At 44.5% G+C, this 60948-nt stretch overlaps 1 long non-coding RNA gene and 1 pseudogene across 1 annotated transcript; both read left to right on the forward strand.

The window, feature by feature from the left end:
* The first annotated feature begins 16556 nt into the window (after window positions 1-16556).
* LOC100414399 (WAP four-disulfide core domain protein 1-like) lies at window positions 16557-41504 on the forward strand (annotated as a pseudogene).
* A 5293-nt stretch (window positions 41505-46797) lies between these two features.
* LOC144576497 (uncharacterized) lies at window positions 46798-52416 on the forward strand. The gene is made up of 3 exons (XR_013532380.1): window positions 46798-46835; window positions 49670-49743; window positions 52043-52416. It is a non-coding gene; the product is annotated as an uncharacterized LOC144576497 (long non-coding RNA).
* The last annotated feature ends 8532 nt before the right edge of the window (window positions 52417-60948 follow it).

A 60948-nucleotide genomic window follows, 5' to 3' on the forward strand; every position in this document is an offset into this window, starting at 1 on the left:
AAGCACATAAAGGCAAGGAAAAGGAAGGAAAGAAACGGCTAGGCAAGGCAAGGCATCTACATGCATTTGAAGGCATCTACAGGCAAAGCAAGGGAAGGGAATCGAAGTCAAGACATCTAAAAGCATTTAAAGGCATATAAAGGCAAGTCAAGGCATCTAGAGGCATGTAAAAGCATTTAAAGGCAGGGCATGTCAAAGCAAGACAAGGCAAGGCATTCAAAGGCATAAAAATGCATCGAAGGCAAAGCAAAAAAAAATGCAAGGCAACTCAAGGCATGCAAAGGCATTTAAACGCATCTAAAGACAAAGGAAGGCAATGCATGTATAGGCATGTAAAGGCATATAAATGAAGGCAAGGCAAGGCACAGAAAGGCAAGGCAAAGGCTTGGCTTCCTAATGCATCAAAATGAAAGGCAAGGCAAAACAATGCATCTAAAAGCATGTGAAAGCATCTAAATGCAAGGAAAGGCAAGGTAAGGCAAAGCAAGGCAAGGCCTCTAAAGGCATGTAAAGGCATCTAAAAACAAGGCAAGCCAAGGCAAAGCAAGGTAAGGCATTTAAGGGCATGGAAAGACATCTAAATGCCAGGCAAGACAAGGCAAGGCAAGTCACGGCCTCGAAAGGATTATAAAAACATCTAAAGGCAAGTCAAGGAAAGGCAACACAAGCCATCTAAAGGCATGTAAAGGCATCTAAAGGTAAGGAAAGGCATCTAAAGGCATGAAAAGGCACCTAACGGCAAGGCAAAGCAAAACAAGGCATGTAAAGGCATCTAAAGGCAAAGTGGGGCAAGGCAAGGCAATGCATCCAAAACCATGTAAAGCCATCTAAAGGCAGGGCAAGTCAAAGCAAGACAAGGCAAGGCAAGGCATCTAAAGGCATGTAAAGGCAACTAAAGATAAGGCAAGGCAAGGCAAGACATGCAAAGGAATGCAAAGCCATCTAAAGGCAAGTCAACAGAAGGCAAGTCACAACAATGCAAGGTAAGACAAGGCATATAAAGACATGTAAAGGGATCTAAAAGCAAGGCAAGGAAAGACAACGCAAGGCAAGGAATATAAAGGCATGTAAATGTATCTAAAAGAAACGTAAGGGAAGGCAAATCAAAGTAATAAATCTAAAAGAATGTAAAGGCATCTAAAGGCAATTCAAGACATCTAAAGGCATGGAAAAGCATCTAAAGGCAAGGCAAGGCATATAAAAACCCTTAAATGTATCTAAAGGCAACGCAAGGTAAGGCAAGGCAGGCAAGGAATCTAAAAGTATGCAAAGGCATCTGAAGGAGAGGCAAGGCAAGGCAAGGCAAGGCAAGGCATCTAAAGGCATGCGAAGGCATCTAATGGTAAGGCAAGGCAAGGCAAGGCAAGGAAAAACACGTAAAGGCATGAAATGGCATCTAAGGGCAAGGCAAGACAACACAAGGCATCTAAAGACCGCAAAGGTATCTAAAGGCAATGCAAGTCGAGGCAAGGCATCTATAGGCATGTAAGAACATCTAAAAACAAGGCAAGGCAAGGCAAGGCAAGGCATCTAAAGGTGTGGAAAGGCATCTAAAGGCTAGAAAAGGCAAGGGAAGGCAAGGCATATAAAGGTAACTAAAAGCAAGCCAAGGCAAAGCAAGTCATCTAAAGGCATATAAAGGCATCTAAAGGCCAGGCAAGGCAAGGAAATGTAAGGCATCTAGAGGCATCCAAAAGCAAGGCAAGGCAAGGCAAGGCATCTGAAGGCATGTAAAGCTTCTAAAGGCAAGAAATCTAAAGGCATGTAAAGGCATCTAAAGCAAGGCAAGGCCAGGCAAGACATCTAAAGGCATGTAAAAACATCTGAAGGCAAGGTAAGGCAAGACAAGGCATCTAAAGGCATGTAAAGGCATCTAAAGGCGAGGCAGAGCAAGACAAGGCAATGCATCAAAAGGCATGTAAAGGCATCTAAGGCAAGGCAAGGCATCCAAAAGAATTTAAAGGCATCTAAAAGCAAGTCACAACAAGGCAAGGAAAGGTATCTAACGGCATGTAAAGGCATCTAAAAGCAAAGCAAGGCAAAACAAGGCAAGGCATCTAAAGGCGTGTAAAGGCATCTAAAATCAAAGCAAGGCAAAATAAGGCAAGGCATCTAAAGGCGTGTAAAGGCATCTAAATGCAATGCAAGACAGGCAAGGCATCTGAAAGCATGTAAACGTATCAGAAGCCAAGGCAAGGCAAAACATCTCAAAGCACTTAAAGGCATCTGAAGGCAAGGGAAGAAAAGGCAATGCAAGGCAAACCATCTATAGGTATGTAAAGGCATCTAAAGACAAGGCAAGGGAAGAAAAGGCAATGCAAGGCAAACCATCTATAGGTATGTAAAGGCATCTAAAGACAAGGCAAGGCAAGATAAGGCAAGTGAAGGCATCTAAAGGTATGTAAAGGCATCTAAAGGAAGGGCAAAGCAGGGTAAGGTAAAGCAAGGCAAGGCAAGGCACATAAAGAATGTAAAGGCAAGGCAAGTTAAGTCAAGGCAAGGCAAGGCGTCTAAAGGCATATAAAAACATCTAAAAAACACAGCAAGGCAAGGCATCTAAAGACATGTAAAGGCATCTAACGGTGAGGCAAGGCAAGGCAAGGCATCTAAAGCCCATAAGGGTATTTAAAGGCATGGCAAGTTGATGCAAGGCATATATAGGCATAAAACAACAAGGCAAGGCCTCTAAAGGTGTGTAAAGGCATCTAAAGGCTAAAAATGGCAAGGCACCTAAAGGCATGTAAAGGCATTTAACGGTGAGGCAACGAAAGGCAAGGCATCAAAAAGCTCATAAAGGTATCTAAAGGCATGGCAAGACGAGGCAAGGCATATCTAGGCATGTAAAGGCATCAAACAACAAGGCAAGGCAAGGCGTCTAAAGGTGTGTAAAGGCATCTAAAGGCTAGAAAAAGCAAGGCAAGGCATCTAAAGGCGTGTAAAGGCATCTAAAGACAAGGCAAGGCAGGGCAATGTAAGGCATCTGGAGGCATCTAAAAGCAGGAAAAGGCAAGGCAAGGAATCTAAAGGCATGCAAAAGCATCTGAAAGCAAGGTAAGGCAAGGCAAGACATATAATAGCATGAAAGGCATCTAACGTCAAGGCAAGTCAAGACAAGGCAAGGCATCCAAATGCATGTAAAGGCATCTAAAGGCAAGGCAGAGCAAGGCAAGGCAATGCCTCTAAAGGCATGTAAAGGCATCTAAGGGCAAGGCAAGGCATCTAAAGGAATTTAAAGGCGTCTGAAGGCCAGTCACATCAAGGCAAGAAAAGGCATCTGACAGCATGTAAAGGCATCTAAGGGCAAGGCAAGGCATCTAAAGGAATTTAAAGGCGTCTGAAGGCCAGTCACATCAAGGCAAGAAAAGGCATCTGACAGCATGTAAAGGCATCTAAAAGCAAAGCAAGGCAAAACAGGGCAAGGCATCTAAAAGCGTGTAAGGGCATCCAAAGGCAAGGCAAGACATCTGAAGGCATGTAAAGCCATCTGAAGGCAAGGCAAAACTGGCAAGGCAAGGCAAATCATCTACAGGCATGTAAAGGCATCTAAAGACAAGGCAAGGCAGGGTAAGGCATCTAAAGGCAGGTAAAAGCATCCAAATGAAGGGCAACTCAGGGCAAGACAAAACAAGGCAAGGCATGTAAAGAAATCTAAATGCAAGGCAAGGCAAGTCACAGCAAGGCAGGGCATCTAAACTCATAGAAACAAATCTAAAGGCAAGGCAGGGCATGGCAAGGCAATGCATCCAAAAACATGTAAAGGCATCTAAAAGCAGGGCAAGTCAAAGCAAGAAAAGACAAGGCAAGGCAAGACATCTAAAGGCATGTAACGGCAACTAAAGATAAGGCAAGGCAAGGCATCCAAAGGAATGCAAAGCCATCTAAAGGCAAGTCAATGGAAGGCAAGTTACAACAAGGCAAGGCATCTAAAGACATGTAAAGGGATCTACAGGAAAGGAAGGGCAAGGCAAGAAAATGCATCTAAAAGCAGGTAAAGGCATACAAAGGCAAGGTAAGGCAAGGCAAAACATCTAAAAAATTTAAAGTCATCTAAAGGCAAGGCAAGACAAGTCTAGGCAAGGCAAAACAAGGCATCTAAAAGACTAAAGGCATCTAAAGGCAGGAAAAGTCAAAACAAAACAAGGCAAGGCAAAACTTCTAAAGGCATGTAAAGGCATCTAAAGGCAAGGCAAAATATTTAAAAGCATATAAAAGCATCTAAAGGAAAAGCAAGGCAAGGCATCTAAAGGCATGAAAAGACATCTATAGGCAAGGCAAGGCATGTAAAGGCATCTAAAGAGAAGGCAAGGCAAGGAAAGTCATCAAAAGGCATGCAAAGGTATCTAAAGGCAAGGTAAGGTAAGGCAAGGCATCTAAAGGTTGTCAAGGCATATAAAGGCATCTAAAGGCAAGGCAAGGCATATAAAGTCATGTAAAGGCATCTAAAGGTAGGGCAAGTCAAAGCAAGACAAGGCAAAACAAGGCATTTAAAGGCATGCAAAGGCACCTAAAGGCAAGGCAAGGCATTTAAATGCAAGGCAACCAAAGCATGTAAAGGCATCTAAAAGCAAGGCAAGCAAGGCAAGACATCTAAAGGCATGAAAAGACATCTAACGGCAAGGCAAAGCAAGGTAAGGCATGTAAAGGCATCTAAAGGCAAGGCAAGGCAAGGAAAGTCATCAAAAGGCATGCAAAGGCATCTAAAGGCAAGGTAAGGTAAGGCAATCTAAAGGTTGTCAAGGCATATAAAGGCATCTAAAGGCAAGGCAAGGCATCTAAAGGCATGTAAAGCATCTAAATGCAATGCAATGCAAGGCATCTAAAGGCATGTAAAGGCATCCAGAGGCAGGGCAAGTCAAAGCAAGACAAGACAAGACAAGGCATTTAGAGGCATGTGAAGGCACCTAAAGGCAAGGCAAGGCAACCAAAGCAGGTAAAGGCCTCTAAAAGCAAGGCAAGTAAGGCAAGGCTAGGCAAGGCAAGGCATCTAAAGGCATGTAAAGCATCTAAATGCAATGCAAGGCAAGGCATCTAAAGGCATGTAAAAGAACCTAATGAGAACTCAATGCAAGGCAAAGCAAGACATCTAAACGCATGTAAAGGCATCTAATGGCAAGGAAAGCCAAGGCACCTAAAGGCACGTAAAGGCATCTAAAGGCAAGGCAAATCAAGACAAGGCAAGGCAAGGCAAGGCATATAAATGCATGTAAAAGTAAAGGCAACGCAAGGCAAGGTAAGGCAAGGCAAAAAATTTAAAAGCAGGTAAAGGCACCTAAAAACAAGGCAAGGAAATGCAAAAAATCTGAAGGCATATAAAGGCATCTAAATGCAAGGCAAGTGAAGACAAGGCAAGGCAAGTCATATAAAGGCATGTAAAGGCATTCAAAGGCAAGGCAAGGAAAGGCATCTACAAGCATGTAAAGGCATTAAAAGGCAGTTTAAGGCATCTAAAATATATAATGGCATATAAAGGCAGGGCATCTAAAAACATTTAAAGGCCTCTAAAGGCAAAGCACGGCATCTAGAAGCATGTTAATGCATCTAAAGGCAGGGCAAGTCAAAGCAAGACAAGGCAAGGCAAGGCATTCAAAAGCATGTAAAGGTATCTGAAGGCAAAGCAAAGCAAGGTAGCACAACTCGAGTTAAGGCATTTAAAGGCATCTAAAGGCAAGGGAAGGCAATTCAAGTATAGGCATGCAAAAGCATAAAAATCAGGCAAGGCAAGGCACAGAAAGGCATGTAAAGGCATCAAAAGGCAAGGCAAAGCAAAACAATGCATCTAAAGGCATGTAAAATCATCTAAATGCAAGGCAAGGCAAGGCATCTAAAGGCATGTAACAGCAAGGCAAGCCAAGTCAAAACAAGACAAGGCATTTACAGGCATGGAAAGGCATCTAAATGCAAGGCAAGGTAAAGTAAGGCAAGGCAAGGCCTCTAAAGGCATGTAAAAATATCTAAAGGCAAGGTAAGACATCTAAAGTCATGTAAAGGTATCTAAAGGTAAGGCAAGAAATCTAAAAGCATATAAAAGCATCTAAAGGCAAGGAAAGACAATGCAAGGCAACACATCTAAAGGCAAGGCAAGGCATGTAAAAGCATCTAAAGGCAAGGCAAGTCACTGCAAGGCAAGGCAAGACAACTAAATGCATGGAAAGGAATCTAAAGGCAAGGCAGGGCAGGGCAAGGCAAGGCAATGCATCCAAAAACATGTAAAGGCATCTAAAGGCAGGGCAAGTCAAAGCAAGACAAGTCAAGGCAAGACATCTAAAGGCATGTAAATGCAACAAAAGGAAAGGCAAGTCAAGGCAAGGCAATGCAAGTCAAGGCATCCAAAGGAATGCAAAGGCATCTAAAGGAAAGTCAAAGCAATGCAAGTTAAAACAAGGCAAGGCAAGGCAAGGCATCTAGAGACATGTAAAGGGATCCACAAGAAAGGCAGGGCAAGGCAAGAAAATGAATCTAAAAGAATGTAAAGGCATCTAAAAACACTGTAAGGAAAGGCAAAACATCTAAAAGTATTTAAAGACATCTAAAGGCAAGGCAAGGCAAGGCAATGCAAGACAAGACTAGCCAAGGCAAGGCGAGACATCTAAAGGCCTGTAAAGACATCTAAAGGCAGGACGAGTCAAACCAAGACAAGACAAGAAAAGACATCTAAAGGCATGTAAAGACATCTAAAGGCAAGGCAAAAAACCTAAAAACATATAAAAGCATCTAAAGGAAAAGTAAGGCAAAACAAGGCTACAAAAGGCAAGGCAAGGCAAGGCATCTAAAGGCATGTAAAGAAATCTAAAGACAAGGCAAGGCAGAGAAAGTTATCTAAAAGCACGTAAAGACATCTAAAGGCAAGGCAAGAAAATGTAAGGTATCTAGAGGCATCTAAAAGCAAGGCAAGGCAAAAAACGTCAAGGCATCTGAAACCATGTAAAGCTTCTAAAGGCAAGAAATCTAAAGACATGTAAAGGCATCTAAAGGCAAGGCAAGTCATCTAAAGGCATGTAAAAACATCTGAAGGCAACATAGGGGAAGGCAAGGCTTCTAAAGGCATGTAAGGCATCTAAAGTCAAGGAAAGTCAAGGCAAAGCAAGACAAACCATCTAAAGGCATGTAAAGGCATCTAACAACAAGGCAAGGCAAGGTAAGGCAAGGCAAGGCATCTAAAGGCACACAAAGGCATCTAAAGACAAGAAAAGGCAAGGTAAGGCATTTAAAGCCATGTAAAGGCATCTAAAGAAAGGGCAAGACAGGACAAAGCAAAGCAAGGCAAGGCATGTGAAGAAATCTAAAGACAAGGCAAGGCAAGTTAAGTCAGGGCAAGGCAAGGCAAGGCGTCTAAAAGCATATAAAGGCATCAAAAATCACAGAAGAAAAAGGCAAGGCATATAAAGGCATGTAAAGGCATCTAACTGTGAGGCAAGGCAAGACAAAGCATGGCAGGCAAGACAAAGCATCTAAAGGCATAGAAAGGCACCTAAAGGCAAGGAAAAGCAAGGAAAGAAAAGGCTAGCCAAGGCAAGGCATCTAAATGCATGTGAAAGCATCTACAGGCAAGGCAAGGCAAGGGACCAGAAGTCAAGACATTTAAAAGCATCTAAAGGCAAGGAAAGGCATCTAAAAAGATGTAAAGGCATCTAAAGGCAAGTAAGGTAAGGCATCTGAAAACACTTAAAGGCATCTAAGGCAAGGCAAGGCATCTAGAGGTATGTAAAAGCATCTAAAGGCAGGGCAGGTCAAAGTAAGACAAGGCAAGGCAAGGCATCCAAAGGCATGTAAAGGCATCAGAAGCCGGCAAGGCAACTCAAGGCATGCAAAGGCATTTAAAGGCACTTAAAGGCATCTAAAAGCAAGGGAAGGCAATACATGTATAGGCATGTAAAGGCATATAAGTGAAGAAAAGGCAGGGCACAAAAAGTCAAGGCAAGGAAAGGCTTCTAAAGGCATCAAAAGGCAAGGCAAGGCAAGAGAAAGTATGTAAAGGCAAGGAAAGCCAAGCCAAAGCAAGGTAAGGCATTCAAAGGCATGGAAAGGCATCTAAATGTAAGGTAAAGCAAGGCAAGGCAAGTCATGGCCTCTAAAAGCATGTGAAAACATCTAAAGGTAAAGCAAGGCAAGGCAAGGCATCTAAAGGCAAGGCAAGGAATCTAAAAGCACATAAACGCATCTAAAGGCAAGGCAAGGTGAGGCAAGCCATGTAAAGGCATGAAAAGGCATATAAAGGCAAGACAAGGCAATGCAAGGAAAGGCATGTAAAGGCATCTAAAGGCAAGGCAAGGCAAGGCACAGCAAGGTAAGGCATCTGAATGCATGGAAACGCATCTAAATGCAAGGCAGTGCAAGGCAAGGCAATGCACCCCAAAACATGTAAAGGCATCTAAAGGCAGGGCAAGTCAAAGCAAGACAAGGCAAGACAAGACATCTAAAGGCATGTAAGGCAACAAAAGGTAAGGCAAGGCAAGGCAAGGAGAGGCATGCAAAGCCATCTAAAGGCGAGGCAAGGCAAGTCAAGGCAAGGCAAGTCACAGAAAGATAAGGCAAGGCAAAGCAAGTCAAGGAATCTAAAGACATATAAAGAGATCTACAGGAAAGGCAGGGAAAGGCAAGAAAATGCATCTAAAAGCATGTAAAGGCATCTAAAGGCAAGGTAAGGCAAGGAAAGGCAAAACATGTAAAAAAATTTAAAGGCATCTAAAGGCAAGGCAAAGGCAAGGCAATGGCAAGGCAAGACTAGGCAAGGCAAGGCGAGGCATCTAAAGGCAGGGCAAGTCAAAGCAAGACAAGGCAAGACAAGACATCTAAAGGCATGTAAGGCAACAAAAGCATGGAAAGGCATCTAAAGGCAGGACGAGTCAAAACATGACAAGGAAAGGCGAGGCACCTAAAGACATGTAAAGTCATCTAAAGGCAAGGCAAGGAATCTAAAAGCATATAAAAGCATTTAAAGGCATAGCTAGGCAAGGCAAGGTATTTAAAGGCATGAAAAGACATCTAAAGTCAAGGAAAGGAAAGGCATATAAAGGCATCTAAAGGCAAGTCAAGTCAAGTGATCTAAAGGCACGCAAAGGCATCTAAAGGCAAGGTAAGGCAAGGCAAGGCATCTAAAGGATGTAAAGGCAATAAAGGCATCAAAAGGCTAGGCAAGACATATAACGTTATGTAAAGGCATCTAGAGGCAGGGCAAGTCAAAGCAAGGCAAGGCAAGGCATCTAAAGGCATGTAAAAGCATTCAAGGGAAAGACGAGGCAAGGCATCCAGAGGCATGTAAATGTATCTAAAGGCAAGGCAAGGCAAGGCAAGGCAAGAGAAAACATATAAAGGCATGTAAAGGCATCTAAAGGCAAGGCAAGGAAAGGCATCTAAAGGCCTGTAAAGGCATCTAAATGCAAGTAAGTCAAGACAAGGCAAGGCATATAAATGCATGTAAAAGTATCTAAAAACAACGCAAGGCAAGGCCAGGCAAAAATTTCAAAGCAGGTAAAGGCACCTAAAGGCAAGGCAAGGCAATGCAAAAGATCTGAAGGCATATAAAGGCATCTAAATGCAAGGCAAGTCAAGACAAGGCAAGGAAAGTCATATAAAGGCATGTAAAGATATTTAAAGGTAAGGAAAGCCAAGGCGTCTAAAGGCATGTAAAGGCATCTAAAGGCAACACAAGGCAAGGCAAGGGATATAAAGGCATGTAAAGGTATCTAAAGGCAAGGCAAGGCAAAGCAAGGAATCTAAAAATTATGTCAAGGAATCTAAGGGAAAGGCAAAGCAAACATCTAAAGGCACGTAAAGGCATCTAAAGGCAAGGCAAGGCATGTAAAGGCATTTAAAGGCAAGGCAAGGCAAGACAAGGCAAGGAAAGACATATAAAGGCATGTAAAGGTATCTAAAGGCAACATAAGGGAAGACAACGCAAGGTAAAAACTCTAAAAGCATGTAAAGGCACCTAAAGGCAAGGCAAGACATCTAAAGGCATGTAAAAGCATCTAAAGGTAAGGCAAGGCAAGACAGGCAAGGCAAGGCATATAAAAACGTGTAAAGGTATCTAAAGACAATGGAAGGTAAGGCAAGACAAGGCAAGGAATCTAAAAGTATGTAAAGGCATCTGAAGGCAAGGCAAGGCAAGGCAAGGCAAGGCAAGGCAGGGCAGGGCAGGGCAGGGCAGGGCAGGGCAGGGCAGGGCAGGGCAGGGCAGGGCAGGGCATTTAAAGGCATGCCAAGACATCTAAAGGCAAGGCAAGGCAACAAAAATCACCTAAAGGCATGAAATGTCATCTAAGGGCAAAGCAAGGCAAGACAAGGTAAGGCATCTAAATACCCACAAAGGTATCTAAAGGCAAGACAAATCGAGGCAAGGCATCTATAGGCATGTAAAGGCATCTAAAGGCAAGGCATCTAAAGTTGTGTAAAGGCATCTAACAGCTAGAAAACACAAGGCAAGGCAAGGCATCTAAAGGCATGTAGAGGTATCTAAAGGCAAGGCCAGGCAGAGCAAGTCATCTAAAGGCATGTAAAGGCATATAAAGACAAGGCAAGGCAAGGAATCGAAAGACATGTAAAGGCATCTAAAGGCAAGGCAAGGCAAGAAAAGTTATTTAAAGGCATGTAAAATCATCTGAAGTCAAGGTAAGACATGGCAATCTGTCAAAAGCATGTAAGGCATCTAAAGTCAAGGCAAGTTAAGGCAAGGCAAGGCATCTAAAGGCATGTAAAAGCATCTAAAGGCAAAGCAGAGGAACACAAGGCAATGCCTCTAAAGGCATGTAAAGACACCTAACAGCAAGGCAAGGCATCGAAAGGAATTTAAAGACATCTGAAGGCAAGTCACAGCAAGGCAAGGAAAGGCATCTAACGACATGTAAAGGCCACTAAAAGCAAAGCAAGGCAAAACAAGGCAAGGCATCTAAAGGCAGGGCAAGTCAAAGCAAGGCAAGGCAAGGCATCCAAAGGCATGTAAAGGCATCTGAAGGCAAAGCAAAAGAAGGCAAGGAAACTCAAGGCATACAAAGGCATTTAAAGGCATCTAAAGGCAAGGGAAGGCAATGCATGTATAGGCATGTAAAGGTATATAAATGAAGGCAAGGCACAGAAAGGCAAGGCAAGGCTTCTAAAGGCATCAAAAGGCAAGGCAAGGCAAAGCAATGCATCTAAAGGCATATAAAAGCAACTACATGCAAGGCAAGGGAAGGAAACGAAAGGCATCTAAAGGCATGTAAAGGCAAGGTAAGCCAAGGCAAAGTAAGGCAAGGCATTCAAAGGCATGGAAAAGCACCTAAAGGCAAGGCAATGCAAGTCATGGCCTCTGAAGTCATGTAAAAACATCTAAAAGCAAGGCAAGGCAAGGCATCTGAAGTCATGTAAAGGCATCTAAAGGTAAGGCAAGGAATCTAAAAGCATATAAATGCATCTAAAGGCACAGTAAGGTGAGGCAAGCCATGTAAAGGCATGAAAAGGCATCTAAAGGCAAGGCATTTAAAGGCATCTAAAGGCAAGGGAAGGCAAAGCAAGCCACAGCAAAGTAAGGTATCTGAACTCATGGAAATGAATCTAAAGGCAAGGTAGGGGAAGGCAAGGCAATGCATCCAAAAACATGTAAAGGCATCTAAAGGCAGGGCGAGTCAAAGCAAGACAAGGCAAGGAAAGACATCTAAAGTCAGGTAAAGGCAAGTAAAGGTAAAGCAAGTCAAGGCAAGGTAGGGCAAGGCATCTAAAGGCATGTAAAAGCATCTAAAGGCAAGGCAAGGCATCTAAAGGCACGTAAAGGCATCTAAAGTAACGGCAAGGCAAGGTAAGGCATCTAGAGGCATGTAAAGTCATATAAAGGCAAGGCAAGGTAAGACAAGGCAAGGCAAGGCTAGTCAAGGCAAGACCTGTGAAGGCATATAAAGTCATGTAAAGGCAAGGCAACAACTGATATCTAAAGGCATGTAAAGGCATCTAAAGTAAAGGCCAGGCAATTTAAGAAGAGGCATCTAAAGGCATGTAAAGGTCTCTAAAGGGAAGGCAAGGCAAGTCAAGGCATCTAAAGCCATGTAAAGGCATCTAAAGTCAAGGCAAGGTAAGGCATTTAATGGCATGTAAAGGCATCTAAAGGCAAGGCAAGGCTAGGCAAAGCAAAACAAGGCATCTAAAGTCATGTAAATGCATCTAAAGTAAAGGCAAGGCAAGGAAGGCATCTAGAGGCATGTAAAGGCAAGACAAGCAAGGCAAGGCTTGGCATGGCAAGGCAAGGCATCTAAAGGCATGTAAAGGCATCTAAATGCAAGGCAAGGCAATGTATTTAAAGGCATGTAAATGAACCTGACGGGAACTCAATGCAAAGTAAGACATCTACAGGCATGTAAAGACATCTAAACGTAAGGAAAAGAAAGGCATTTTAAAGCATGTAAAGGCATCTAAAGGCAAGAAAAGGCCAGGCATCTAAAGGCCTCTAAAGGCAAGGCAAGTCAAGACAAGACAAGGCAAGGCATATAAATGCATGTAAAAGTATCTAAAGGCAACGCAAGGCAAGGCAAGTCAAGGCAAAAGTTTTAAAAGTAGGTAAAGACACCTAATGGCAAGGCAAGGCAATTCAAAAGATCTGGAGGCATATAAAGGCATTTAAAGCAAGGCAAGTTAAGACAAGGCAAGGCAACTCATATAAAGGCATGTAAAGGTATCTAAAGGCAACACAAGGCAAGGCAAGGCAAGGAATCTAAAAGGATGTAAAGGCATCCAAAAGCAAGGCAAGGCAAGGCATATAAAGACATATAAAGGTATCTAAAGGCAAGGCAAGGCAAGACAAGGCAAGGCAAGGCATATAAAGGCAGTATAAGTATCTAAAGGCAACGTAAGAAAGGCAAAGCAAGGTACAAAATCTAAAAGCATGTAAATGCAACTAAAGGCAAGGCAAGATATCTAAAGGCATGTAAAGGCATCTGAAGGCAAGGCAAGGCAAGGCATCTAAAGGCATGCCAAGGCATATAAAGGTAAGGCCAGGCAAGGCAAGGAAAAACACCTAAAGGCATGAAATGTCATATAATGGCAAAGAAAGGCAAGGCAAGGCATCTAAAGACCCACAAAGGTATCTAAAGGCAAGGCAAGTTGAGGCAAGGCATCTATAGGCATGTAAAGGCATCTAAAACAAGGTAAGGTAAGACAAGGCATCCAAAGGTGTATAAAGGCATCTAAAGGCTAGAAAAGGCAAGGTAAGGCAAGGCATCTAAAGACATGTAAAGAAACCTAACGGGAACTCAATGCAAGGCAGAGCAAGACATCTAAAGTCACGTAAAGGCATCTAAAGGCAAGGCAAGGCAATGTAAGGCATCTAGAAGCATCTGAAAGCAAGGTAAGTCAGGGCTTCTGAAGGCATGTAAACCTTCTAAAGGCAAGGAAAAGAAAGGCAAGGAATCTAAAGACATGTAAAGGCATCTAAATGCAAGGCAAGGCAAGGCATATAAAGGCATATAAAAGCATCTGAAGGCAAGGTAAGACATGGCAAGGAGTCTAAAGCCATGTAAGGCATCTAAAGGCAAGGCAAGGCATCTAAAGGCATTTAAAGATATCTAAAGGCAAGTCACAGAAAGACAAGGCAATGCCTATAAAGGCATGTAAAGGCATCTAAGGGCAAGGCAAGGCATCTAAAGGAGTTTAAAGGCATCTAAAGGCAAGTCACAGCAAGGCAAGGAAAGGCATCTAATGGCATGTAAAGGCAACTAATAGCAAAGCAAGGCAAAACAAGGCAAGGCATCTAAAGGCGTGGAAAGGCATCTAAAGTCAAGGCAAGGCAAAACAAGGCATCTCAAGGCATGTAAATGCATCTGAAGGCAAGGCAAGGCAACTCAAACCATCTAAAGGCATGTAAAGGCATCTAAAGACAAAGCAAGGCAAGGTAAAGCAAGGAAAGGCATCTGAAGGCATACAAAGGCATCTAAAAGGCATTCTTTTTCTTTTCTTTGGCTTGTGTAGGGGAAGAATGTGAAATAAAAGCAAAAGCAAAATCACCCACCCACAAGATACAACAGAAACCCCATCCACTAACTATCCCTTTCCCATGTGAGGCCAACCACCCAGGCCCCCAAACAACCCCTAAAATAAGATGCAAAGACCTGACATATAAGCCCAAAATCAATAGACCTCTCCTGAAACACGCAAAAAATCTGCCCGCCTGGAAATACACAAATAGTCTGTGCAGATTATGAAGAGACTGGTGGCTTCGCCCACCCTCTTTGTAAAGTCTGGTACAGTGTCATCCAGGGGATGCCCTTAGGAGAGTGGGCTCTCTTATCAAGGCCAGGACAGTGACAGCTATGAAAGAAGGTCCTTGCTGGCACCTGGGAACTGCTTTTTCTTCAACTGACAGTGGCCTGCCCAGGCAGGCTTGAGCTCATAAGACACTTCCAAGCCCTAAAGCCAGAGGTGGCTTCTAATGTACCCACCTTTAGCAATGCCTAAAAAACCAGCACAATTCACAAACACAGATAAGGACAATACCAGGGCTACCCAGGGTGGCAAGATGCCAGCAACCAAAACTGGGCCAAGCAGGGACAGGACATTGGAAGCCCCCACGACCACATCTTTTCCAGATCTGTAGCAAAGGCACAACTGGGGTCTCCCACATGGCCTGTCCCAGATGGCATGTAATCCACTGGTGAAGTCCCCACAGTGTACAGGGTGCCTCAGCTTTCTTGGCCCTGGGTCCCAGGCCTGGGACTCCCTGGTCCATTCCCTTCCTCACTCAGTGTGGGCTCCCCCATATCCTACCTTCCAGCTGTAGGACAGCTTGGATGTGGGGTATCTTTGAGGTCACCCATTCTTCAGGATTGAATGTTGTCCATCCCCCACCCGTCCCTTTTTTTATTTTCCTTTTTTTCATCTCACCACTCATCCAGTGGGTGGTCAGAGAGGCATAATGAGGCTGGAAGATCCCAGGCCCTCAGCTAGTTCTTTTTCTCAAGGTAGTTGGAGGGCATCCAGCCTTTGAAGGGCTTCATATCATCCAGGATCTGGCAGTACCACCAGCCATTAGGGTTTCTCTCCAGAACCTCCATGGACACTCCCTCCTGGAAGCCTGCTGTCTCCTCATCCCTCTTGTAATCTGCAATAGAGACGTACATGTCTTTGAGGTTATTGTGGATGAACTGAGACTTCTCAATGGGCTTGGGGTGCACGGGGGACACTGGGATGCCATGGCGCTGGGTGGGCAGCAGGGGTGAGTCTAAACCCTGGCTGGTGGCCCGTTTGGCCAAGGGGCCCTTGACCTCGGGGGTGGCAGTGGAGTGAGCTGTGCTAAAGGAGGAGTTCCGTTGGACACCTCAGAGGCCATCAGTGGCTATGAGTGACTCATTCCTCCACAGGGCGCAGGACAGGTTTTTGTACTTGGGTGGTGGAGACACAAACACCGACTGGGATATGACTGCCACCTGCCACATGCCATTCCTCATCTTCACTGCTGGGGTGCTGGAGGTCTTGCTGAAGCCCCCAGGGGGTTTTGAAGGGAAGGGGGGCATGGTCCTCTTGCTCTGGTTGAGGGTGTTCAGGGCAAGGACCTGCCTCTCAATCTTCTCCAGGCTGTCTGACTTGCCTTCGTTCTGCCTGTTCTTGGTGGGCACTGCATCTGACTCTTTGTCTGAAGGGTCAGGTTGTTTGTTTTCATCCAGCACAAAATAGTGGGAAGGGGCCCAGCCCACCAGCTCCCCAAACTTCACGTACCACCACCCACTCTCCTGCTTCTCCAGCACCTGCATCTAAAGACAAGGAAAGGAAAGGTAAGGCATCTAAAGGCGTATAAAGGTATCTAAAAAAAGGGCAAGGCAGGGCAAGGCAAAGCAAGGCAAGGCAAGGCAAGACATGTAAAGAAATATAAAGACAAGGCAAGGCAAGTTAAGGCAAGGAAAGGCGTCTAAAGGCATATAAAGGCATCTAAAAACACGGAAAGGCAAGGCAAGGCATCTAAAGGCATGTAAAGGCATCTAACGGTGAGGCAAGGCAAGGCAAAGCATGGCAGGCAAGGCAAGGCATCTAAAGGCACGAAAAGGCACCTAAAGGCAAGGAAAAGCAAGGAAAGAAAAGGCTAGGCAAGGCAAGGCATCTAAATGCATGTGAAGGCATCTACAGGCAAGGCAAGAAAACAAAAGTGAAGACATTTAAAGGCATCTAAAGGCAATTCAAGGCATCCAAAAAAATGTAAAATCAACTAAAGGCAAGGCAAGGCATCTAAAAACATGTAAGGGCATCTAAAGGCAAGGGAAGGCATCTAGAGACATGTAAAAGCATCTAAAGGCAGGGCAAGTCAAAGCAAGACAAGGCAAGGCAAGGCATCCAAAGGCATGTAAAGGCATCTGAAGGTGGCAAGGCAAATCAAGGCACGCAAAGGCATTTAAAGGCGATTAAAGGCATCTAAAGGTAAGAGAAGGCAACACATGTATAGGCATGTAAAGGCACATAACTGAAGGCAAGGCAAGGCTTCTAAAGGCATCAAAAGTTGAGGACTCAAGATGGCGCTGTGAGAACAATCCAGGATTGAAGCTCACGGTCAATGAGAAACCGAGATCAGAGAAAAAAGCACAAAAAGGAATGAACAAAGTCTCCAAGAAATGTGGGACAAAGTGAAGAGACCTAACGTACGTTTGATAGGCATACCAGAAGGGGACGAAGAGAATGAATCCAAGCTGGAAAATACTCTTCAGGACATTATCCAGGAAAATTTCCCCCACCTAGCAAGACAGGCCAACACTCAATTGCAGGAAATACAGAGAACAGCACGAAGATATTCCGCAAAAAGAGCAACCCCAAGGCACATAATAATCAGATTCAACAAGGTTGAAATAAAAGAGAAAATACTAAGGGCAGCCAGAAAGAAAGGTCCGGTCACCCACAAAGGGAAGGACATCAGACTCACAGCAGATCTCTCGGCAGAAACACTACAAGCCAGAAGAGAGTGGGGGCCAATATTCAACATTCTTAAAGAAAAGAACTTTCAACCCAGAATTTCATATCCAGCCAAGCTGAGCTTCAGAAGTGAAGGAAAAATAAAATCCTTTGTGAACAAGCAAGTACTCAGAGATTTTGTCACCACCAGGCCTGCTTTAAAAGAGCTCCTGAAAGAGGCACTATGCATAGAAAGGAGCAACCAGTACCAGCCATTCCAAAATCACAGTAATGCTGAAGAACATCAATGTAATGAATAATCTACAACAACTAACAGCAAAACAGTCAGCTAGCATCAAAAGGGAAGTATGAAATTCACTCATAACAATATGAACCCTAACTGTAAATGGACGAAATGCACCAATCAAAACACACAGACTGGCAAATTGAATAAAAATCCAAAACCCATCAGTGTGCTGCATCCAGGAAACCCATCTCACATGCAAGGATACACAAAGGCTCAACATAAAGGGATGGAGGAAGATTTACCAAGCAAATGGAGAGCAAAAAAAAGCAGAAGTTGCAATTCTCCTCTCTGATAAAATAGACTTTAAAGCAACACAGATCAAAAGAGACAAAGAAGGCCATTACATAATGGTAAAAGGATCGATACAACAAAAAGAGCTAACAATCCTAAACATATATGGACCCAATACAGAAGCACACAGATACATAAGGCAAGTTCTTAATGACTTAAAAAGAGACGTAGACTCCCACACAATAATAGTGGGAGACTTTAATACTCCACTGTCAATATTAGACAGATCAACCAGACAGAAAATCAACAAGGATATCCAGTGCTTGAACTCAGACCTGGAGCAAGCAAACCTGATAGACATTTACAGAACTCTCCACCCCAAATCCACAGAATACACATTCTTCTCAGCACCACATCACACCTACTCTAAAATTGACCACATAATTGAAAGTAAAGCACTGCTCAGCAAATGCAAAACAACTGAAATCATAACAAACAGCCTCTCAGACCATAGTGCAATCAAGTTAGAACTCAGAATTCTAGAACCAACCCAGAACCGCACAGCTTCATGGAAACTGAACAACTGGCTCTTGAATGTTGACTGGGTAAACAATGAAATGAAGGCAGAAATAAAGAAGTTCTTTGAAACCAATGAGAACGAAGACACAACATGCCAGAATCTCTGGGACACATTGAAAGCAGTCTCTAGAGGAAAGTATATAGCAATAAGTGTCCATATGAGGAGAATGGAGAGATCCAAAATTGACACCCTATCGTCAAAATTGAAAGAGCTAGAGGAGCAAGATCGAAAAAACTCAAAACCCAGCAGAAGCCAAGAAATAACTAAGATCAGAGCTGAACTGAAGGAGATTGAGACACGAAAAACCCTTCAAAAAATCATTAAATCCAAGAACTGTTTTTTGAAAAGATCAACAAAATAAACAGACCAATAGCCACATTGATTAAAAATAAAAGAGAGAAGGGGAGGACTCAAGATGGCGCTGTGAGAACAACCCAGGTTTGGAGCTCTCCTTGAATCCGCGGAGAGGTGAGTCAGAGCTGCATTTCCAGACTGATCTTTGTTGCCCACGGAATGGGGAAACTCCCAATGATAAAGGAGATGCGGGACGCCAGGCAGCTGCCTGGTGAAGCTGGCAGCCGGTGTGGTGGCGGCCGGCCACCCCAGTGCTCCCCACAGGGTGCGCTTGTCCGGGTGCCCTGTTGAACTGGCAACCTGAGACTTGAGAGGGCTGGACTTGAGACTGAACGAGATTTGGACAGGGTGTCAGCCCAGGAAATTGCAGGCACAGAGCGTTCGGGGTAGCCCAGTGGAACGAACAAAACTGCAATTTCAAACAAAGCCGGGCAGGTGGTCCAAGACGCTCTGTGAAGGAGGGGAGTCCACCATTACTGAGGCAACCCACCCCAAGTGAGATACACGCCAACTGCCGACACAGCCAGCCATTGCTGAGGCAACCCGTCCCTACTGAGATAAACGGCCACTGCTGACGCAGCCTGCCGTTGCCGAGGCAACCTGCTACAACAGAGAGACTCCGCCACAGGGCGTGGCGGAGACCACAGAAGAACAGCAGAGCCTGCAGCACCAGGGAGAACCACACAACAGCAGGGCGGAGCCTCGACAGGAAAACACTGGCTAGTCTGCCTCCTAGCTGGGCAGAACACCTCAGCGGACATCCAAAAATAAAGCCCGAACCCCTCTACACAGAGCATTTGAGAAAAAAAGGGTTTTTTTAATGAGCTCTGTTGCAGCAGAATCAAACATAGCAGCCTAACAGCCCTGAATGAACAACAGAGCTCACAGCTCAGCAATTGAACTCCTATAAAGTACAGACTGTCTCCTCAAAAAGCTCCCTGACCCCTCTATATCCAAAAGACTGACATTTGGCAGGCATCATCCTAAGACAAAGATAGCAGAAAAAGAAACTGGTAGCATCCCTCACTGTGCAACAGCTGCTAGAGGTGCACCCCAGAGAAGCAGGGCCTAGAGTGGACTTCAGCAGTCGTACAGTGAAGGGGCTAGACAGGTAGAAGGAAAACCAAGTAACAGAAATACTTCATCATCAACAATCTGGGTGTCCACTCAGAGACCTAATCGAAAAGTCAGCAACTACGCAGATGACAAGCAGATAAATCCACAAAGATGGGAAGAAACCAGCGAAAAAAGGAGGAAAACACCTGAAACCAGAACACCTCACCTCCTAGAAAGGACCAAAACTCCTCACCAGCAAGGGAACAAAGCTGGACGGAGAATGACTGTGACAAAAAGACGGAATTACACTTCAGAATGTGGATAATAAGAATCTTTTGTGAGCAAAAAGAACATGTATTAAATCAATGCAAAAAAAACTAAGGAACTTGAAAAAAGATATGGGGAAATGATAACAAGAATGGAAAACTTAGAGAGGAATATGAATGAATTAAAGGAGCTGAAACACAAAATAGGAGAACTTCGTGAAGCATGCACAAGTTTCAATAGCTGAATTGACCAGGCAGAAGAAAGAATATCTGAAGTCGAAGACCAACTGAATGAAATAAAACGAGAAACCAAGATTAGAGAAAAAGCACAAAAAGGAATGAACAAAGTCTCCAAGAAATGTGGGACTATGTGAAAAGACCTAACATACGTTTGATAGGTGTACCAGAAGGAGACGAAGAGAATGAATCCAAGCTGGAAAATACTCTTCAGGACATCATCAAGGAAAATTTCCCCGACCTAGCAAGACAGGCCAAAACTCAAATGCAGGAAATACAGAGAACACCACAAAGATATTCCGCAAGAAGAGCAACCCCAAGGCACATAATCGTCAGATTCAACAAGGTTGAAATAAAGGAGAATATACTAAGGGCAGCCAGAGAGAAAGGTTGGGTCACCCGCAAAGGGAAGCCCATCAGACTCACAGCAGATCTCTTGGCAGAAACACTACAAGCCAGAAGAGAGTGGGGGCCAATATTCAACATTCTTAAAGAAAAGAACTTTCAACCCAGAATTTCATATCCAGCCAAACTGAGATTCAGATGTGAAGGAAAAATAAAATCCTTTGCGAACAAGCAAGTACACAGAGATTTTGTCATCACCAGGCCTGCTTCACAAGGGCTCCTGAAAGAGGCACTACACATAGAAAGGAACAACCAGTACCAGCCATTCCAAAATCACACTAAATGTTAAAGAGCATCAACATAATGAAGAATCTACAACAACTAACAGGCAAAACAGCCAGTTAGCATCAAAATGGCAGTATCAAATTCACACATAACAATATTAACCCTAAACGTAAATGGACTAAATGCACGAATGAAAAGACACAGACTGGCAAATTGGATAAAAATCCAAAACCCATCAGTGTGCTGTATCCAGGAAACCCATCTCACATGCAAGGATACACAAAGGCTCAAAATAAAGGGATGGAGGAAGATTTACCAAGCAAATGGTGAGCAAAAAAAAAGCAGGAGTTGCAATTCTCATCTCTGATAAAATAGACTTTAAAGCAACAAAGATCAAAAGAGACAAAGAAGGCCATTACATAATGGTAAAAGGATCGATAAAACAAGAAGAGTTAACGATCCTGAACATATATGGACCCAATGCAGGAGCACCCAGATACATAAGGCAAGTTCTTAATGACTTACAAAGAGACTTAGCCTCCCACACAATAATAGTGGGAGACTTTAATACTCCACTGTCAATATTAGACAGATCAACCAGACAGAAAATCAACAAGGATATCCAGGGCTTGAACTCAGACCTGGAGCAAGTAAACCTGATACACATTTACAGAACTCTCCACCCCAAATCCACAGAACACACATTCTTCTCAGCACCACATCACATCTACTCTAAAATTGACCACATAATTGGAAGTAAAGCACTGCTCAACAAATGCAAAACAACTGAAATCATAACAAACAGCCTCTCAGACCATAGTTCAATCAAGGTAGAACTCAGAATACAGAAACCAACCCAGAACCGCACAGCTTCATGGAAACTGAACAACTGGCTCTTGAATGTTGACTAGGTAAACAGTGAAATGAAGACAGAAATAAAGAAGTTCTTTGAAACCAATGAGAACGAAGACAGAACATGCCAGAACCTCTGGGACACATTGAAAGCAGTCTCTAGAGGAAAGTATATAGCAATAAGTGCCCATATGAGGAGAATGGAGAGATCCAAAATTGACACCCTATTGTCAAAATTGAAGGAGCTAGAGGAGCAAGATCAACAAAACTCAAAACCCAGCAGAACACAAGAAATAACTAAGATCAGAGCTTAACTGAAGGAAGGGTTTTTGAGACACAAAAAACCCTTCAAAAAATCAATAAATCCAAGAGCTGGCTTTTTGAAAAGATCAACAAAATAGACAGACCACTAGCCAGATTGATTAAAAATAAAAGAGAGAACAACCAAATAGATGCAATAAAAAATGATAAAGGGGAAATCACCACAGATTCCACAGAAATTCAAACCATCATCAGAGAATATTACAAACAACTCTATGCGCATAAACTAGTAAACCTGGAAGAAATGGGTAATTTCCTGGACCCCTGTGTCCTCCCAAGCCTAAACCAGGAGGAAGCTGAAACTATGAATAGACCAATAACAAGGTCAGAAGTCGAGGCAGCCATTAAGAGCCTACCACACAAAGAAAGCCCAGGTCCAGACGGGTTCACAGCCGAATTCTACCAGACACACAAAGAGGAGCTGGTACCATTCCTTCTAAAACTATTTCAAACAATCCAAAGCGAGGGAATCCTTCCCAAATCATTTTATGAGACCAATATCATTCTGATACCAAAACCTGGCAGAGACCCAGCAAGAAAAGAAAACTTCTGGCCAATATCCATGATGAACATAGATGCAAAAATCTTCAATAAAATATCGGCAAGCCGAATGCAACATCAAATTTAAAAACTTATTCATCATGATCACGTAGGATTCATCCCGGGGAGGCAAAGCTGGTTCAACATACGCAAGTCTATCAACGTAATTCACCACATAAACAGAACCAAAAACAAAAACCACATGATTATCTCAATCGACACAGAGAAGGCATTTGACAAAATTCAACAGCCCTTTATGCTAAAATCCCTCAATAAACTCGGTATCGATGGAACGTATCTCAAAGTAATAAAAGCTATTTTTGACAAACCAATAGCCAATATCATACTGAATGGGCAAAAACTGGAAGCATTCCCTTTGAAATCTGGCACTAGACAAGGATGCCCTCTTTCACCACTCCTATTCAATATAGTTCTGGAAATTCTAGCCAGAGCAATCAGGCAACAGAAAGAAATAAAGGGTATTCAAATAGGAAAGGAGGAAGCCAAATTGTTTCTATTTGCAGACGACATGATAGTATACCTAGAAGACCCCATCGCCTCAGCCCAAAAACTCCTGAAACTGATAAGCAACTTCAGTGAAATCTCAGGATGTAAAATCAATGTGCAAAAATCACAAGCACTCCTATACACCAAAACAGTCTTAAAGAAAGCCAAATCAAGAATGAACTGCCATTCACAATTGCTACAAAAAGAATAAAATACCTTGGAATAAAACTCACAAGGAACGCAAGGGACGTCTTCAAGGAAAACTACAAACCACTGCTCATCGAAATCAGAGAGGACACAAACAGATGGAGAAACATTCCATGTTCATGGTTACGAAAAATTAATATCGTGAAAATGGCTATACTGCCCAAAGTAATTTACAGAATAAACGGTATCCCCATCAAGCTACCATTGACTTTCTTCACAGAACTGGAAAAAACCACCATGAACTTCATATGGAACCAAAAGAGAGCCCGCATAGCCAAGTCAATTGTAAGCAAAAAGAACACAGCAGGGGGCATCACACTACTGGATTTCAAACTATACTACAAGGCTACAGTAATCAAAACAGCATGATACTGGTACCAAAACAGAGATATAGACCAATGGAACGAAACAGAGGCATCGGAGGCAACACAGCATATCTACAACCATACAATCTTTGATAAACCTGACAAAAACAAGCAATGGGGAAATGATTCCCTATTTAGCAAATGGTTTTGGGAAAACTGGCTAGCCATGTGCAGAAAGCAGAAACTGGACCCTTTCCTGACACCTTACACTAAAATTAACTCCAGATGGATTAAAGACTTAAACATAAACCTGGCACGATAAAAACCCTAGAAGGAAATCTAGGCAAAACCATCCAGGACATAGGAGTAGGCAAGGACTTCATGAACAAAACACCAAAAGCATTGGCAACAAAACCAAAATAGACAAATGGGACCTAATGAAACTCCATAGCTTCTGCACAGCAAAAGAAACAGTCACTAGAGTGAATCGCCAACCAACAGAATGGGAAAAAATTTTTGCAGTTTACCCATCAGACAAAGCGCTGATATCCAGAATTTACAAGGAACTCAAACAGATTTACAGGAAAAAAGCAAACAAGCCCATTCAAAAAGGGCAAGGGATATGAACAGACACTTTATGAAAGAAGACATATATGAGGCCAACAATCATATGAAAAAATGCTCATTGTCACTGGTCATCAGAGAGATGCAAATCAAAACCACATTGAGATACCATCTCATGCCAGTTAGAATGGCGATTATTAAAAAATCTGGAGACAACAGATGCTTGAGAGGATGCGGAGAAAAAGGAACACTTTTACACTGTTGGTGGGAGTGTAAAATAGTTCAACCATTGTGGAAGACAGTGTGGCGATTCCTCAAGGCCTTAGAAATAGAAATTCCATTTGACCCAGCAATCCCATTGCTGGATATATATACAAAGGAGTATAAATTGTTCTACTATAAGGACACATGCACACGAATGTTCATTGCAGCACTGTTTACAATAGCAAAGACCTGGAATCAACCCAAATGCCCATTGATGACAGACTGGATTGGGAAAATGTGGCACATATACACCATGGAATATTATGCAGCAATCAGAAATGATGAGTTTTTGTTGTTTGTAGGGACATGAATGAATCTGGAGAACATCATTCACAGCAACCTGACACAAGAACAGAAAATGAAACACCGCATATTCTCACTCAGGCGGGTGATGAAAAATGAGAACACATGGACACAAGGAGGGGAGTACTAAACCCTGGGGTTTATTGGGGGGAATATGGGAGGGCCAGTGGGAGGGGGAGGTGGGGAGGGATAGCCTGGGGAGAAATGCCAAATGTGGGTGAAGGGGAGAAAGGAAGCAAAACACACTGCCATGTGTGTACCTATGCAACTGTCTTGCCTGTTCTGCGTATGTACCCCAAAACCTAAAATGCAATAAAATATTAAAAAAAAAACGTCAAGGCAAGGCAAAACAATGCATCCAAAAGTATGTTAAAGCATCTAAATGCAAGGCAAAGCAAGGCAAGGCAAGGCAAGGCATCTAAAGTCAAGTAAAGGCAAGGCAAGCCAAGGCAAAGCAAGGCACAGCATTCAAAGGCATGGGAAAGCATCTAAAGGCAAGGCAAGTCATGGCCTCTAAAGGCATCTAAAGACATCTAAAGGTAAGGCAAGGCATCTACAGTCATGTAAAGGCATCTAAAGGTAAGGCAAGGAATCTAAAAGCATATAAATGCATCTAAAGGCAAGGCATGGCTAGGCATCTAAAGGTGTAAAAAGGCATCTAAAGGCAAGGTAAGGTAAGGCAAGGCAAGGTATGTAAAGGCATTTAAAGGCATGGGAAGGCAAGGCAAGTCACAGCAAGGTAAGGCATCTGAATGCATGGAAATGAATCTAAAGGCAAGGCAGGGCAAGGCAAGGCAATGCATCCAAAAACATGTAAAGGCATCTAAAGACAGGACAAGCAAGACAAGGCAAGGCAAGACGTCTAAAGGGATGTAAAGGCAAATAAAGGTAAGGCAAGTCAAGGCAAGGAAATGCAAGTCATCTAAAGGCATGTAAAGGCATCTAAAGTCAAGGCAAGTTAAGGCAAGGCAACGCATATAATGGCACATAAAGGCATCTAAAGTCAAAGCAAGGCAAGTTAAGGCATCTAGAGGCATGTTAAGGCATAGTAAAGGCATCTAAAGGCAACGCAAGGCAAGGCAAGGCTAGGTAATGCAAGGCCTGTGAAGGCATATAAAGGTATCTAAAGGCAAGGCAAGACAAGGCAAGGCATCTAAAAGCATGTAAATTTATCTAAGGGCAAGGGAAATGAAGAAAAGGCATCTGAAGGTATGTGAATGCATCCGAAGGCAAAGAAAAAATGCAAGGCAAGGCATCTAAAGATATTTAAAAGCATCTAATGGCAAGGCAAGGCATGGGTGGGCATGTAAAGGCATCTGAATCAAGGCAAGGCAAGGCACAGCAAGGCAAGGCATCTAAAGGCATGTAAAGGCATCTAAAGTAAAGACAAGGCAAGGCAAGGTAAGGCATCTAGAGGCATGCAAAGGTATCAAAAGACAAGGCAAATCAAGGCAAAGCAAGGCAAGGCATTTAAAGGCATGAAAAGGCATCTAAATGCAAGGCAAGGCAAAGCCTCTAAAGGAATGAAAAGACATCTAAAGGCAAGGCAAGACAAGTTATCTAAATACATGTAAAGGCATCTAAAGGTAAGGCAATAAATCTAAAAGAATATAAATGCATCTAAAGGCAAGGCAAGGTATCTAAAGGCATAAAAATGCATCTAAAGGCAGGGCAAGGCAAGTCGCAGCAAAGCAAGGCAAGGCATATAAACGCATGTAAAAGAATCTAAAGACAAGGCAAGGACAGGCAAAGCAATGCATCCAAAAACATGTAAAGACATCTAAAGGCAGGGCAAGTCAAAGCAAGACAAGGCATGGCAAGAAATCTAAAGGCATGTAAAGGCAAATAAAGGTAAGGCAAGTCAAGGCAAATCAAGGCATCCAAAGGAATGCAAAGCCATCTAAAGGCCAGTCAAGGCAAGGCAAGTCACAGCAAGGCAAGGAAATGCAAGGTATCTAAATACATGTAAAGGGATCTACAGGAAAGACAGGGAAAGGCAAGGAAATGCATCTAAAAGCATGTAAAGGCATCTAAAGGCAAGGTAAGGCAAGGAAAAACATCTAAAAATATTTAAAGGCATCTAAAGGCAAGGCAAGGCAAGACTAGGCATGGCAAGGCAAAACATCTAAAGGCCTGTAAAGACATCTAGAGGCAGGACAAGTCAAAACAAGACAAGTCAAGACAAGGCATCTAAAGGCATGTAAAGGCATCTAAAGGTAAGGCAAATAATCTAAAAGCATATAAAAGCATCTAAAGGCAAGGGAAGGCAAGGAATCTAAAGCAAGGCAAGGCAAGGCACATCACAACAAGGCAAGGCATATAAACGCATGTAAAGAAATCTAAAGGCAAGGCAGGGAAAAGCAAGGCAATGCATCCAAAAACATAAAGGCATCTAAAGGCAGGGCAAGTCAAAGCAAGACAAGGCATGGCAAGACATCTAAAGGCATGTAAAGGCAATTAAAGGTAAGGCAAGTCAAGGCAAGTCAAGGCATCCAAAAAAATGCAAAGCCATCTAAAAGCAAGTCAAGGTAATGCAAGTCACAACAAGGCAAGGGGGGCAAGGCATCTAAAGACATGTAAAGGGATCTACAGGAAAGGCAGGGCAAGGCAAGGAAATGCATCTAAAAGTTTGTAAAGGCATCTAAATGCAAGGTAAGGCAAGGCAAAACATCTAAAAATTTTTTAAGGCATCTAAAGGCAAGGCAAGGCAAGACTAGCCAAGGCAAGACAAGGCATCTAAAGGCCTGTAAAGGAATCTAAAGGCAGGACAAGTCAAAACAAGACAAAGCAAGATAAGGCATCTAAAAGCATGTAAAGACATCTAAAGGTAAGGCAAGGAATCTAAAAGCACATCTAAAGGCAAAGCAAGGCAAGGTAAGGCATCTAAAGGCATGAAAAGGCATCTGAAGATAAGCAAGGCAAGGAGAGGCAACGCAAGGCAAGGCAAGGCAAGACAAGGCATGTAAAGGCATCTAAAGGCAAGGCAAGTCACAGCAAGGCAAGGCAAGGCAAGTCATATAAACGCATGTAAAGGAATCTAAAGGCAAGGGAGGACAAGGCAAGGCAGCGCATCCAAAAACATGTAAAAGGCATATAAAGGCAAAGCAAGTCAATGCAAGGCAAGGCAAGGCAAGACATCTAAAGGCACGTAAAGGCAACTAAAAGTAAGGCAAGTCAAGGCAAGACAAGGCAAGGCAAGGCATCCAAAGGAATGCAAAGCCATCTAAATGCAAGTCAAGGCAAGGCAAGTCACAACAAGACAAGGCAAGGCAAGTCATATAAAGGCATGTAAAGGTATTTAAAAGCAAGGCAAGGCATCTAAAGGCATGTAAGGCATCTAAAGGCAACGCAAGTGAAGACAAGGCAAGGTAAGGCAAATAAAGGCATGGAAAGGTATCTAAAGGCAAGGCAAGGAATCTAAAAGTATGTAAAAGCATCTAAAGGCAAGGCATGTAAAGGCATCTAAAGGCAAAGCAAGGCAAGGCACCTAAAGGCATGTAAAGGCATTTAAAGACAAGGCAAGGCAAGGCATATAAAGCATGTAAAGGTATCTAAAGGCAACAGAAGGGAAGGCAAAGCAAGGTAAAAAATCCAAAAGCATGTAAAGGCAAGGCAAGACATCTAAAGGCATGTTAACGCATCTAAAGGCAAGGCAAGGCAAAAAATATAAAAATGTGTAAAGGCATCTAAAGGCAACGCAAGGTAAGAGAAGGCAAGGCAAGGAATCTAAAACTATGTAAATGCATCTGAAGGCAAGGCAAGGCATCTAAAGGTAAGGCAAGGCAAGGCAAGGCAAGAAATAACACCTAAAGGCATGAAATGGCATTTAAGGGCAAGTCAAGGCAAAGCAAGGCATCTAAAGACCCGCAAATGTATCTAAAGGCCCGTAAAGATATCTAAAGGCAAGACAAGTTGAGGCAAGGCATCTATGGGCATGCAAAGGCATCTAAATACAAGGCAAGGCAAAGCAAGTCATCTAAAGGTGCATAAAGACATCTATAGGCTAGAAAAGGCAAGGCAAGGCACCTAAAGGTATGTAAAGGTATCTAAAGGCAAGGCAAGGCAAACCATCTACAGGCATGTAAAGGCATCTAAAGACAAGGCAAGGCAAGGTAAGGCATCTAAAGGTACCTAAAGGCATTTAAAGGAAGGGCAAGGCAGGGCAAGGCAAAGCAAGACAATGCAAGGCATGTAAACAAATCTAAAGACAAGGCAATGCATGTTAAGTCAAGGCAAGGCATCTAAAGGCATGTAAAGGCATCTAATGGCGAGGCAAGGCAAGAAAAAGCATGGCAGGCAAGGCAAGGCATCTAAAGACATGTAAAGGCATCTAAAGGCAAGGAAAAGCAAGGAAAGAATAGGCTAAGCTAGGCAAGGCATCTAAATGCATGTTAAGGCATCTACAGGCAAGGCAAGGTTAGAAAACAGAATGCAAGACATCTAATGGAATTTAAGGACATCTAAAGGCAAGGCAAGGAATCTATAAAAGATGTAAAGGCATCTAAAGGCAATGCAAGGCAAGTCAAGGCATTTGAAAACATTTAAAGGTATCTAAAGGCAAGGCAAGGCATCTAGAGGCATGTAAAAGCATCTAAAGGCAGGGAAAGTCAAAGCAAGACAAGGCAAGGCAAGGCATCCAAAGGCATGTAAAGGCATCTGAAGGCAAAGCAAAAAAAGGCAAGGCAACACAAGGTAAGGCATTTAAAGGCATCTAAAAGCAAGGGAAGGCAAGGCATGCATAAGCATGTAAAGGCATATGAATCAAGGCAAAGCAAGGCACGGAAAGGCAAGGCAAGGCTTCTAAAGGCATCAAAAGGCAAGGCAAGGCAAAACAATGCATCTAAAGGCATGAAAAAGCATCTAAATGCAAGGCAAGGCAAGGCATCTAAAGGCATGTAAAGGCATCTAAAGGCAAGGCAAGCAAGTCAGGGCTAGGCAAGGCAAAGCAAAGCAAGGCATGTAAACCCATCTAAAGTAAAGGCAAGGCAAGGCAACGTAAGGCATCTAGAGGCATGTAAAGGCATCTAAAGGCAAGGCAAGCAAGGCAAGATTAGGGAAGGCAAGACAAGGTATCTAAAGGCATTGAAAGACATCTAAATGCAAGGCAAGGCAAGGCATCTAAAGGCATGTATAGGAACCTAATGGGAACTCAATGCAAGGCATAGCAAGACATCTAAAGGCATGTAAATGCATCTAAGTAAAGGCAAGGCAAGGCAAAGTAAGGCATCTACAGGCATGTAAAGGCATCTGAAGGCAAGGCAAGCTAGGCAAGGCAAGGCAAGGCATATAAAGGCATGTAAAGAAACCTAAAGGTAACTCAATGCAAGGTATAGCAAGTCATCTAAAGGCATGTAAAGGCATCTACAGGTAAGGAAAAGCAAGGCATATTAAGGCATGTAAAGGCATCCAAAGGCAAGGAAAGGCAAGACATCTAAGGGCATGTAAAGGCATCTAAAGGCAAGGCATGTCAAGACAAGGCAAGGCAAGGCATATAAATGCATGTAAATGTATCTAAAGGCAATGCAAGGCAAGGCAAGGCAAGATATTTAAAAGCAGGTAAAGGCACCTAAAGGCAAGGCAAGGAAATGCAAAAAATCTGAAGGTATGTAATGTCATCTAAATGCAAGGCAAGTCAAGACAACACAAGGCAAGTCATATAAAGGCATGCAAAGGCATTTAAAGGCAAGGCAAGGCAAGGCATATAAAGGAATGTAAAGGTATCTAAAGGCAATGCAAGGCAAGGCAAGGCAAGGCAAGGAATCTAAAATTATGTAAAGGCATCTAATGGCAAGGCAAGGCAAGGAAAGGCATCTAAAGGCATGTAAAGGCATCTAGAAACAAAGCAAGGCAAGGCAAGGCATCTAAAGGTGTGTAAAGGCATTGAAAGGCTAGAAAAGGCAAGGCATCTAAAGTCATGTAAAGGCAACTGAAGGTAAGGCAAGGCAGAGAAACTCATCTAAAGGCATGTAAAGGCAAGGCAAGGCAATGTAAGGCATCTAGAGGCATCTAAAAGCAAGCCAAGGCATGTCAAGGCATTTGACGGCATGTAATACTTCTAAAGGCAAGGAAAGGCAAGGCAAGGAATCTAAAGACATGTAAAGGCATCTAAAGGCAAGGCGAGGCAAGGCATCTAAAGGCATGTAAAAGCATCTGAACGCAAGGTAAGGCAAGGCAAGGCGTCTAAAGGCATGTAAGTTATCTAAAGTCAAGGCAAGACAAGGCAAGGCAAGACAAGGCATCTAAAGGCATGTAAGGCATCTAAAGGCAAGGCAGATCAAGAAAAGGCAATGCCTCTAAAGACATGTAAAGGCATTTAAGAGCAAGGCAAGGCATATAAAGGAATTTAAAGGCATCTAAAGGCAAGTCACAGCAATGAAATGAAAGGCATCTAATGGCATGTAAAGGCATCTAAAAGCAAAGCAAGGGAAAATAAGGCAAGGTATCTAAAGGTGTGCAAAGGCATCTAAAGGCAAGGCAAGGCAAGGCAAGGTATCTGAAGGCATGTAAAGGCATCTGAAGGCAAGGCAAGGCAAACCATCTAAAGGCATGTAAAGGCATCTAAAGACAAGGCAAGACATCTAAAGGTATGCAAAGGCATCTAAAGACAAGGCAAGGCAATGTAAGGCATCTAAAGGCACGTAAAGACATCTAATGAAAGGGCAAGGCAGGGCAAGGCAAAGCAAGGCAAGGTAAGGCAAGGCATGTAAAGAAATCTAAAGACAAGGCAAGGCAAGTTAAGTCAAGTCAATGCAAGGCAAGGCGTCTACAGGCATATAAAGGCATCTAAAAAACATGGCAAGACAAGGCATCTAAAGGCATGAAAAGGCATCTAAAGGCAAGGCAAGGCAAGACATGTAAAGGCATCTAAAGGCAAGGTAGGGCAAGGCAAGTCACAGCAAGGCAAGGCAAAGCATCTAAACACATGTAAAAGAATCTAAAGGCAAGGCAAGGCAAGGCATTCAAAAACATGTGAAGGCAGGGCAAGTCAAAGCAAGAAAAGGCAAAGCAAGACATCTAAAAGCATGTAAAGGCAACTAAAGGTAAAGCAAGTCAAGGCAAGTCACAGCAAGGCAAGGAAATGCCAGGCATCTAAAGACATGTAAAGGGATCTACAGGAAAGGCAGGACAAGGCAAAGAAGTGCATGTAAAAGCATGCAAAGGCATCTTAAGGCAAGGTAAAACATCTAAAAAAATTTAAAGGCATCTAAAGGCAAGGCAAGCCAAGGCAAGACTAGGCAAGGCAAGGCAAGGCATCTAAAGACCTGTAAAGGCATCTAAAGGCAGGACAAGTCAAAACCAGTCAAGGCAAGGCAAGGAATCTAAAAGCATATAAAAGCATCTAAAGGCAAAGCAAGGCAAGGCATGGCATCTAAAGACATGAAAAGACATCTAAAATCAAGGCAAGGCAAGGCATCTAAAGGCAAGGCAAGGCAAGGCATGGCATCTAAAGGCATGTAAAGGCATCTAAAGGTAAGGTAAGGCAAGGAAAGGCATCTAAAGGATGTAAAGGCATAAAAAGGCATCTAAAGGCAAGGCAAGGCTTCTAAAGTCATGTAAAGCATCTAGAGGCAGGGCAAGTCAAATCAAGACAAGGCCAGGCAAGGCATCTAAAGGCAGGTAAAGGAATCTAAAGGCAAGACAAGGCAAGACAAAACTTATAAAGGTATGTAAAGGCATCTAAAGGCAAGGCAAGACAAGGCAAGGCATCTAAAGGCATGTAAAGGTCTAAGGGCATGGAAAGGCAAGAAAAGTCATCTGAAGGCATGTAAAGGCATCTGAAGGCAAAGCAAAAAAGGCAAGACAAGGCATCTAAAGATATTTAAAGGCATCTAAAGGCAAGGCAAGGCATGGCTAGGCATGTAAAGGCATCTGAATCAAGGCAAGGCAAGGCACAGCAAGGCAAGGCAAAGCAAGGCAAGGCATCTAAAGGCATCTTAAGTGAAGGCAAGGCAAGGCAAGGCAAGGTAAGGCTAGTCAAGGCAAGCCATTCTAGAGGAATGTAAAGGCATCTAAAGGCAAGGCAAGGCAAGGCTAGTCAAGGCAAGGCCTGTAAAGGCATGTAAACGTATCTAAAGGCAAGGCAACGCCTGGCATCTACAGGCATGTAAAGGCAGCTAAAGGCAAGGCAAGGTAATATAAGGCATATAGAGGCATCTAAAAGCAAGGCAAGGCAAGTCAATGCATCTTAAGGCATGTAAAGCTTCTAAAGGCAAGGAAGTCAAGGCAAGGAATCTAAAGACATGTAATGGTATCTAAAGGCAAGGCGAGGCAAGGCATCTAAAGGCACCTAAAGGCATGTAAAATCATCTGAACTCAAGGTAAGGCAAGGCAAGTCATCTAAAGGCATGTAAGGCATCTAAAGTCAAGGCACGTCAAGGCAAGGCATCTAAAGGCATGTAAAACCATCTAAAGGCAAGGCAGAGCAAGACAAGGCAATGTCTCTAAAGACATATAAAGGCATCTAAGGGCAAGGCAAGGCATCTAAAGGCAAGTCACAGCAAGGCAAGGAAAGGCATCTAATGGCATGTAAAGTCATCTAAAAGCAAAGCAAGGCAAAACAAGGCAAGGCATTTAAGGCGTGTAAAGACATCTAAAGGCAAGGCAAGGTAAGGCATCTCAAGGCTTGTAAAGGCATCTGAAGGCAAGGCAAGGCAAGGCAAGGCAAACCGTCTAAAGGCATGCAAAGCTATCTAAAAACAAGGCAAGGCAAGGCAAGGCATCTCAAGACTTGTAAAGGCATCTGAAGGCAAGGCAAGGCAAGGCAAGGCATCTAAAGGCATGCAAAGCCATCTAAAAACAAGGCAAGGCAAGGTATGGCAAGGCATCTAAAGGCATGCAAAGGCATCTAAAGACAAGGCAAGGTAAGGCATCTAGAGTCACGTAAAGGCATCTAAAGGAAGGGCAAGGCAGGGCAAGAAAAAGCAAGGCAAGGCAAGACAAGGGATGTAAAGAAATCTAAAGACAAGGCAAGACAAGGCATGTAAAGAAATCTAAAGACAAGGCAAGGCAAGTTAAGTCAAGGTAAGGCAAGGCAAGGCATCTAAAGGCATATAAAGGCATCTAAAAAACCGGCAAGACAAGGCAAAGAAAGGCTTCTAAAGGCATGTAAAGGCATCTAACAGCAAGGTAAGGCAAGGCAAAGCATGGCAGGCAAGGCATCTAAAGGCATATAAGGGCACCTAAAGGCAAGGAAAGGCAAGGAGAGAAAAGGCTAGGCAAGGCAAGGCATCTAAATGCATGTGAAGGCATCTACAGGCAAGGCAAGGCAAGGCATCTGAAAACATATAAAGGCATCTAAAGGCAAGGCAAGGCATCTAGAGGCATGTAAAAGCCTCTAAAGGCAGGGCAAGTCAAAGCCTGCCTTTAGTATCCTGTAGATACGTTTACATGTTTTCAGATGCCTTGCCTTAAATTGAAAACATGGTAAAAAAAAATTGAACCAGTGCAGAAGAATATACAATAGGAAGAAAGCTCCCTCAGCTTTTACACCTCTTCTTCTCTCCAAAAGCAACTTTCCTAATGGTTTTTACCTTGTGTATCTTTCCAAAAAGTTCCAAAAAAGCCTATGCAAACATATACATATTCCACCTGCATGCATTTTTAAAAACAGATGGGACAGAGCTGACAGGCTGTTCCTCACTGTAGCTTTGTTCATGAGCCACCACATCCTGGCAATCCTTCATATATGGCACATTGAGTCTTATTTCATTTTCTGCCAACACCTTAGGGACAGTTTATCATGGCTGTATACTATTCCAGTCTGCAGATATGCCCTTTGTACTTGGCTGGCATGAGAGGGCTAGATTTTGAATATGTTGGGGGAGGACAAGGGGGGACATAAGTAGGTTTTAGATTAAAGGAATAGTTTAGGCAAAGGCTAGGAGGTAGCCCAAGCCAGGGTGTTTTCTTCTGTATTAATCTATCTTGTCTCTAACTTTGTGTGTGTGCTTGAATGCACACAATCTGCTCACAACACATCCCATTTTCATAGAAGCAGAACAGTGTTTACTGGCGTGGATGGGGTCTGGTGTCAGGGGACCCAGGACAGCTTGCCTGGTAGCTTAAATTTTCTGTCTCACCTTTAAAATATTGATCTCATTGGTCACTCACCCATATTTCTATATGTTAGAGTACTGTGTGTGTGTGTGTGTGTGTGTGTGTGTATTTTTTTTGAGACAGGGTCTTAATCTATTGCCAAGGCTGGAGTGTCATGGCTTGATCATAGCTCACTGCAGCCTCCACCTCCCAGGATCAAGCCATCCTCCTGCCTCAGCCTCCTAAATAGCAGGAACTACAGGAGTGCATGACCATGCCTGACTAATTTTTTTATTTTTTTCTTTTTTAGTAGAGAAGGGGTTTCACTATGTTGGCCAGGCTGATCTCAAACTTCTGAGCTCAAGTGATTCACCCAACTCGACTTCTGAAAGTGCTGGGATTATAGGTGTGTCTGCCACAGCACCTGGCTCCTATATCTTATTTTTAAACTTTTAATTAAAAGCTAATACTTCAAAGTACATAAATTCTAAGTGTTCAGCTCCATGCATTCCCACAAAGTAAACACACTATGTAACCAGCATTCAGACCAAGAAACAGAACAGGGCCAGCCCCCAGAGTCCCTGTGTTCCCAGCCAGTCACTGCCCATCGAGTTCCTGACTTCTAACACCAGACATCAGCCTGGCCTGTTTTGAGTTATAAATATAAGTGGAATCCCACTGTGATGCTCTCTTTGATCTGGTGTTTTTTCTCCTTTATTATTTTGTTTGTGGGATGTATTGAAGTTGTTGCATGGATTTAATCATTCTGTGTATAATTTGTAAATTCTCAAAGCTCTATATAAACATATGGATGATAAGAAATCCACACATATGTGTGTGCATGTATTTATACATATGTACCATATATATTATGTATTATATATAATCTCTCTCTCACTCAGGGTAGATGCTTAAGTGAATGTTCTCCAGCACACATACCAAGATTGGCTTATCCTTTTCTTTGGGCTTTCACTTACTTCATGTGCTGTTATAAAGAGAAACACGGTATCTTCTGACCCTCTGGGCCGCCCTCCAAGTCTGGGTCTGCCTGATCGCTGTTTCTCACGTGAGGAAACGCAGGCTCACAGAGGCCTGGCACGCTGTCCCGGGTGCACAGCTCCAGGTGGCGCCAGGACTCGAACGTGGGCCCCAGAGCCACTGACGCTGTTCTCTCCCCACAGGCCGAGGAAGCGGGCACACCCAGCGGCCCCTGGCTGCCCCGAGCAGACCGTTGCCCGCCGCCCCCACAGACGCTACCCCCTGGTGCTTGCCAGGCAGCACGCTGCCAGGCGGACTCCGAGGCGGCACCGGCGCTGCTGCTACAACGGATGCGCCTACACCTGCCTGGAAGCCGTGCCGCCCCCACCAGGTAGGTCCTGGGCCAGAGGGAGGGGGTTGGGCGGGGGGAACCGACCAGTAAACCGAACTGTCTAGCGTAGGGGAGAGCCCGACTCGGCGGAGGGATTAAAAAGGAGCTGGGTTTAAAGCTGGGCCACCTGGGCGGGCCTCTGGCGCATCCACTGCGCACCTGTGAGATGAGAGGGGTGCTCCTTGAGCAGACATAGTGCTGCTGTGCACCTGCTGTGTGTCCCACTGCCCCTGGAAACCTGCATTGCAGGAGACACCCTTCCAGAGAAAATGTCACCTCCTATGAAAATGGGGTGGGGGCAGGGACCCCAGCTGCCTCCAGGGAGTTACAGTCTGCAGACACCCATTCCCAGGAAATTGCCCCCTGATAGGAGGATGGGAGTGCAGTGGGATTTCTCATTTAAAAGATCCAGATTTGAGGCTTTTCTTTAAAATGTTGGACCTTGTTCTCTGGGCTGCCACCAGCTGGAACCTCAGATGCCCCTGAATGAGGTGGTTTCCTCTAGCTTCCTACTCACCCCACCGGCCTGCTGCAATGCTCACGCCTGGCCCTGGGGTAGTTGAGGTGGAGACCGGGTGCTTAGCTATCCACATGGAGTATGCCACAGACAGGAGTGGGTACGTGGCTTCAGATCCACTGGCCACCTGTCATTTCTTGAGTCTCCTCTCCTGTGCAATGGGATGGATCACCTGAAGTCAGGAGTTCGAGACCAGCCTGGGCAACATGGTGAAACCCTGTCTCTACTGAAAATTCAAAAATTAGCTGGGCGTGGTGGCATCTTGCGGGAGAAGCATTGTTCAGGGATTCTTCCTTGGCAGGACAGAGTTTCAGATCCCTTTCAGAGAGAAGGTTTGGGCAGGTAAGTAGGCGACCCCATGGGGGATGGTAAGTGGGGGGTGGGGTGGACAGGTAGTTATTTCCTAGATAGGGCAAATATGCCCCTAAGTGGGTAGGATTTGGGGCAAGGAAGTTTTCTCCACCCTCAGCTCTGCTCAGGGTGATAACAGCTGTTTGGACTGTACCTTCTGCAGGAGGCCTGGTTCCCATGGGCCTTAATTAGGGAGGATGGCTCTGAGAAGGTGGCCCAGCCCCTCCTCCCAAGGCCAAGAAAAAAGTCAGAGATGACAAGAATGACCACACTTTGTTTTCTTTGGGGTGAGGTCACAGCGATGACAAGGGACTCAGCACACTTAATCATGCTCATAAATACGGTCTGATACTGATCATAAAATGGCAACTGTTTGAGTACTGGCTCTTGGAGGACCTGGCCACTGCTCCAGGCCAGGCAGCCTCCTACTCAGCCTTCATAAGAAAAACTGAATGTCTCTCCTCATGGTGGACAAGCGCATAAAGGCAAATCAAAAAAGGTCCCCTTTCCTCAGGAATGTGACCTGGCATAGGGATTCTAGCCTTACTTGCTGCCTAGACCAGGTGCTTTTGAGCAGTGCACAGATGATGCAACTGTACATGGAATTCCTAATAGCCTTCCATACCTCATCTCATTTCATGCTCACACAGCTTGATGGCTGTTATTCGCCCTCTGCCACAGGTGAAGCCCAGAGAAGCTGAATCATTTTCCCAAGGTAACACAGCAGGCAGAGTGGCAGTTTCCCATCCAGTGGTCTGACTGTAGAGAAGTGTTCATTGCCGTGGGCCATGAATGTGGGGATGTGGGGCCCCTGCTCTAGCACCTTTGCCCATGTGTGGGGTCCTTCATTCCCAGGAATATCCTCCCCCAGACACCCACATGGCTCACTTCCTCGCCCCTTCAGCCCTTTTTCCAGAGGCCACTTCACAGGGAAGATTTCCCTCTCTAAATGACAGTCCCTCCTTGGCCATTCCTTACCCTCCACCCCTGTTTACTTTTTCTTCATAGCATAATCTGGAAGACTGTGTTTTTCTTGTTTGTTCAGTGACAGTTCTCTCCCCACTTGAAGGTCAGCCACACAGGGCACAGAGTTTTGTCTGTTAAACATGCACTGCTGTAACCCCAGCATCTAAAATGGTCTCTGGGCACATAAGAAGTCCTCAGTAAATTCTGAATCATTCATTCATTCACTGGCCAGCAAGAAAAGCAATTATATCACTAGTAAGAACAAGAACCATGATATCTAATACCAGACTTCACGATCTTGGCATATTGACATTTGGGGTTGGATGAATCTCCTTGCTGGCCAGGGGAGGGGCACTGTCTTGCATACTGTAGGGTGCTCAGCAGCCTCCCTGGCCCCTCTCCACTGATCCTGCCGGATCAGCCCTACCCCAAGTTGTAACAACAAAATATGTCTCTAAACCTTTCTCAATGCTCTCTGGGGAACAAAATCGCTCTGTATTGAGAACCACTGGTCTAACATAAGAGGACGGGGAACACAACAGGCCCTGTTCCAGGTGCCTTACTGCTTCATTGCCATTTGCATCTGGGTCCCTCCAAAGAAGACCCAGCGACGAGGACTTGAGAACAGGTCATTTATCTGGGAGGTGATCCCAGGTAGTTCTAGCAAGGGTATGAAGAGCTGACACCCCGGGACCACCAGGCATTTAAGGGTCTTTGTCTAGAGTGACGGGAAGTCTGGACCAAGTTTCACGATTCCAAACATTTGTCTAGTTCTCTGCTGCTCAGAAGCGTTTGATCAATGCAAAAGAGAATATGAACAGCACGTGTGACTATGTTTCCTATCTGAAAATGTTTCCTAACACATGGTTGGATGTGATGGGAAGGGGGAGGAACTGAAATGTTGGACACAGAGGCTGCAGAGCCATTGTGTCCTCTTTTGGAGGTTACTGACTGCTGGCTCCTTTCTCCGCTGTTGTGGCTTCCACTGTCTTTATAATCAGCAAGTTCTCCTTTACAGAAAAAGCTAACCAGCATTTTTAGTGGTACACATCGATGTACTTTAAAAGACGTGAGATAATTATTTCTCTATTCTCTTTATAAAGATAAATAGTAGTAGTTTTTGTTTTTGTCTTATTTTGGAGTCAAATGAATGCAGAGGTCACAAGCAAATGTGATTCCAGAACTGTTTTTATCTCTAACAGGCTTCAAGTTTTCTGCCTAGGCATGGTGGCTTACACCTGTAATCCCAGCACTTTGGGAGGCCAAAGAGGGAGGATTGTGTGAGGCCAGGAGTTCAGGCCCAGCCTGGGGAACATAGGCAGACCCACCACCTCCATCTCTACAAAAAAATAATATTAGTAATAATAATCATAATCATTCATGTAAAAAGTTTTAAAATTACTTGTTGATACTTAAAAAACAAAAGAATTCTGTTTTTAAAAATACAGACTTATAGTCCAGGCACAGTGGCTCACTCCTGTAATCTTAGCCCTTTGGGAGGCCAAGGAGCAGATCTCTTGGGGCCAGGAGTTCAAAACCAGCCTGGGCAACATGGGGAAACCCCACCTTTACAAAAAATACAAAAGTCAGCCAGTCATGGTGGCACATGCCTGTAATCCCAGCTACTTGGGAGGCTAAGGCAGGAGAATCACTTGAATCCGGAATGCAAGGTTGCCGTGAGCCAAAATCACAACATTGCACTCCATCCTGGGTGACGGAGCAAGACTCTGTCTCAAAATAAATAAATAAGTAAATAAAGAAATAGAATAGAATAAGAACTGACAGTAAGAAAGAAAATCAGTCTGGGAGCATTGGAAATGGCTGGTCAGGGCTAACAGCGGCTAATTCATCCAGGCAGGAGGCACTCTCTGCTTTGTGGTGGCCCTGCCTGATCTACTTTCCTGTTTAATGTCATCTACCTATCCCCTAGAAGCATTTGAGTTTTCAACTCCTGCGTTTGGAAGGCCTTCCTGTAAACTGTATGGGTGACTCTTTCTGCTAAAAATATATTAGCTCTACCTGGGTGATGGGATCACCCATACACCAAACTTCAGTGACAGGGAATTTATCCGGGCAAGAAACCTGCAGAGCAGGCTCTGCTGCTGCATACAAAGACCCATAAATACAAGGACCCAACCTGCGAGGCGTTTGCTTCTCTCTCAGGGATTAGTGCAGAGGTGACGCTGCAGCAGGCAGGTAGCTCTGCTCGCAAAGCCATCTAGCGACCTGGCTTCCTTCCTTCTTGCCACTCTGCAGTCTGAGTGATGGCCTTGTCCACATGGTCAGAATGGCTCCCAGCCTGCAGGAAATGGAATGAGGGAGGGAGGGGAGCAGAGAGCAGGAAGGGCAAGATGGGAAGTTGCATGCTCGCTGCTGCTGACATCCTTGTAGCCAGAACCCTGCCGTATGGCCACATGTAGCTGCAAGGGAGGCAGGGAAGGCTAGTCCCCAGCTTGGTGGCCCTGTGCCTAGCCCACAGTGAAAGGTTCTATCACTTTTTGCTTTTGCAAGGGGTGAAGGTGTGCCAGGAACCATAGTTATTTCTCCCACAGGGAGCCTCTGTGACATGATCTAAAGGGGCACTTCCATCCACCAAGCCTGGGCATTTCTCAGGTACCTGAGGAAGGCCTTGATTTGGCCCTGTGTTTGTGTTAGCCCCAGACTGGCTGGTGCAGCCAAAACCTCGATGGCTTGGTGGAAATGGCTGGTTCCTGGATGGCCCTGAGGAGGTGTTGCAAGGTACCTACTGGGTAAAGCCCAGACCCTACTTTCAAGCCTCAATCCCTGCTTCCCAGCCACTTACAGAAAGCTGGCAGCACCAGGCTGGCTGGCTGTCATGGCAGGCCCTTCAGTCAAACACTCAGCCCTCTTTGATGCTCCCCACCCCAGCATGGAAGAGCTGATATCTGGAGGCTTATCCAGAATCAAAGTTCGGTATAGAATAAGGGCTTTGACTCTTGGCAAGCCTGGGACCTCCTCCTGGATGGAGAATTGAAGGGGAGGGCTTTTGGGGTTAGTTTTCAAATTCCTAGAATTATAGGGAGTTCACTGCTGTCTAATGATGAGGTCTCCCTTTGGGGTGGGGGAGGTGTCAGGAGGCAGAGGGCAGTTTCTGAAAGGAACAGCATGCCAGTCAGGGTCCTGGAGGCCTGAAGAGCTGAGAGCATGTGCCCTTACACACGTGAGGCTGTGCTTCTGACCCCACACCTATCTGTGTGCAACTGTGTCCACCAGAGTGTGCAGGGGTGGGTGAATGTGTGTGTATGTGTGTGGATATGTGTGTACAGTATTTGTGTGTGGGGATGAATGTGTTCATATGCTTGTATATATTTGTGTTTCTAACTTACATGTATAAATATGTGCATACCTGTGCGGCTGTAGGGGTGTGTGTTTCAGGGTGGATAGGTGAACATGTCTATATGGATGTCACTGTGCTCATGAGAGTGGGATCAGGTGACCTTGGACTGCCTGTGTTTGTGTGCGTGTTTGTGCGTGCGGGTGTGAGTGTGTATCACATGGCTCTGAGCGAGACCGAAGGCCTAGCCTGGAACCTGGGGTACAGAGGCAAAACGGCCTTTCTGGGTGGGGTGTGTTCCCTGCATGTGCACCAGGGGTCTGCCTGCTAGACCCCAGTGTGTGTCTCTCCCACAGCAGAGGTGGGCAGTACCAGGGAAGGTTGGGGCGGAACTGCTGCTCTGTCCCTCGGGCTATGAGTGCCACATCCTGAGCCCAGGTGACATGACTGAGGGAATCCCCAACCGTAGGCAGTGCATCAAGCAAAGCCAGCAAGCAGGTGAGTGTGGCACTCCCTGCCCCATTCCCAGCCTCTGCCCTGGTCCCCGTCTCCCTGTAAGCACCTCCCACTCCCATGGGCGACCTGCCCCAGGAAGCAGCCCCAGCAGCCGGGCCTGACAAGAGCTCGTCACATCTTCCCACTGCCCAGCTCCTTCTCTCATGACCTCCACTCTTTCGCTGCCACACCAGCATGCAACAGAAGCTCTTGAGCCAGTGGACTGGCTGCAGACACCAGCTCCGCACCTCCCAGCTGGGTGACACTGGGGTTAATTTCTTCCTATCTCTAAGCCTCAATTTCCTCATGTGTAAAATGGGGCTACTTCATGCTGTTGTGGGGAGTAATTGAAATCATGAATCCAAAGCTGTCGGGGCAGCCCTAGGCAATGGTGGGTGGTCAGTCAACACTGGATGTTTTATATCCATGTATGTATAGATGGACCCCAGCTTTTGATGGCTGACTTATGACTGTTTGACTTTACGCTGGTGCAGAAGCGACATGCATTCAGTAAAACCATACTTCAGGTTCCCATCCAGCCATGCTGCTTTTTACTTTCAGTATGGCAATCAATAATTACACGAGACAGTCAATATTTTATCATGATATAGGCTTTGTGTTAGATGATTTTGCCCAACTCCAGGCTAATGTAAGTGTTCTGAGCACATTTAAGGTAGTCTCAGCTAAGGTATGGTGTTCTGTAGGTTAGCTGTGTTCAGTGCATTTTGACTTAAGCTGGTTTCAGCTTGCAGGGGGCTTATCAGTGCTTGCCTTTATTTTAAGTCAGGAAGCATCTGAGTCTATTTTAAAGGCGTATATGTATGTGAAAACCGCATAGAATTAGAATTGTCTGAGAATCCTTAACTTCCCAGGACTGACTCTTCAGTTTGACTTGATTTGTGTTCATCCTTGGACACAAAGGCAATAAATCGATGAGTGAATGGCATTGTTTTCATTGGCATAATTTTCCTAAGAAAAGGAGGGACAGTGGAGCAGTGATTCCTGGTGGCATCTAAAATCCTCTCCAACCCCACGCAAGACAATAAAGATGAAAGGCTTCAGTGTGCTTTTGACATGCAGTTTGGATGAAACGTGTGGCAAACAGGAATCTGGGCCTTCAGGGTGCTCAGGTTCACCTTATCAAAGTCAAGGTCAATCAGATGAGACCACACCACTTCCACATCTCATTGCCCTCCTAGATAAGGACAGGACCCTCAGACAAGGTTGGTGATAATGACAGTGACCCTGTTTGCCAAAAGTGTACTGGGGGTACAAAACCCCCAGTATAAACCCCCCTTTTTTCTGATTTGAGAATTTATTTACCTGAAGTGTTTCAAGAGAGGCATAGACAAAAAACTTAAAATGTTGAGAATCCTGGAATTCTGAACTTTGAAGAAATTATCTACAAAAGGCTTTGAAACAAAGAGATGGCTTTTTGGTTTGCTCTGCGTTCCACTTGCTATTTGCAGGGCTTTGTTTGGGGTTACAGGCTGGCTTCTCCAGTCAGATAGCCTGAGTTCCCATGGCTACTCGTCCTCTTACTGCTGTGGGCAGGAAATATCATAACCTTCTCAGGCCTCATTTGTTTTATCTGTCAAATGGGTTAATAAGACTTGAGCTGTTTCACAGCACTCTTTGAGGAGTGAGTTAATCCGTGTAGACGGTGTCTGTTGCTTCACAAGCACAGAACACAATCCTCACTGTTTCATCACTGCTTGTCTCTAGACACTGGATCCCATGGTGGGTGGATGGGGTGTGTGGTCCTTTGGATATAAAAACCTCAATGGCTGGCCAGCCTGTCTGAGGTTGCTGGAGTGTGCAAGGGATTGCTTTTTTTCTTATTTTGAGATAGAGTCTTACTCTGTCACCCAGGTTGGGGTGCAATGGCACAATCTCAGCTGACTGCAACCTCTGCCTCCTGCATTCAAGCAATTTCCATGCCTCAGCCTCCCAAGCTGGGACTACAGGCATGTGCCACCATGCCTGGCTAGCTTTTTGTATTTTTAGTAGAGATGGGGTTTCACCCTGTTGGCCAGGATGGTCTCCATCTCCTGACCTTGTGATCCACCCTCCTTGGCCTCCAAAAGTGCTGGGATTACAGGCGTGAGCCACCATGCCCAGCGAATAGCCTTTTCATTTTCTTTTTTCTTTTTCTTTTTTTTTTTTTTTTTGCTTTTGAGACAGAGTCTCGCTTTGTCACCCAGGCTGGAGTGCAGTGGTGTGATCTTGGCTCACTGCAACCTCCACTTCTCAGGTTCAAGCAATTCTTCTGCCTAAGCCTCCCAAGTAGCTGGGAGTATAGGTGCCCACCACCACACCCAGCTGATTTTTGTATTTTTAGTAAAGGCAGCATTTCACCATATTGGCCAGGCTCTCTTGATCTCCTGACCTTGTGATCCTAGTGTCTTGGCCTCCCAAAGTGCTGGGATTACAGGTGTAAGCCACTGCACCCGGCCAGGGATAGCCTTTTCTAAAAGGGAGCTGTGGGGTGAGTTACGAGTTCTGAGTTCTTTGGACTATGCTGCCGTTTATAATAATGATAGCATAGTAGGAAAGCTGTGGGCACTTGTCTTTTGCATCCCCTGATCTTTTCATCCTACCCTATGATCTCTAAGACCAAGGTCAAACCAAGTCAAACTAGTTCTTAAGGGTTCAAACCAATTCAAAAAATTCCCATTTCAAGACAGAGGTAAGCAAAGAGAGCCAGTCATTCCATGATGAGCCCACCAACGATGCTTCCTGCTTAAGTGTGCCTTTTGTGTGTTCTCTTTAAATTAAGCTTTTCTGCAAGTCTGCAAAAGGAGTAGAACCAGGAGGCAGCGCTGCATAGAGAGAAGTCAAAGCCTGTAACTGTCTTCCTCGGTGGCCTTGAGCAGGTCACCCAACCTCTCCTAGCCTCAGTTTCTTCATCTGTAAAATAGAGATGGTGATGGTAACCATAGTGTCTACTTCATGGGGTACTTACGGAGCTTGAGTGAGATAAAACACCTATGAAGTGCATAGAATAGCACCTGGCCCACAGTAGGTCTTCAGTGAATGTGTGCCACCATCAATCTGTCTTAGGAAAGGGAGGCTATGAGTTCAGGAATTCACCCAAAAGATGCAGAGCTGGAATTTCAAGCCTGTCCACCAGCCTCAGAGCCTGTGTGTGTGTGTGTGTGTGTGTGTGTGTGTGTGTGTACATGCTTCCCCTCCCAAAGGAAGATTTGAGCCTTCAAAGTGGTAATGTAAGTGGGATTCCCCCAGCCTTGTTCTCAGGGGGCTGACACTTGGCAATAATTTCTGGCAACTTATTGTAATTATACATATGCTCGAAAACATTTTGAATTCCAGCAACTTCCCTTGGAGCAAAAATCTCAGGGGAGGAGTGGGCCCCTCTCATCCCAGCCCTAACAAAGGAAAAAGCTTTTTATTGCATATTAGAGATAATTTTAGATTTACAAAAATGTTGCAAAAGTAATACCTTGAACCCTCTACCCAGATTTACCAAGTGTTAAATAACTACTGTTACATTTGCTTTAATGCTCTCTCCCCATTTATAAATCTATGTATGTATTTTTCTGGATCATTTGAGAGTAAGTGACAGATCCTGTGCCCACACCTAAGATGCCAGTCTCTCCTGAGAGAGGCTTCTAGAGGGTACCAGAAGTCCTTCAAGTTTGACTGTCCAGCAGCTGGAACCAGGCATTTGAGGGGTTCATATTTTATGAAAGAGAAAAACGAACATTGACACATATAGTAAATCTGGTTTTTCAGAGTGGGGTCAGGGAAAATTGGTGCCTTTTTCTGAGTAGGTTTGAGGTCACACAGAAGCTGAGCTGTGGGGCCTGGCCCCTGCTTGTCCTGGTCAAGATACTACTTTAGAAGAACGAAGTGGGGCTCGTCTATCCTTGAGTGGGAGGAAACCTGAGACAAGTGATGGGTAATTACTTTTGGTAATAAACTATAAATAATTATATTTGGCTTGAGGAAGGGGGCCAGGGTCCACATTTACATCTGTCTCCTTGTGATGTTATGGACCAGAATTCATCTCCAGGTTAAAGGGGAGCAGGGATGTTTCACGGAGCTCCCCCAGCCTACAAAAACCCTAGCCGTTTGCTTTGGAAAATAGGTACTAATGCAGCTGCTGATCAGCTGCCCACTGGAGGGCCTCGAGCATCTCTGTGGGGTGTTATCACCTTGACCAATAAATGTCCGTGCTGGTCCCAAACACCCTGATGGCTTTTAGTATAACTGTAGGACAAAAGAAAAAGAAATTGGCTGGCTACTACATACATGTGATTAATTGACCTTATAGCAGAGAAGACAGGGCTGATCACCAGGATGGAGAAGTGAGCTAAACTGGGAGAGATTGCCACGTTAAAACATCCACATGTCCTGGCCACATTCTTGTCGACAAATCCTTTCCTGCTACCGTGGAAAGAGGTGGAGGTCAGTGATATACAGCAGTGGCAGTTATGAAGTGAGGATTCACAGCTCTTCGTGTATGAATTTGCCAGCAGTTAACCACCGTCTACACACAAAGATAGCATTTTCAGATGGCTCCTCCTCATACTTCATACATATGTTTTAAATGAAATGGTTTCTTTTAATCCTCACAATAACTTTAAGAGATACTAATATTATGCCTATTTTCAGGTGAGAAAACTGAGGCTCAAAGATGATGAGTGAGGATTCATACTCAGGTTACTTTGTCATTTGCAGTAATGAAATCTGAGTCTCTCTTGGGCAGACTCAAAAGAGTGCCATCTCTTCCCCATGTGAAGGTATTCTGTAATGACATCTACTCAACAGTGTGTTGAAATTTGGCTTCCAGTTCATCTGTTAAGACAGTGGTTCTAGCTGGGCGTGGTGACTCACGCCTGTAATCCCAGCACTTTGGGAGGCTGAGGCGAGTGGATCACCTGAGGTCAGGAGTGCAAGACCAGCCTGGTCAACATACGGTGAAACGCCATCTCCACTAAAAATACAAAATTAGCCAGGTGCGGTGGTGCATGCCTGTAATCCCAGCTACTTGGGAGGCTGAGGCAGGAGAATAGCTTGAACCCAGGAGGCAGAGGTTGCAGTGAGCTGAGGTTGCACAACTGCACTTCATCCTGGGCGACAAAGCAAGACTTCATTAAAATAAAAAAAGGCAGCTGTTCTGAAACTTTTTGCTCTCAAGTCCTCTTTACACTCGCAGATGTTGAGGAGACCTCACAGGGCTTTCCTTTATGGGTTGGGGGCTCTGGGTATTATTAGAAACTAGAGCTGAGACATGAAAAATGCTCATGTAGCCTCTGAACAATTCCATTGCACACTGGTGAGATGGTGAGAGTGAAAAACACAGGTAAGTCCTCAGTATTATTATGAAAACAGCTTTGGCCTTCTAAACTCCTGGAAAAAGTTTTTTCCTCTCACTTGTTTTCCAGGTGGGCGAATCCTGAGACACAAATTTTACAAAGAATATCCAGGTAAAAGAAGAAACTGTTCTTTCTTTGCAGGGGGCACAAAAAGAGGAAGTGAATGTTTCTTTTCTTTTTGAGACGGAGTTTCGCTTTTGTTACCCAGGCTGGAGTGCAACGGCGCGATCTCGGCTCACCACAACCTCTGCCTCCTGGGTTCAGGCAATTCTCCTTCCTCAGCCTCCTGAATAGCTGGGATTACAGGCACACGCCACTGTGCCCAGCTAATTTTTTGTATTTTTAGTAGAGACGGGGTTTCACCATGTTGACCAGGATGGTTTTGATCTCTTGACCTCGTGATTCACCTGCCTCAGCCTCCCAAAGTGCTGGGATTACAGGCGTGAGCCCCCACGCTCGGTCATGAATGTGTCTTATGTGAAGAAAAGGATAAAAGCCTAGGGCTGAGATATAGGAAACAAAATGGGACCTGGGATTAAGAAATAAAGTAAGGCCAGCTGCGGTGGCTCACGCCTGTAATTTCAGCACCTTGGGAGGCTGAGATGGGTGGATCATGAGGTCAGGAGTTCAAGACCATCCTGGCAAACACAGTGAAACCCCATCTCTACTAAAAATACAAAAAATTATCCGGGCATGGTGGCATGCACCTGTAATCCCAGCTACTCAGGAGGCTGAGGCAGGAGAATTGCTTGAATCTGGGAAGTGGAGGTTGCAGTGAACTGAGATTGCACCACTGCACTCCAGCCTGGGCGACACAGCAAGACTCTGTCAAAAAAAGAGAAAAGAAAAAAAAAAGAAGTAAATAAAGTAGAAGACCTGTGGTCTGACGGTGGGCACAGAGCTGTGAGTCACAGAGGGGCTTATGGAAAACATAACCTCATGCTGAAGAGCAGAGCCTGAAACTGCTCATATTTAAGCCTCTGCTTCTTTAATTCAGAGAATTGGAAAACATGGCTGATACCACTCTTTCATTCATGTCTAATCATCCATCCATCCATCCATTCGTCTTTCCACCTATTCTTTCATTCATCCATTCATACTTTCATCCCTCCATCCATCTACCCATCATCCATCCACTCATTCATCGATTCATATATCCCTCTATTCTTTCATCCATTCCTCTCTCTATCAGTCTATTCATTCTGTCCATCCATCCACATATTCATCTGTCCTTTTATCCATCCATATATTCTTTTACCTACCTCGTTATTCCTTCATCCATCCATCCTTTCATTGAGTCATCTATCTACCCATCATCCATCCATCCATCCATCCATTCATCTACCCATTCATCCATTCATCTATCCATCCATCCATTCATATATACATCCATCCATTCATATATACATTCATCCATTCATATATACATCCTTTCATCCATTCATCTACCTGTTCTTTCATCCATCCATTCATCCATCCACCCATATATGTGTGTGTGTATATATATATATATATATTGATTGTCACTCTGTTGCCCAGGTTGGAGTGCAGTGGAGCAATATTGGCTTACTGCAACCTCCACCTCCCAGGTTCAAGCGATTCTCTTTTCTGAGTTTCCTGAGTGGCTGGAATTACAGGTACCCACTACCACACCTGGCTAATTTTTGTATTTTTAGTAGAGACAAAGTTTCACCATGTTGGCCAGGCTTGTCTCAAACTCCTCACCTTAGCTAATCCACCTGCCTCAGCCTCCCAAAGTGCTGGGATTACAGGCATGAGCCACCACACTCAGCCCATCTACTCATCTGTCTGTCTATTCATCTAACTATCCACCCATCCATCTACCCACCCATCTATCTATCCACTCACCCACCATCCATCCATCCATCTATTCATTTACTCATTTATCCATTTACATATTCATCTATTCTTTCATCCATTTATCTATTTTTTCATCTATCCATCCATTCCTATATCAATTTATCCATCTATTCATTCTTCTATCCACCTATTTATCCATTTATCTATCCATCTATATAGTCATCTATCTTTTCATCTACCCATCTGCTTAGTCTTTTATTCACCCCTCTATTCCTTTATTCCTTCATCCAACCATCCTTTCATCTACTTATCTATTCACCTATCCATTCATTCACCCAACCATCCATCTATCCATCTGTCCATTCATCCATTCATGCACATATCCTTGCATTCATTCATCTATCTCTTCTTTCATCCATCTATCCATCCATCCACCCATCCATCTATTCATTCATCCATTCACCCATCTATCCATTCACCCATCTACCCCTCTAACCATTCATCCATCCACCCATATATTCATCTATCTATTCAGCCATCCAGCCAGCCATCTATCCATCTATCCACCATCCATCCACCCATCCATTTATTTATCTACCCACCTACCCATTTATTAATCCATTTATCTTCCCATGTATCCATCTATCCACCCACCCATATATCCATGCATCCAGCCAGTTATGGAACCAGTCATCCATCCATCCATCCATCCATCCATCCATCCATCCATCCATCCCTCATTTATCCATTCACCCACCCATCTAGTCATTCTCCCATCCATCCAACATGAAAGCCCAGCCTAAGGAATAATGTAGTGACTGGCAGAATGGCACATGTGAAGCTCTTCAGGTCAGAAGTAATTTGGCCATCCCCAAAGCTGGAGTGTGTGGTGAGCCATAGAATGGTGGGAGGTGAGGCCAGAAACATAGACAGAGCTGGTGACAGAAGCTGGGGGGCCTGGAGAGGGAGGAGAGGCATTGCAGGTGCACCTGAGTGACCTCAGTTGGGAAAGGGAGGAGAGGGCCAGGTTACCAGGCTTCATTTGGCAGTTGCTGGTGAGCCACTGGGTGGCATTGGGGCAAGAATAGACACATCTGCCCTGAAAAGACATGTTCTTTTCACAGAAGGTGACTCAAAGAATGTGGCACAACCTGGAAGGGGACAACAGATGCACTTTCAATAAAGCAACAACAGGCAGGTGAGTGGGAGGAGAGCAAGAATCAGTGGCCAGGGTAAAGGTGGTGGCCAGGTGTCCTGGCAGCTGTCACCACAAGATTGAGTAGCAGAAGGGTGAGAGTAAGGCATTCCCTACTGGTAGAATTGAAATTCCCTTCTGCAGTAAGTTCTCATCTAACGTCAATAGGTTTTTGGAAATGGACTTTGAATGCGACGATGTACTGTATGTACTGTATGCCATAGGAGCTTAACTCATTTGTTTGTCTGTTTAAAAGAGAGGGACTCACTTTGTCACCCAGGTGGGTGTGCACAAGCACAGTCATAGTTCACTGTGGCCTCAGACTCGTGGGCTCAAGTCATCTTCCACCTCAGCCTCAGCCCCAGTAGCTGGGACTGCAGACATACACCACTGTTGCCTAGCTAATATTTTGGATTTTTTGTAGAGACAGGTTCTCACTATTTTACCCAGGCTGGTCTTGAACTCTTGGCCTCAAGTAGTCCTCCCACTTTGGCCTCCCAAAGTGCTGGGATTGCAAGCATGAGTCACTGTGCCTGACCTTAACTCTTGTTTATGTCAGTTAGCTTGTGGTAAAATTGTTTTTGTCACATAGTAGATCATTTTGCTTAAAGTTGCAGTTTCCAAGAAGCTATCCATGATGTTAAATGAGGACCTATTGCAATTTCAAGGCAGGAACATAGGAGAACCTTGTGTGTGATCATCAGTGGAAGTGATTCTGTATCCCTCTGGATCCAAACCCAAGACTAGACCAGGTCACAACTCTCCTTTCCATTCCTTTGTCTCCATGTCTCCAGAAAGTCTTGTCTGTCTCTTCTCACTTCTGTCAGACAATTCCATTGAGTGCCAACTATCTGATAGGGAGGGCTCCGGCCTCTCAGTTTCTCAGTGGTGGTACATGCCAGGGTGGTCTGGTGCACAAATCCAACAGAGCCCCTGCTCTCAGGGAGGCCACATCCTGGTAGGATAAGGCTACACGAGTCAACAGATCAATCAATTTAAACGTGTGGAGAATAAGTAAACAGGTAACGTGAGGCAGAGTCCCTGAGCAGGGGCGGGGGGGGGGGCAGTGGCTGCTTCATTTGGGGTCAGGGAAGGCCCTGTAGGGGTTGAGTCTGAGTCAAGTTTCGAGGTAAGAAGGTGCTGCATGGGGAAGTCCTGGAGGATAGGTGCCCTGAAGGAAGGAGTTGGAAGAATGAAAGTCCCAAGATGGGAGGGATGCTGGCTTTGGGGAGCTGAAGGAAGGCCCCTGGGGTGGAGACAGGAAGATGCAGAGGGGGCTGCAGGTGAGGCACAGGCTTGCTCTCAGGTGCCCTCAAAGGTGAGATGCAGGTACATGCAAAGGGCTATGGAGTGCAGCCCCTTAAACCCAAAAATCCACTCAGGCCCTGTGAGAGCTGAATAGCCACAGAGAGCAGAGAGGAGCCCTCAGAGGCAGGTGACAACCTCCCAGGACGTCCTTGAAAAGCGCAGGTCAGATTTCAGATTCCAGAGTCCTCCAGGAAAATCTGGAGCCCGTAGGGATTGATGCCAGCATGTCTATTATCTGCTGATGACAGGAGCCGTCCCTGGAGTGGGTCAGATGCAGCTGAGGACTGAGCTTCTAACAGGGAAAAAGGAGACTGGCAGATGAGGATGAGACATTGAGAGACAGTTTAGGATGGTTTAGAAGTCGAGGCTTTTGGCTGGGCACAGTAGCTCACGTCTGTAATCCCAATATTTTGGGATGCTGAGGTGGGCAGATGGTATGACCCTAGGGGTTCAAGTCCAGCCTGACCTGGCCAACATGGTGAAATGCCATCTCTGCAAGAAATACAAAATTACCCAGGCATATTTGCGTGCACCTGTGGTCCCAGCTACTTGGGAGGCTGTGATGGGAGGATCACCTGAGCCGAGGGAGGTCAAGGCTGCAGTGAGCCATGTTTGCACCATTACACTCCAGCCTGGGTGACAGAGTAAGATCCTGTCTCAAGAGAAAATAAAGTTCAGCCTTTGGAGCAAACTAGGCCTGGGGATCAGTTCTTGCTCCACCACTGTGTGCCCTTAAGCAAATAATTCCAACTCTCTGAGCCTCAGTTTCCTAATCTATAAAATGGGACTGATGGTAAGGGAGGAGTTAGGAACTACATAAAATGATGCCCACGAAAGACTTCACGTGAGCTAAGAATTGGGTCTTCTCAGAAACTGGCATCTGCCTGGTGTTACTGGTGGCAATGGTGGCGGCGGTGGTAGGGGATGACAGATTTGCAACTCTGTGGTCTGCCCTGCAGCGGTTCATTCTCATTCTTCTTTGCTTCTTTTCCAGCTGGGTTGCAAGAACATTTATCCACACTTTCTGCTAAGCCTTGGAAATAGTTGGGAAAAGTAGTTTGACCCTCAACGTTCACATTCAGCTCAGCAGAGCAAGACCCCAGAGATGCTTAGCGACAGGACACATGGCCGTCAATCCCAGCTTGGGCCAGCCTGGCTGGGCGACTCTGTGGGAGGCACTTCACAGCTCTAGGTCCCTGTTTTGCCATCCTGGGAGCAAAGCCCTGCAGTTCCAGGAGACTTTTGCCCAGGGAAGAAGCCACCGCCCATGCACGCATTTTTGAAGCCCCTTTCTAAGACAGGTTTCAGCTTCTTGGTATTTTGGCAGATTTCTCCCAAGTCTGGCTCTGGGAGGTATGTACACATCCCAAATGTTTCCAAAATAAATGCATCCATGAGGAAATGGAAATGAACTCGTTTCAAATTCCAGAAGCTACTCATGTGCATAGATGTGTGATTCCTAGTTTTAGCACCTGATGATCTTCAGTTGGATGTGGTGAGGCCCACATGTTAGCAGAAGGTGGGAGGAGGCCATGCAACAATAGAAACAGCCAAATGAGATGGTGGGTCTCTAGTGTTTGGTGATACTTTGTCACTGTTTAATTCAGGGGCAGGAGGCAGCTCGGGTGTCACTGAGATGAGGTGTCAGCTCGGCTCTTCTCCTGGAATCCAGGAGCATCCGGGCAACATGCTTCCTCCCTGTGTTAGCCAGAGCACCTGAAGCAGACCCTGGGAGGGGGTTTGTTGAAAGTGATTCATTAGGAAGTTTCCTGGGAATAACTGGCAGGGGAGTGGGAAGTGGAACAAGAGGAGGGAGACAAATGAGGGCAAGGTGTCCAGCGCCTATGGGGGCCTCCATTGGTGTGTTCCCTCTGGGGGTCTTGGAGAAAACCTGAGTCCAACCAGGGCTGATTCCAGAGCTGTGCAGCCTACGCTGTCATTCAGAAGGACCCTGTGCTTGGTTTAATGATCTGCTGTCACCGTTTAAAGACTCTTAGTCATTGCTGATCAAGGGGTTTGCTTGTTCACTTTGTAAATGATGTCGGTAGCCCTGAGCCACACTATGGAGCTGGCCCCACTGGGGCTGGGTGACGATGCTGGAACCCAAGTATCCATAACACTTCTGGTACTCATCAATGAGCAGTGAGGCTGCCCCTCCCACTAAGGGAGGAGGCAGCCCACCTGCTGTCAGGGAGGGAGAGGCACAAAGGAACCCAAGGGGATGTGGGCAGAGCCCCTGGGTCATCTATTACACAATCCAAATTCCAATGGTGTCTGCACAGAATGTACACACATATATACACAGGCTCATGTGAGAAATGATTAAATTCAGCCAACAACCATTCTGTCCAAAGCAACCTCATGGAAATTGGTACTAGTCAATTCGTTGACAGGATTCAACCTTTTTGATTCTAAAATTCGTTTGCGTGGAGACCACACCCAAGTGTCTGTATTTGAAAAGCCAGCTCATACATGACACATTGCTAAATTTTACTAAAGGGATTTTACTCCCCAGTGAATTTTACTGCCAGGTGTTATGCACATTTATTTTGAACAGATATTCTGTGTCCTGCTCTTCTCAAATATCACAGTAACTCTGGGCATCCTTCCCTAAAATCACTTTTTTTTCCCTCTGGTCAGGGCCTCTCAGCTGGGAAATGGAAAAGACAGGGTTCAAACTCATGTTTGGGAGGCCTCCGAAGTCTTTCCATTTGAGGCTAGTGAATCTTCCAGACAATATCAAGTGCCTTTTTCTTTCATCTTGGTAAAGCTGATTCTAGGTTGTTTCTGTCCTCTGTAGTGTGATATCATGTATTATTTCCAGAATCATAGCAGGGATCAAGTGAGCAGGAATATATATTCTTAGATATACATATATGCACTAATTTAGACTTCATATGTAATGGCACACAGTATATATTGAATTTTCTACTATCTCCCAGGAAAATTTTGGGTTACCTGGCAGTGTTTTAGAATTGGTGATCCCCATTATTATTTTTTTTCTTTTTAAAATAATATCAACTTTTATTTTAGATTCAGGTGGTACATGTAAAAAAAAAATGAAAAGCCTGGCTGGTGCACCCCCACTCACACTCTTTCTCCCCGTTATATCCACCTTCTCTTGTAAACACTTCAGGTCCAGTTTCAAGTGGGGATGGGTGACTAATATCCTGTCCATCTTTGTCATTTCTGAGCACCAGGGTGTTCATATCATTCAAGAACTATTTTCTCTTGCCTTTTGTATGTGTGTGTTCAAGTGACTTGTGTAAAAGTCATATAAAGTGGGCATTTGTCACACTGCCAGGACAGGTTTTAACTGTTACTTTGATGAAAAAGAAAGGTGACAGCCCCCAAGAATGGCAAGCTTAACAGATACAATACAAGGAAACAAATACCATTTCCATTGTGGAGGGTGAGGTTCATGTGGATTCCAGGCATGGGTCACTTTGTGAAATTTATGCACATGAGCTCTTTGGGGTAAGCCAGGGGTCACAGCCAGGGTCACCCATTAAATTATGGGCACCCCACCTGTACTAGATAGCCTGCTCTCACCGTCCTGGGGTGGGCTGCAGTTCCCAAGGCTCATCAGAGCTGAGGACAAACTGACAAACTGTCCACCACCAACTAACCACATACGGTGGAAGCAAATAATTACAACTAGCAGAGACTCCGGGGGGACTGGCAATTTCTGTGCATCTCTCAGATGAGGAAACAGTGGGTCTGGGATATCTGAAAGACACAAAGTTGTGATGTCAATAAGAGCCAGAACCAGGCTTCTGAGCAGGCAGTCCCACCCCACACTCAGGCTCCATAGACCCTGCTCTGTTGCTAGCCTGGCCTGTCAAAACTGACTCCCTCCTGTCAGTAAAGTGTAGAAGGGACCCCTGACCATGTGCTGCCCTGCAGAGGACTCTGAAGTGAAGGGACTGTGCTGAGCTCGTCTCCACTGCCTGGGGTGCTGCTCAGTAGATGGGGTAGAGCCTGCTCAGCCTGAGTTCCAGTCCTAGGCAAGGCACTTGCCCTGTGGGAGCCTCAATCTTTCTCTGAACTGCATGTAATAAAAGTAGCTGCCTTTCAAGGTTGCTGGAGGTATGGAATGAGATGCTATGGAGTAAGTGGTCAGCACACAAGGATGGTTGTAATCATTTTCACTAGCCTGGCACGATACACACCAGTTCTCTTAATATTCACAAAGCCTCATGAAAAGAGCCTGCACATCCACATTTTCCAGCTGTGGAAATTTGACCTCAGAGAAGTCAGGCAAGCTGCCTAGGGCCACACAGAAAGCAAATGGCAGTGCTGGGCTTTGAGCCCAGAGCTGCCCATGCACAAGTCTAGACGGGCTGGTCCTGCTTTGTGTTGAGTCCCAGCCACCAGCTGGGTGGCCCTCACAGGTTACTGACCATGCCCCAGCCTCGGAGTCCATGTTTCTGAAGCGCAAATGAGAGCTCCAGGTCATTTCGATTATCTGTGGACCCAATCATCATCATACGACTGGGACTGAACTGTCAATTAAGACACAAATACCAAGGCAGGAAGGTGGCTGTGTGCTGCCAAGCAGTGAAAAATAAGACCTGCCTTCTTCTCTCAAGGAGCCCACAGTCCTTGAGGGAGTCAAAGAAATGAGAGAGTTAAGATGCTGGGCAGGGGAGGCACAGGTAGGAGAGGGGGCTGGAAGTGCCAAGGGAGCCCAGTGAAGGATGCCAAGCTCAGGCCAGAGGCAGAAAGGGCAACCAGGGAAGACATCCTGGAGATGTTGATGTACAAGTTGGTCATAACGGATACCTGAACAGTTCTGGGAACTTGTGCATTTCAAGGGGAAACGCTGTCCCTGTTTGGTTTAAGGCAGAGGTTCTCAACCTTGGCACGACTGGTGTTTTGTGCAGGGTCATTCTTTGTGGTGGGGGCCATCCCTTGTGGTGGAGGATGTTGAGAAGCACACCAGCCTCTACGCATCCCAATGCCAGAAGCACCCTCCCCAAAGCTGGGACCACAGAATTGTGACTTTGCCAAAGACCCCTGGGGTACAGTTACCCAGTGAGAACTTCTGGTTTAAGCCCAAAATAATGAAGCTTGACTTTGTACCATTTCATCCATCAGTGAGTTCTCCTGGGGCACTTTCCCTTAGGTTCAGGGTAATTAACTTTTCTGCTCACTCATCACTTATTCATTCACTGATTCACACACTCATTCTATCAAGTAATATTCCCAGGCCCTAACCACCTTTTTGTTAATCCAATCTGAGGCACCACTTTGTTTTCCTTTTGAATTCCTGAAGTGAGGGCTTGTCCTTTGGCTGCTGTTCTCCCGACTCAGGCATGGTAGAGGCATCATTTCCTGCACATGTGAATATCAAAACATGCAGGTTGGGTGTCAGCAGCTTGGTGGAAACTTCCTGAAATAACAGAGGAATAAAAAATTCTGTGTCACCAGTGCTCTCAGAAAGATGTTCTATGAAATATGATATCTCATTTATTGCATTTATATTTTTTATTGAGGCACACATAAGAATGATACCTGATGAGGCCAGGCACGGTGTCTCATACCTGTAATTCCAGCACTTTGGGAGGCCGAGGTGGGCAGATAATTTGAGGCGAGGAGTTTGAGAACAGCTTGGCCAACATGGCGAAACCTTATCTCTATTAAAAATACAAAAATCAGCCAGGTGTGCTGGTGCACTCCTGTAATCTCAGCTTCTTAGAGGCTGAGGCACAAGAATCACTTGAACCCAGGAGACAGAGGGTGCAGTGAGCTGAGATTGTGTCACTATACTCCAGCCTGGGGACAGAGCAAGACTCTGTCTCAGAAAAAAAAAAGAATGATGCATGATGAAAACCTATGTCTATATAAGTCTAAGAGAGGCCTCTAATGACCTTGAAATCAAAAGGGAAAGAGCAAGATGGCCAAATGAAAGCCCACTCCATTCATCTCCCCTGAAGGAACACCAAACCTTAGCACTAACTACACACAGAGAGCACCATCGTAAGAACAAAAAATCAGGTGAGCAATCACAGTACCTGGTTTTAACTTCATGGTGCAGAAGGAAGCATGGAAGAGGCTAGGAAAGATGGTCTTGAATTGCCACCCCTCCTACATCCCTCAGCAGCCGCCACACAGCAGGGAGAAATCTATGCACTCGGGAGAGGAAGAGTGTAGGAACTGGGGGACTTCACATTGAACTCAGGGCAGCCCTGTCACAGCAGAGAGCAGAGCCAAGGTGAGTTCAGCTGGTGCCCATGTACATAGGGAGCATTTGGACCAAACCTAGCTGGTGGGGAATCACCCATCCCAGTGGTTAGAACCTGAGTTTCTCAGCAAGCCTTGCCACCATGGACTAAAGTGTTCTGGGGTACTGGGTAGACCGGAAAAGCTGTGTAGGACACAAAGTCTGGAATTCCTAGGCAACTCCTAGTACTGGGCTAGGCTTGGAGCCAGAGAACCTGTATCACATGTGACCAAGCATGACACCAGGCTTTGAGGCTAAGGGGGTGCTGGCATCACCCCTCCTCCAAATCCAGGCAGCAGAGTTGGCAGCAATGAAAGTGACTTCTTCCTTCTGCTCGAGGAGAGGAGAGTTCAGCCTAAAGACTACGAGGCGCAGTGGCTCACTCCTGTAATTCCAGCACTTTGGGAGACCGTGGCAGGCAAATCATGAGGTTAGGAGTTTGAGACCATCCCAGCCAACATGGTGAAACCCTGTCTTATTAAATAAAAAAAAAAAATAGCTGGGTGTAGGGGCAGGTGCCTGTAATCCCAGCTACTCAGGAGCCTGAGGCAGGAAGAAGGCTTGATCCTGGAGGTCAAGGCTACAATGGGCTGTAATTGCACCACTGTACTCCAGCCTGGGCAGCAGAGTGAGACCCTGTTGCCAAAAAAAAAAAGGACGAAGAAGAAGAGGAAAGACAGGAGCAAACAAGCCAAGACTGTGAAGACTATAATAAATACTAAATTCTCCAATGCCTAGACACCAGAAAACATCTATAAGAATCAACACCACCCAGGAAAACATGACCTCTTCAATGAACCATAATAAGGCACAAATGACCAATTTTGGCACCTCACCACAAATAATGCAAAAGGGACCAATTCTGGATAAACAGAGGCATGTGATCTCCTTCAGACTATGAATTCAAAATAGCTGTGTTGAGGAAACTCAAATAAATTCAGGATAATGCAGAGGAGGAATTTGGAATTCTATCAGATAAGTTTAACAAAGAGATTAAAATTATTAAAAAGAATCAAGCAGAAATTCTAGAGTTGAAAAATGCAATTGACATACTGAAGAATGCATCAGAGTCTCTTAATAGCAGAATTGATCAAGCATAAGAAAGAATTCATGAGCTTAAAGACAGGCTATTTGAAAATACATGGTCAGAAGAGACAGAAGAAAAAGAATGAAACATGGCCTACAGGATCTAGGTAATAGTCACAAAAGGGCAAATCTAAGAGTAATTGGCCTTAAACAGGAGGTAAGAGAAAGAGATAGGAGAAGAGAACCTCCCAAAGACACAGAAAAGATATTCAAGCACAAGAAGGCTATACCCCAAAGAAGACTACCTCAAGGCATTAGTAATCAAACTCCCAAAGGTCAAAGATAAAGGAAGGATTCCAAAATCAGCAAGAGAAAAGAAGCAAATAAGACAAAATGGAGCTCCAATACATCTGCAGCAGACGTTTCAGCAGAAAACTTACAGGCCAGGAGAGAGTGACACAATATATTTAAAGTGCTGAGGAAAAATACCCCTTTACCCTAAAATAGTATATCCAGCAAAAATATCTTTCAAGCATGAAGGAGAAATAAAGGCCTCTCCAGACAAACAAAAGCTGAGTTATTTTGTCAACACCAGACCTGTCCTACAAAAAATGCTAAAAGGAGTTCTTCAATCTGAAAGAAAAGGACATTAATGAGCAATAAGAAATCATCTGAAAGTGCTCTGGTAATAGCACACAGAAAACCACAGAATAGTATAACAATGTATTGGTGGTATGTAAGCTACTCTTAAACAGAAAGACTAAACAATGAAGCAATAAAAATAACTACAACAATTTTAAGACATAGTACAATAAGACAAAAAGAGAGACAACAAAAAGCAAAAAAGCAGGGGGATGAAGTTAAAGTATAGAGTTTTTATCTTTTATCCATCTTTTTTTGCTTGTTTCTTCATTTGTTTATGCAATCAGAGTTAAACTGTTATCAATTAAAAATAGTGAACTGTAAGATAGTATTTGCAAGCCTCATGGTAACCTCAAATCAAAAAGCAGATACTCAAAAAATAAAAAGCAAGAAATTAAGTCACACCACCAAAGAAAATTGCCTTTATGAAAGGAATACAGGAAGGAAGGAGAGAAGAAAGACAAGACTACAAAACAATCAGAAAACAAATAAAATGGCATGAGTAAGTCTTTACTTGTCAATAATAACATTGAATGTAAATGGACTAATCTATGCGATTAAAAAACATGGAGTGGTTGAATGGATAAAAAAGCAAGATCCCGTGATGTGTTGCCTACAAGGAACATGCTTCACCTTCAAAGACACACATAGACAAAGTAAAGGGATGGTAAAAGATATGCCATGCCAATGGAAATAAACAAAAACAGGAATAACTATACTCACATCAGACAAAATAGATTTCAAGCTAAAAACTGTAAGAAGAGACAAAGCAGATCATTATATAATGATAAAGGGGTCAATTCTGCAAGAGAATACAACAATTGTAAACATATATGCACCCAACACTGGACCAGATATATAAAACAATTATTATTAGAGCTAAAGAGAGAGATAGACCTCAATATGATAATAGCTGGAGACTTCAACACCCCACTTGCAGCACTGGACAGATCTTCCAGACAGAAAATCAACAAAGAAACATCAAACTTAATCTGCAATATAGATTTGCCCTTTTGTGACTATTGCCTAGATCCTGTAGGCCATGTTTCATTCTTTTTCTTCTGTCTCTTCTGACCATGTATTTTCAAATAGCCTGTCTTTAAAATGGACCTAATAGTTATTCACAAAACATTCATCCAATAGCTGCAGAATACACATTCTTCTCCTCAGCACATGGATCATCATCAAGGATAGACCATATGTTAGTTCACAAAACAAGCCTTAAAACATTTTAAAAAATTGAAATAATATCAAGCATGTTTTCTGATCACGATGGAACAAAACTAGAAATCAGTAAGAGGAATTTTGGAAACTCTACAAACACGTGCAAATTAAACAATATGTTCCTGAATGACCAGTGGGTCAATGACGAAATTAAAAAGGAAATTTAAACATTTCTTGAAACGAATGAAAATAAAACATACCAAAACCTAGGGGATACAACCGAAATAGTACTAAGCAGAAGTTTTATAGCTGTAAGTGCCTACATCAAAGAAGATGGAAAACTCCAAATAAATAACATAACGATGGATCTTAAAGAACTAGAAAAGCAAGAGAAAACCAAACCCCAAAGAAATCACAAAAGTCAGAGCAGAAATAAATGAATTTGAAATGAAGACAACAATATAAAATATCAACAAAGCAAAAAGTTCATTTTTTGAAAAACAAATAAAATTGGCAAGCCTTTAGCCAGACTAATAAAAAGAAATAGAAGACCCAAATAAATAAAATGAGAGGATTTAAAAGGAGGCATTCAGCTGATACTGCAGAAATCCAGAGGCTCATTAGTGGCTACTATGAGCAACTGTATGCCAACAAATTGGAAAATCTAGAGGAAATGGATAAATTTCTCCACATATAGAAGCTACCAAGACTGAACCGTGAGCTTGGCATGGTGGCTCACATCTGTAATCTCAGCACTTTGGGAGGCCAAGGTGGGTGGATCACCTGAGTTTAGGAGTTCAACACCAGCCTGGGCAAAATGGTGAAACCTGTCTCTACTAAAA

The sequence above is a fragment of the Callithrix jacchus genome, chromosome 2 (assembly GCF_049354715.1).
Source record: "Callithrix jacchus isolate 240 chromosome 2, calJac240_pri, whole genome shotgun sequence".
NCBI lineage: Eukaryota > Metazoa > Chordata > Mammalia > Primates > Cebidae > Callithrix > Callithrix jacchus.